This window comes from Calonectris borealis, chromosome 2 (assembly GCF_964195595.1).
Source record: "Calonectris borealis chromosome 2, bCalBor7.hap1.2, whole genome shotgun sequence".
NCBI lineage: Eukaryota > Metazoa > Chordata > Aves > Procellariiformes > Procellariidae > Calonectris > Calonectris borealis.
Window position 1 is genome coordinate 24308895 of NC_134313.1, and position 71499 is coordinate 24380393.

Sequence of the window (71499 nt, forward strand, 5' to 3'; positions counted from 1 at the left end):
GATCGGAGCTTGTCGACCCTTTGGCTGAAGTGGAAAATCAGCAAAGAAACAAAACGTGGGAACCGAGCACAAGGGCAAAAGGTGTTATGTTTTATTTGGGGAGATAGGCTGATTTTTACTAAATTAAATGTAGGTAAAACTTGAAAAGGCTTTTAGATATGAAAAAACAAAGTTTTCGTTTTGAACATGTTGGAATAAAGTATTTTCAGAAAGGTGACTGCTGAAACGCACACAATTCAGTGCATTCAGCATAGACTTAAATATGTTTTTAACATCCTCTCCTTCCCTCAATGTGGTAGACTCCAAACTCCACAGCTGGCTGAAGTAGAAACACTTTATGCCCTCCAAATTTGGGAAATATTTCCCTTGGATTTAAGAGGATGCACTGCTTTGTCTTCCCTAGAAGGTGATCAGAGACTAATGAACAAAAATAACTTTAACAGTGGTTTAAACACTTTCTTTTTTTTCTGAGAAGCCATAGTCCTAGGCTATGTCTTTATTGTGAAAAAAGGGTATTTTAATGCAGCTATAAAGTCCAGGTTGAGACAGGCTTTCCTACTGTTCTGCCACAAACTGACGGATGAAGCAGGGGTTGGGTTCAATTTTCAGAGGGTCTTAGCAAAAAAGCACTTAAGCATTATTTTGAGCTTCCATGGAGAAATCTGGGAAACTGTGTTATATTACCTGGGCCTCATTGTGTGAAACATCTCCAACTGTGAGCAATAAAGTAAAAAATTTATTTAAACAGACGTAACATCTTTGGAGGGGGATGAAAGAAAAGCACAATAAATCACATCAATTTGGTACATCTGAACAACACTCCCCAACACCTTTCACTCAGTACGTTGGCAGTAGTCCTGACATTTTCTCCTCTAGCTGGGGGTGCTTTCTGCAGTGAGCAGCTCCTACCTTCTCCTCCCCCTGCTTTCCGTAGTACTTTTTCCCCAGCTCGGAGGAATCCTGTTAGGGAACACGCTGATGTCTTGCTCCTGTTTTCTGCAGCAAGGATATAATTCTTTAGTCAAATACCTCAATTCTATAGAGGTGAAGCTTCAAAAACAGACATACGCACAGTGCTCCAGTGAAGAGTTACCATCTGCCTTCCCCTCTCCTCCTCCTCCTCAAAGGAAGGAAGAAAGAAATTTAGCAGGGGCTTAGATCTTCATTACCTGCTTGCACTGACATTCATGAGATTCCCTGCAGGATTTTTCTTGCTACCCAGGCAGGATGAACACCCACAAAAATTGGCAAGGAGATGACTTTTAACTCATTTTCAAAAGCTGGCTCTATTTCAAGTAGACAGTGTCTCTCTGGTATCAAACCAGGAAGAATTTGGTTTTGCTTTCCTCTGAAAAATAGAAAAGGCAAGTAGCCATCCTACTGGTTGCCTTGAATACTAACAGAGAAATATGATGTTTCAAGGATTAAAAGGAACACAATTTCATCTGTCAAAGCCTGAGGATGAAGTTCCATGTTGCCTGATAACATCTTTTAGCTGAGCATCCTAAAAACCTAAAGCAGAGTTTGCTTTCTGCATAGTCTGCTCCCCTGCCACTATTCTAGAGATGCAGGTGCTACTGCCTACAGCAGGGAACACTCAAATGTCAAATTCAGAGATCGGCCACTGTGCCAGGAGAGAGCTGTTACTGCTACACCAGTCATTAGTGTGCAACATTATACATCCGAATGATATTTGTACACCGGAAACTGTTGACTTTTGGTACAGAAGCAAAAAAGTAATTTTGTTGGGACAATTGTTTTAGATTGAGAGAATTTAAACCAGCTCCTTCAGAAAAAAACCCCAAAACAAACAAAAAAAACCCCAACCAAACTTCTTTAGCCAATGTACCTAGAGTAAGGACGTTTACTCTCTTGGCAGAGCTATACAAGGCTTGACAAGGCTTGAGATAGACTTGACAGATGACTGAGAGTTTAACAGAAACGCAGAGAAGCAGTGGGTAAGAAAGAGCTGTTGTAGAAGTGTGGCTGCAGAGTTACTCAGCATAGGAAGGCACATGTATTCTCAGACAGTATTCATCTTAGTAAGATTTAATTTAAATAAATATATTGTCTGGACACTGCCAAGAAGCATTATCCCTAACAGGCAGAGTCTTGGAACAGTTACTTCTAGGCTTTGAGTTACAAGTCAGCTGATTTGAGTTTCTCAGGGCAGTGAGGTTCTGTGATTGCACGTAGGAAGCGGTACGTTTGAGAGACATCAACCACGCTCTGCTTGAGCCACATGGAAAAAGACAAACTTGCTGGACAGTTCATATGGTGCAGGTAGGGAATGTGTTTCCCTTGTATGGCCCCTGTTGCAAGCTCAGCAGGCAAAGCACTGTGAGGAACCTGCACCCAACAGAATTACATGACTGAGGCTTTTATCACTTACTGGAAGTCTTCCACAGCCTGAAGAAACAGTTGCAGTTTATTGCATCAATAAGAGTGCAATTTACTTTAGAAAGTAAGAGTACAGTGTTTATTCCAGGAAATTATTGCCATAGCTTGATGCCGCTTACTACCTTGAAGGTGAAGAGTAATATCGCTACCCTGTAGTCATTAGCAATAATTATGAACAGCTCATCAACCTTAATACCTCCCGTGGCAGACAGGGAATCTTTGACTGCAATCTCTATTGTTTACAAGGATAGAAAGCAAGTAAACTCCTGAATATTTGCAACAGTGGGATGGATGACACTCTCATGTTGCCACAAAAATATGCTTTCCAATGCAGCACAGCAGTCAGTTACCTTCCACCACTTTGTCTTGATCAAGATTTCTTATAGGCCAGGCATGAGACTTTTACTTACCTTAGGAACTTATGTGTTTTCCTTTCACCTACGCTTTTCAAATATATTATAAGAAATATTGATGTATTCTGTTTCCTGGCTTATCTTATGTTCCTCCGATGCTACGCCAGGTATAGAGTCTTGCTCCATGTTAACACCAATTGGATCAACTTACCTTGACTGTGCTTAAGTCTAGATGGTCCTGCCATTGCATCTTGCTAATCTTCACTTCAGATTAAAAATGGATTCAAGAGTGGCTTCTCACCACTACTGGGCTGGACACAGTCTAGCAGCGAGAAGAGACTCCTTCCATTTCATTCACCTGTAATGAAGGGTCTGACCCAAACTCCAAATCCACATACTCCAGTCGTTGTAAAAATTTGCATTTTGATCCTTGTTGAGAACCCACCTACACTACAGAAGTTTTGCTAATAGCTATACACTCAAATCCCCTGCTGGCTGGAGAAACATTTTATGCTAGCAATGGAGAACTGTTGCTGATACAGTTAAACCACCTCCCTGAAAAATTCAAGCTATCTAGCCAAAAGGTTCTTTTGCCTGTATGTGTTGTGTCTGCTTTGGCTGTGGGTTCCAGGAGAGGTGCTGGCAAATCTTTGTCAGCGAGAATATCGGTTTTCCTACTCCTGAGCCAGTGCTGCTGTGCCAGGAAAACTTGGTGTCCAGAACCTGCCTAGCACGACTCCAGTCCACTTCCAGCTCTCTCTGAGCTGACTTTACAATGAATAATGTGCAATATCTCACTTCAGGCAACTCACGTAGAATCCCTCCCCAGATTGCTGTAGCTGCTAGGAAAACCAGTATCCCTCAAATTAGACATCTACTTTAAAGAACAGTGCCTCGCAGTAACAGACATGATAAATGCTATGAGTAATGACAGATCCATGTGTTAACAGTACTCTCTATTAGCCACCTACTGGCTCGTTTCTTCTTTTGATAAAGGCTTTTCTCCTCTGGTTGTGTATGAAATGCATGCTTCTCGTGTGAAGGTGGATCTCTCTGCAGAAGCAGTGGGAGCAGAAGGCAGAAGATCTTGAGTCCTGACTGCGGCTGTGAAACAGACTTGGCACTGATCAAACAACTGGCGCTCTTTGCCTCAGTTTCCCTACTTGTAATATGAATAATGTCTATGTTGTAATCACACTGCAAGGTGTAGTTAATATTTTCACGCTGGTGCTTTGAAGATCCCAAGCATCAGATAATCCCAAGAGATACCAGTATCGTCAGTATATCAATTGTATCTACACAGTGAACAAAAGCAGGCACAGATGCTAGCATAATGTTATGTATTTTGGTACAAAATGAAATAAAAATCTTGCCTTCTGTCCTCAGATTTCTTGTCAAACGTTCATTGCTTCACATGCTGAAGCAGTTAGTAATACAAAGCATATTTCTACCCTACTTTATTTTATTCTTTGAACAGAACTCTACATAAAAAAGTGAAGAACCATGATTGAATCTTAAGACAAAAAAGGCCTTAAGTTACATTCTCCTGGGATCATCTGTAGCAAAGCGTAATAAGTTTCTCAATATCTGACCTAATTATATCTGTCCTTCTAAGTTTTGTTTCCCATAAGAGCTAAATGTCTATGGTTAAAAATAACATCTGAAACTCTTCCAAGTTCCAGCAGAGCTTTTTCAGCCTCTCTCAAATTTAATATCTATTTTTAATTTGTTTTAATTTTTCACCCAACTTTAAAAGTTACGATTTTGAGGCTGGCATTCTGCTCTATTATCCAGATCCTAAAAATTTTTGGGTTAGATAAACTTGAGAGCCGGGGGGAAAAAATTATATTGCATGTGTTTATTTCATGTTGGAAAAATACCACAGCTATCGAAACAAGTAACACAGAGGCATGGGGAAGGAAGGATGTCTCTGTGGTTGAAAAAGAATTGGCTCTGTTAGAAATGTATCTTCTGGGTCACATCGAGGTCTCTGACAGACAACACTGGGCAACTCTGTGATGGCTGTTTGTACCGTTTGTCCCTGCCTGAGCACCCAGCTCTGCCAGTAGTCGCTGCCCCAGAGCCACGGTGATGGAAGGTGATTCAGGCTCAAGCCCCTGTAACCCATCAGTCCTGGTTAGAGGTCCCCATATCCGTGGAGGAGCTGGCAAACTGTGCTAACAACGGGATGGCAGAATCCTTCGTACTCATCTCTTCCTGCTGGCCCTGTTATTAGAGGGCTGGCACAGAGGCTGGGAATGCCTCACATCTGGATCCACTTCACATGACAGTCAGAGATCCCAGTGGCCACTTAAAACCTTTGTGTCCCAGTTTCCCGCCCATAATCCATGGATAACAGCGCTTACCTTCCTGATCGGACACCACGAGGCTAAAGTCCTAATGCCTGCCAAGGGCTAGGAAATCAGGTATAAGGCGTTTAAGAAATACAAGGGATTATTATAACCGGTCACACTCCATTCCCAGGGAGCCTGATAATAAATAACGATTGTACAGCATTCTCCATTGTGAAGAGGCCAAGAAGAAAGGGAGTCTGCAAACAGAGATCCAAGCAGGATTTTTGGATGGGAAATTCAGCTCAGCCCTTCTCTGTTGAGAGGCTTTTTTGACCTTGTGGAAGGAAGAATCTGGAGATCAGATTGACTACTTGAATATCAAGCCTTGTCCACCTGCAGGAGTTCCGCATCCATCACTGTGGACGGGCCATAAAGCCTCATCCCAGAGCTTTATAAATGGTGCTGCCTGGTCACAAGTGCAGAGCCGGCGGGAGCTCCGTTTTCACGGTTCAGTTCACGGGAGGGGGGCGCAAGCTGAACAACAAATGCGGTTTATAATTGCCCAGCCGTTCTGCTTCACGGGTCCGCGAGACTTAAATGTCACAGTATACAAATGGGAATTGTTGGGAGAAATAGAGCAATGCAAGGCTCAAAGTGATTTCAAAGGCATCCGAGTCCAGTGTTTTCTCTAGTTCATAGCACAGGTTCAAGGCTGGAGCAGATCGCCTAAATTCCCTCAGAAAGAGGCAGCGGAGGCCGTAAGGACGAGGCGGCAGCTCCTTAGCAGGTCCTGTGGTGAAGAGGTCCAGTTTTGTTAGACAGGCAGCAGCGCAGTTTGGTGGTTACAACATTCCCAAAGGATGTGCGCATTCAGATCCCTGCAGGCTGAGACGGGCGAGCTCTCCGGTTTCACTGACCTTGCCTTAACCGTCAGGCTATTCTGCTGGTGCAAAACCTGATTGCAAGCTCTGAATCCTAATTTAGCTGAAGCATCTGACTTTTCCCTAAGAACTCACATGAGGGACACATTCATACCTTTCCTGTGCACTGCCTTAGAACCACGGGCTGCTGTGAGTCCCCAGCTTCAAATGTAGCCCTCTGCTATGGGGAATTCAAGGCAGAGCCAGCCGAAGGCTCCTCAGAAGAGCCGGTGGCACTGAATATTGCCATCCTGAGGGCAAGGGGCCAGGGCTGGGTTGCTCCTGCCACAGGAAAGGGGAAGGAAGGGCAGCACTGTGACAGAAAACCAGGCTTGTTACTGCTGCTTCTACTGCAGAGATAGGAAGGGCAAAGACAGAAGTGCTGTTGCAGGATGGGGCCCTCCCTTTACCCCAACAGCAACTGCAGCCCTGGCTATCTGCAGTCCTCTGCCAGCCATTGCAGCTGCGAGCCTGGTTTGCCTCCTGTTGCTGTGACAGCCTGCGGTCCTGCGCCCGTGCTGCCTGTGCCCAGCACTCGCCCTGCATGGGGTGCGCGCGGCAGGGTACAGTCCCCTGCTGCATCTGCAGCACGTCTTTTCTCTGTGGCAAGACACCATCCTGTACCTGCAGAAGGCTTGGCTAATATCTAGTAGCTACTTGGATTAGATGATCATTGTAGGTCCTTTCCAACTGAACTATATTCTATTCTATTCTATTCTATTCTATTCTATTCTATTCTATTCTATTCTATTCTATATCACAGAGCTCTCTTACTTTTCCCAGTGGTGGGATCCCATACAGCGGGCATTTTGCAAGATGTCTGGAGTTAAGGCCCCTCCTCCAGAAAGAGAAACCATCATGGGGTGGCTGGGGTTGGCAGCGACAGAGTATCCTGCGTTCATCCCCGGAACAACAGAACCACTGCCAAAGGAGGAAAGAAGACAAGACAGCAGAGATGGGCCTTACTTACATGAGATTCCAGCTACTTTAGTTGCGGACTGGAATATAGCAGTGGTACCCTGGCTCACTTGTAATGCAAAGGGGGAATTTTACATGTGAATTAAATGCAGTGTGCTTCTGTTCTCCATTTTCTAGTTATTCTCCCCTGGATAAGGTGCTGATGGACTTCTTTTCTTTTACCCACCTCGTTTGGTTTTTTAAGACTAAGGTAGAATTTAAGGATCCTAGACACCTCTGAAAGTTTAAATAGCCCCAATTTTGGAAAATGGTTCTTTTTTCATTAAGATGTTTTCTAATAAAAAGATGGTTTGCAAGCACTGAGCACATGACACGCTTTGATGATATATCACAGCTCTACCACAACCACTTTGGGAAGCAGTAGATGGGAAAACTGCTATTACAGAAAAGCCAGTGTAGATTGACCTTAAATAAAAGGTCTACAATTTTACCAACATTAGGCATCCTGTTTTGGGAAGAAACTGACGAGAGGACTTTTTTTTTTCCTAGAAAATATTGACATTTCCAAAAGCAAGATATTCATAGGTGATGAGACTGATTTACAGCCATAGGTGCATACAAACATCTACTTGCTCCTAGACTATGAGCAGAAATGTCAGAGATTCATTTCTAAATTGGGCACTTGCACCTGCGTGTGTAATATTCCAAACATAGTAGATGCTTCTGACTGTTTTCCTATGTCTGAGTTTGAAAAATCTGTTCCTTGCTAGATTGAACCCATTACTTCTCAAATGTCTTCTAAAATACGAGTTTGGATGTGATACTCATCCTGGAGTTCTCTGCAGGATCAGTTCCGATGTTATGTTTTCGGATGTTATTTGTTTTCATTGTTCCATAACATTTTTCTGTCCTCCTTTTCATTTCTATCTGATCTTCCAGTAAACCTTTATAATCCTGATATGCTGTTTTCATAGTTTCTCCAATAATCTCTTTGAAGAGACTGGACAAGCTAGACCATCCCTCAAATGATGTAAAACATTTCCCTAATGTGGACATTATGTGTGCCAAGAAATTCCTGAATTAGTTTGAGTGTTTCCATACTGCATTCATGTATGTCAGCAGCAGTCACGGGAGCCATCTGTCCTCGCTGGAGACCCGCTCATTCCCAGACAGGCTATTCTACACCTCTAGGTCACTACATCTGCCTCTGCCGGTTCCAATAAAGGGGACCCCATCCCTCACGGGCAAATATCCACCCCCAGCTATCACCTGCCAAAAGCCCATCGTGACAGATTCTTTTCAACATCCTACAAAACAATTCAGATAGCGAATGTTGGTTTATTTTTATGGCTAAATACTGTCCAGGTGCCTCTTTTTAAAGAATGTCCTTTCTTTTCTTCTTTTTTGGTGTCTAGAGCAAGTTCTGATCACCGAAGCAAGGCTGAAGCAAAGACACTTTAAGCAGAGAGACACAAAAATAGGATCCTCTCCCATGGCAATTTTGGATTTCCAGCAGAGCTGCTCTTCAGTTGTTGCAACAGCCTTTACACAATCGCTGCTCCTTCGCTCCCCTCCGCAGGAAGATTTCAACAAACCGAGCTCAGCACCCTGCCTCCCTGAAACATACAGGCTGTGCACAGATGAGGGGCTGCTGCCACATGCAGCCAAGGTGCAAAGGCAGACCTGGGGGCCTTGCGGCTCAGTTGTGCGGCTCGCTGGGAGGTCAGAGCCTGCCCGCAGTACCTCTCTGCAGTCTGCTGACCCCTGCGTAGGGGAACAGGGGTCCTCTTGTTTCTAACTGCTGCAGGCTTGCTAAAGGGAATGAGGGTTTGTTCTTCCATCTCTATTTGTGAGAGCGTTCAAATACCGAAGTTAAATCCAGGCTTATCCTCTCTTTTCTTTACATAAAAGCTCCCACTCAAAGCAGACATGTTCTCAAATCTATTATCCTCTATATTGTTCATAGTGGTTCTAATTTTTCCCACGTTGCTCAAAGCTCTATCCTCAGGTGACTGTTCTCTGAGCTTTCGCAGCTCAGCTTTACCTTTCAAATAAGATTTATCCATTAAAAAACAATTCCACTGCTTTTTGCAGCTATCATTTTGTCACATATGGATTTATTCAATAAATGCTTTTAATAGCAACATTTCTAGGCTTTGTTTGTCAAGAGCTGCCAGGCTTTTACAAGCCAGGGTTGGCACAAATGCTGAATTGCCTCTCTGTACCCAGGGGAGAGTTCCCTGCTGGTCATGACAGAGGTCCTGCACACACAACTAAATGAAAGGAAATTAAAAATATGAGTATATACATAATTCACAGCCAGTAAATGGTGGAGAGTATCAGGCTTCCAGCAACTTCTGGACCTCAGCAAAGCTTCTAATAAAAGCAGGAATATGTGAATTTAATCTGCAGTTCCAAGATCTACCCCAAGACCTAAAAGCCCAACTTCAACACAAGTACCAGGGCAGGGAAGGGAACTATATAAAGGCCATCAGCAAGAGCAAATTCAGCCAGCCCAAGGGCACTGGGAAGTAACAGCTGACAGGACAGAAGAGAGAGGTCAAGATCAGTATGCCAAAAATCTTTCGTTCCTGGGTCAGCCTGAAATTAAGCAGCATTGCTGTTGTCTATCTACTGCCTGCTGTGGAGCAATGGGTATCTAGCATTTGCATCTCGGTGTGCGTGGCATTCGCCCATGTAGGACTTCACATGAAGGACTGTAAAAGGTGGTGGTTGTTGAAAAAGAGTGAGTGTTTTCTTTTGTTCTGTTTCCCCAGTCCCTTGCTTTTTCTGAGGTCTTCAGATGTCTATTGCTAAACCCTTGGCCTAAGTTCTCCTCCCTGAAAGTGGCGCAGTTCTAAGTTTGTCTAAAGCAAAATTGAAAGAGAAAAGAGAATACATTGCCTAATATTCTTTTTTAGGTTTTCCAAGAATTATAAACTCCTTTTGGTGCCTCTTTTGCTTTCTTTCAATGAAATTTTTAATACATTCAGACATTAGGAGGATTTCTTTTTGCTCATCTTCCTCCATTCTTTCCATAGTTACCCACAGTCCCACAAGGACTTATTAATTAAATTCTCTCGGCACAGTGTTATCTCTCTCTGACTATCTCTATTTTCTGTACTGCAGCTTGTGTACATTGTCGAGAGGAATCAGAGAGAGCAAAGAACCAAATAAAAAGATCCCTTCAGGAATACAGTGTTCGATTATACAAAGAAAACCCGCAGTTTAGATTGCTCATCCTTATTTCCCAGAGGAGGCCTCAGATGTCTTTGTTCTTCGGCTTTTTAAAAAGAATTTCTTTTTCTGGTAGAATCATTTTACCTGTGAACTGCAGGCCAGGCTTTTGGTCACATTTACCTGCTTTTCCATTGTCAACTGTTACATATTGTTCTTCCCCGTGCTCTGCCTCCAAAAAAACAGCTTCGGGGTGTTTTGCAGCACTCCTTCCCCATGGCTTTGTGCCCGGGCTCCAGGACCTTCCACCAGCTTTTGGTTTCCTGGGGGGAGGCTGGCTTCATGCGAACAACAGAGCGGGTTCTTCTCACAAATGACAAAGTGTCATAAACGCATTACTGTTGATAACAGTGATGATGAGATCCCTGGAGAGGCTGGGAAAGGAATGAGCGTGGGGCCCGAAGCCCCCTCTCATCTCCTGAAGTGCTGTACCTGTTTTATGGACAAAGAACAACATCTGCTCCCGGAGTTGTCAGTTAAAGCCAGCTTCCTCAGTGCTAAAGTTACTATAAATAACAGAATAACTCTTAAAAACATAAATGGGAAGTATAATAGTATGTATAATTCACCAAGCGTTTCAAGCTGTGAACTCCCTGCCTCCTCGAAGTCCACAAATTTGTGTGACTCACAGGCATCACACCTATGTTATATGTGCACGCATACATGTTTTGATATGTTCAGTATTTTGCTCTTGCCTAAAAATAAAGCTGTAAAATGGGAGGGGAAAACCCATTTACTGCCTTATACTTCATGCTGGGAGCCTGATATTACCTCCAGTTTGCCATCTTCCCGGCTGGCTAGATATTGTATCGTTTATGTTGGACTTCCTCCAAGATTAATGGCATCATCTGTACAGTTTTAACAGTCTAATCTTCCTAAATCTCTTTGTTTTGAAATTTGATTGTGCCTGATCTTCATTATTTTAATTGTTTAATGTATTATAATTAAGGCTCAATTAGATCCAACAGATCCCAATTCAGCCCAACATATTCACATCCGCCTGCAAGCTGCGGGAAGCGCAAGACAAACCAGGATGATTCCATGCCGGTTTTTCAGTCCAAAGACCAGGTACTATTTTTGCCACTGACTTACGTTTGACTGCAGGCAAGTCATCTATCTTTCTGTTTCTCCAAGGGATTCCAGCTTGCTGTGTTTATAGCCTAACTGGGTCTCAGCACAGGTTGACATCTTCACACGCAAGTGTTATGGAAATAACAATAGCAACCCACAGCCCATCCCATACACAGCTGCCTTCTGACTGGGACTGACTCCTGTTTATATGGAGCACAGGAAGAAAGACCGTGAACACGGAGGCTTGTAAATATGCATGTTGTTTCAGCGTAAAACACGGAAACCTTCCTTTTCTCCCCACCCACCTCATATCAAGTTCTGGCAAGATTTTGGTACTTCCCGGAGGACAGGCCCTCTGCCTACGTAGAGGGATACCTTCTCTACTTGCTGTGCACGACACAGCCCCATCGGAGCCATGCCAGTTGTCTCCTGAAGACGCTGTTGCTTCAGCATGCACAGGCCTGGCCTCCAGATCCCCTGCACCATCTCTCCAATGGTGCGTCTTCATTCTGCCTGCACCCAGGTTGCAGGGAAGGATCTCTCTTTGCCAGGGGTTAAAAGCCAGTTGCTTCTTCTGAAGATGGAGCTGGGAGAAGAGCAAGCAGGTATCATGTTTTCCTTTCAAACAGTGAATGAAGTTGCCAACCTTCTCTTCCCCATCACCTTAACCCAGCACTTCAGTGGGAAGGGCATTCACCCAGGACACAGATTCAATTCACCCCTCCATCTGAGAGAAGACAAACCCATTTCTTCAGGACACACTCTTGCTATCAGGTTCCACAAGGGGACCTTTGGCTCCTGCTAAAAATTTGCCATATTTGTCCAAAAATTAATGACAGACCTTTGATCCTGAGAGCAATTGCAGCCTGCTGGTCTGCTGGCCAGAGCTCACAGCCGAGGGCGAGGAGATCTGGTTCTGCTCTGTGTCCTAAGGACTACTTCTGTGTATTATCTGGTGATTATTCCTGTGTAAAATAAACAAACTCAGATTACCTTTTTGTGGATTCCCTAGCACCTTCCTTGCAGCAGTAAGCAGTATGGTGAAAAACTGAAACCACCCTATAGATAACAATGATGACTTACTTCACCATAAAAACAAGATGGGAAGAAACAAACATACGCAGAAACCTGCCGTGTTCATCTCCACCAGGAAACCATGTGTTAATGCCCCCCAACCTGATAAAAGGCATTCCCTTCAGCATTGCAGGCAGCCAACTGCACAGGGTCGTTAACTTGACAGTAACGAACATATGCTCCAAGGAAGATGCAACAGGTGTTGCGACACGAAAAGAGCACATGCGCTTGGTCCAGCAAAGATACCCCCCACTAGGTTACAGAACAAGCCCCCGCTGGTGCTGCCCCTCTCACAAACGCTGGTTTTGCAATATCAATGGTTTTGTGGGCTCAGCAGCCAACCTTCTGTGAAAGTGTTTCATTCAGATTAATTAAGACCCTCCCCAAAAAAAACCAAGAAAAACAGTATCTTACTTAGGAAGCTCGGTATAAAAGTAGAGAAGAGGATCTCTAGCAAACATGGAGATAGAAGTTAGATTTTAAAGCCCTAGGAGCAAGAAAAAAATGTGCCTCCTTTATTTTTAAATGCCTTTGAACATTTTCAGATCTGTAAAAATATTCAGTTAGAACAACTGTAATCAAAATAATATACTGTGTATTTTTGTAATCTAGTTTGAGGATTCTTTTCCACTCCTAAAACATAACACAGGCTCATTTTTAGGTAGAGAAACATTTTTATTTTTGCAATTTATTTTTCCTCTGAAGAAAATGCGCTTTTAAATTATGTGCAGGATGGATTCATAAATTTGAAGCAGTTTGCAGGCTGTTAGAGCTGAAAAATTTGAGAGTTTGCAGTGTTCGGGCCAGGTATTCTCACATCCAGCCGTTTCGGCTGAGAGAGTTGCAATGGCTGGGTACAATTCAGCTGATGACTTGCTCTCTGTTATGCTGTCAGCGGAGCTGCCGAGCATTTCTGACTCAGGTGGGCAGAACACTTCACACCCCAGTAGCCATGACCACAGACTGGGAGGAACCCAGCAGGAGCTATTGTTGCCAACGGAGAATTTGTCAGAGCAAGAAGCTCGCTGGGGAAGGGAGGAGCAGGCCAAAATCAGCAGCAAGGCTGGTCTGTGGGAGGAAGATCATGGTGGGGGGGGCGGATTTTTGGTTGGTGGCAAAGCACCAAGGCATAGAAAAAGCGCGCTTTAGTGCTGTGTTTATTCAAATGAATGTATTGAAGAGCCCTCTGAACATCCTTTGAGCTGCTACGCCTTACTTACTTGGAGAGGTGATATGCCGGAGATATAAATTGTTCTGTGAACGTCGGAGTGGTGCCAGGGACCGTGTGAGCCGGGGGCAGGACATGCCTAGCAAAACTCCCAGATCTTCCTGGGAGTGGCACGCTGCACGAGTGCCAGGAGAAGCTTCTCGATTTACAGCTGAGGTACACGTATGTCAAGCTAGCTTGTTACCCGAGAATCTGCAGGAAAAGTCTTCCCCAAGTTTGCGTCCAGCTGTTTGAGGGGTAGGTTTGGTATTGTAGATCAAGTACCTGTGCACCAAGAGCTTAAAATTTTCATCAGAAAGAGAATTCCTAACCATGTTTGCCTCATCACCAAGTATCTGTAGAAGATGGAGAAAACAAATAGTTTGGAGAGTTTCTTGTTCAGTGCTGAGTAGCTGTAGCGTATACAGCACTGCCTCGTGGATTTAAGCACGCTCCGTGGAGTTCAGGACATTGCGAGAACTTCCTGCCTGAACACGAACCATAGCTCCAGCTGGACACTTCTGAACCTCCACCTTGTCTTATAATCTTCATATTAACATCCTCACCCCATTGCTTTTCCAATATTTGCAGGATGCAGTACAGATCTTTACATCCTTTAAGAACATCTATGGATTTCATTTGTAGTAGTGATTTTTATTGCTTCTTTTTCTTCAGCCAAATTCTGAAACTAGATACGCCTCAGACTTCTTTTAATACCCTCCTTCCTTTTTATTTTCACAGCAGGTGGAACATTTTCTACACTAGGGTTTTTGGATTTAGTTTTTTCCCCCAAATCTTGTCCTTCCACCTATTCTCCTTAGAAGAGCACCCTATCTCTGCTTTTGAGTTCTGATCTTTCCTTGTGCAAACCATCTTCTCTGAAAATTGGCAGTGGTACGCATCTTAATCCATGGCCTAGCAAGTCTTCCTGTGCGCTGTTGTCTCCATACAACTTTTTGCATTTGCAGGCGTGAGCTGTAACCAGCTCTGGTGACAGTTTTTCTGTTAAAGAAGAAGAAAAATGACATTGTAAAATCTGGAGCTGATCAACAAATCTGTTGGCGAAGCTCAGAGGAACTCACAGCATTCTGAAGTTAGTGTACTGCTATTATTGCTGCTCACATGCTGCTTATTGTATCACAGAGATCATTTGATTACAGCCTAGTTGCACTCTTAATTAGCCTATGCAGAAGCCTGCCAAGTTTGGAAAAAAAAAAAAGTTTAACTGAGAAGTGAGACATTAACTATTTGAGAGATAATAACATCCATAAACTTGGTAGTCCCCTTCAGCAGTTTAACTTTCTTCTCATCGAAACCTCATTTTCAAGTTAAGTAGTAAGAAAAAGAGAATCCAGAAGTTGGGGGAAAAAAGAGTACCTGCCCTGTGAGACCTTAGGCCCAGAGTTTTTGCTTCAAAAATCCTTCCTCAAGGCTTAGGTTTCAAAGTCTGCCCTAGATAAATGACAAGAAAGATTGGCTTGGTAACTCCAGAGCTGGTTTGCAAGTGACAGGGTGGGATCTCGGCCCCTTATCCGGCTTCAGGTTCTCCATACGGCCACAGGCACATCATGTGGACGTTTGCCTGAGAGCTTTGTCCCTACAGAGCCTTATCCTGCAGGACTGGGTGTAGATGTCAGTTTGCTGCTGACCTTTAAACGACTGTAAAACTGTAACTTGGCCCCACTGCAAGCACTCCCACTAATTTTATACTTCCTGGGGCTTATCTATTATGCAAAACCAGACAGGTTTCACGAGCTGGGAAGTTGTGCAGAAGAGCAGCTTTTATCACGGCCCAGTACTATGTATGTGTCTATTCTTTGTTTTGACATCAGCTCAATTGTGTCCTGTTTAGATAATTGACCAGAGAAGAGCTACAAAAACTTTCCATGCTAGATAAGGTATCCATCTTGAGGAAAAACCTGACAGAAAAGACAAAAAGGAGACAAGGCATTTTTCTTTGTTTCTCCAGCTAATTTGTAAAATATACAACTCTCACACGGTTTTTTAGAGCAATACAGACCCTGCAGGACAGTCGTAAGCCTCCATACCTTACAGGAATAGTCTAAAAACATTGTGATGTTGGGTTGGATATACAATTTGAAATGTGTCTATAGATTTAAAAAAAAAATCATTCGCCTAATTCTAGTCAGCTTCTTTTAAACTAGATTCACTAGTCCCACCACAGAATGGCTGGATCTTTAAAATGTCAGGTAGCTGGCAGGGGGGCACAATCAGAATCCACAAATGTTTGGTGAGTATAAATACCAAAGCAGGAGATTCTCTAGTCAGGATGCAAAGAGGTCAGTATCAATTAGCTTTGTTACAGCTATTGATATGAGCACATCCTAACAGCCCGGTTGAACTTTTTGGATGAAGAAACAGCCATTAACTGGCTCCCACCAGGGTATATCTGAGACCTCATTACTAAATCAGACAGAATTCTTAGGCCGGTTAAGTTACAGGAATTGATGCTAAGCTAGGTGAGCAAGGGGAATACAAAGATAGCAACAGACTCTGGAGATTCTGGGAGGAAAAAAGGTGTTCCGGGTGGGAAGGAGGAAGAAGAGGCAGGGCAAGAGAATCAAGTTGCTCTGCAAGAAATAAAACAAACAAGGCGGGGTTTGATTGATTGTTTTAATGGACTTGTGTTCTTTGTCTCCCAAAATCTCCTCTGCCATAACAACCTCAGGTTCTCTTCCGAAACCCACTCTCCATATAGGGCACATGCTATGCTCAATCAAAAATCTTTGAGCATACTCTGGCAGGCTGGCGGCTCTCAATCGCTATATAAAGGCTGGCTTCCACCTGCCTTTTCCACAGCGCAGGCATTTAATTACGTGCTTTGTCCTCTGTACAGCTGCAGTTTTTCACAGACCTTATTTATCTTGAGATTTCAGCTCATCTTTCAAATTTGGTTGAAATTGGGTCCCAAAGTTTTTAAGGAGAATTGCTGAATGTACAGAGAGATAAACAACACAATCTCATAAACCTCATTTCAAAGGCAACCAGGCTAAAAAATGCCAGTTTTTAATTTCTGATCCTGTTCATGCCAAATGTTGTCTAACATTTCAGCAGCAATCTGTGGCCCTGAGAGCCTCTTTCAATATCCTATCAAGAATATAAAATAAATTGTGATAAATGTAGTCAGGATAAAATAAAATGAGTTGAAATTGGTTGCTGGGATGCATAACTGAAGTTGACAGGCAGTTGAGAGGAAACTTGCAAGAAAATGCTTATTTTATGTATTTCTTTGGGGCTTAGCAGCCTGGAGCTGTCAAGATGGTTTTGCACATGCTCGGCAGCAAAAACAAGGGAACTGAGCGATTTTACCAGCGAAAATGTAAGTTCCTACTGCATTAAGAAAACCTTTAAGGTTAGAAATGCTATTAATGCCTATAACTTGAATGAATTTACTTAAATACATATTTAGGGGCCTAATCTTCCCTTGTAAAACTACATCCTGAATTTCTTTAGTAGCCTGTTGTGACAATTTTACCAAGGGCTTGTGAAAACCTAAATAGAATATAGTAGTAAGTTCTCCTTCATCCATACCGCTCTTGAACGACTCAGATACCAGTAAGAGACTGATGAGACAGATATTTCTACTCTAGAAATTATCGTTTCTTAGATCACCTCATAAAATGATCTTTGAGGTGCTGTATCATTCCATTTTTAAGTAGAACTTCAAATGATCATCTAATACAGAATTCACTGTATTAATAATTCCTTGGATTACCTTTCAGAAATACAGGTTCAGTATGTTACCCATTGATCCTTTTAACGGCAAATGTTTATAGTGAGAGTTTGCATATATCCTGTAGCAGCTACACTATTTCGTTTTTGAGGTCCTCCAGAAATCCTCGGGGCGTACCCTATGAGACTGGTAACTTGCACTTTGGCATTTTTCTGATGCCTTCAACTCTAACAGCTACTGTATATTTCTAAAGAAATATTATTACTGTATATTTCTAAAGAATAATTTATCATTTAAAAAAAAATCAGACAAACTAACTCAGGATAAATGCGTAGAAGATAGAAGGTCTGAAATTAAGTGGCAGAACCGATTTGAAACAAGACATTATGGAGCCTTTTTCCTGACAATCAACGTTAAAATAACGTTAGCTAGTAAGCTCAAATAAATAAAAAATAAGTCCAAAAATAAATCAAAGTAGGTATAATAGAATGATGTTAGTCTCAAGTTTGCTTCAAGACATCCTGTCTCTTCTGGTAACACTTTTTAAGTTTTATCGTGCTCACTCAAGAGCAGTTACACATAATGGAAATGAATACAAGCTAAAAAGAGTTCCAAGTTCCCAAATCCCAATGGCTATTGTCTGCAAAAAGAAAAGATCTGTTTTCATCTATAAACCAACGGAATTACTCAGGATTCAGTAATTCAGGGCGTAATTCAGTCCTGTGTGGAGCACCAGGGTAAGACCGATGCACAGTTAATTTATCAACACCATATTAAATTCACTTGAACTCGTACTTCCAGCCCCGGAGGACCCACGTTCAGTCGGTGCTCCTAGCGGAGCGGGTGGCCAACTGCCTTCACGCATCCCAGGACAAAGCACGCCCGTTTTGGCACCATCCGTCTTGCTTCCTGTAGGGAGAAATGGAGAAGAAAACATATGTGGTATGCTCTTTCAATATCTCTTTGGAAGACACACAAATACCTCAGTATTGGGCAATCGGTTAGGAATGAGAATATAATAAAAACATAATATATAAACCACATATATTCCACTTGCAGGCCTCTGTCTAGCCAAATGTTTTCAAAGACTCTTGTTAAATCTCCTTTTTGTTGCTGATGGTTGGGGATATTTCCTTTGATTTCTTCACGGTTCTGATGACTGCAGCAGCATCCCTAAAATGCTCCCTAGCTGCATCTCAAAATAGTCTGATTAATCAATCTTATTCAAGAGTGATGAACTTTGTTCTTCCATGCAGCTTTTGAGTTTGCATCTAATATTGTAAAATCAACTGAGGTGCAACACAGAAACAAACTGAATTTTCCATGGGAAAGTAGATACACCCAAAGCAATGCCAAGTTGCCCGTTTTCAAAATGAGCTCTCAACAATTCAAGAATTTTCACACTTTTACATTCAATATATAGGTGCTCAGATGTCACTGACGCACTCAAACACTACAATGAAAGGAACTAAATAAGATCCATATATGGACCTACATTTTATACATAACAGCCTTGAAACCCAGACCTCTCAAACCCTCCTTCCAGCTAACTGGTTACTGAAAGTTATTGCAGCCCTTCAAGCGCGGCCAGGTACTGATGTTCGCCCCCATCTTGTACACTAAATGTCAGAAATAAAAGTTATTTAGATTAAATTCAGCTTTTTAATGACTTAAGTCTTTCATACCTTTCTGGAGCTTTTTCTAAACAAGAAGGAAGAGTGTCTAGCTTCCTTTCTCAGAAAGGTCAGTAGGGAAGTAAAGAGCAGTGCTGATTTATCTTCATCATTTGGTGACAAGTTCTGTGAAGGAAGTTGCCATTTTACATCACTTTTTTCAGAATGAAGCCATGTGCTAACTTACAATTCATCACTTCTATGCCATTTATTTGGTGGGTATCCTGACATCCTTCTTGGATACTTGCCACTTTGGTGACAAGATGTTTGCAAACATTTTAAAATTATTTTTGTGAAAATGATCTTTGCGTTGTATTGATGGACGAATCTGAGGAATCATCCTTGGGGACACTTCCAGTCATGCACTAACTCGCTAATATATATATATATTTAAACTAGTCCACATCAAGAATAATTTCAGGTTTTTAATCCAAGGTACAGGATTACTTAAGCAGGACTCACTTTGACTCTTCAGCTAAATGTGTCATTTTTTATAAAACTAGACTATGGGCAGACAGGTGAGGCGGTTAGAGAAGGTTCTCAGGACATCTTCGATGAGGCAGAAAGGCCATGTGAGATCCAGCAGCTCTAACTACTTTCCACTAGTGATGGAAAATAGCAGCCTTATCCACAATTTACATGTTTTATCACTGGCACCTGACACAGAGTCAGAATCTGACTCATTTTAGACCACTGGGGGAGAAAAAAGGAACAAAAAGAAAAGAAAATCTAAAATGCATCCATCCTTCACTAAAATCTCTCAGTTGGGTCAACCTACAAGAGTGTCCTGAGGACGATCCAAAAGCACAATCAGATTACAAAGGAAAGGAATGAAATATTTCATTCCCTTGCGCAAAGCTTGAAGTTTGGCTTGTAAATCACAGGCTGTGGCCACGGAAAGAAATAAAGATAGCTAGGACATATTCCTAAAAATGTTAGTAAGTGTTTTATTCCAGAAAGGTGGTAACACTCCGACGATCTTGCTTTTGCTACGTGGGGGAAGAGAAGCTCAAAGCCCTACAGAAGCACACAAAGGCTGCGTAAGGATACTCCTATATACAGTATAATCATGTAGTCTGAGAATCAGCACAGACAGGTATGTAAGAAAGTCACAACAGTCAGGATTTTGAGCAAGCAGCTTTCAGAAAAGTAGCTCCTGACAGCAGGAGAGCACACGACAGAGCTGCCAACTCTTCTTTTTTTCCCCAGCAGGCCATAAATTTGCAGAATCATCTCCTGGTCTCCGGAGAAATGCCCTTTGCTAGGCTGCCTTTCCTCATTTTCCTGTTCCCAGGAAAAAAACAGTCAATCAGCAGATCTCCATTTTCTAGCAGCAGCCTGGTTAGCACCGAGAGCAACCAACGCTGCGCCTTCCAGTCCTGACCGTGTTTGCCGACTTTTAAGAGCTATTCCTACGGACTTCCTGGACTGCCTTCCCTGGCCCATGTGAGGGTAACCCCCCAAAAATCCTGCCGTCCTCTCTAGTGCGTGGATAACCCTGCCTCGCTACCCATCCACTTTTAATTAAATATGGTTAGGCACAGGGAAGAATAACTAAACACTTACAGAAGAAAGGATGAGAGGGAAGAAGAAAGAACTAAATGCTGTGTTAAAGGGAGAATAAAAGATATCTGGGGTAATTTTCTCCCCCGCCCCCGTCCCTCAATTTCTTTCTCTCATATAAGAAAGAGAGAAGCAATGTAAATAAACATGCATATATATGCTTTCATATGCAAACATGTCTAACTCTACAAATGAGTTTTTGCTCCTAGCTGCCGACAAGTACGCCTGACAGTCTGAGATAGTGAAAGTGCAAGTCATCGAACAAAAAGCTGTATGGAGAGCAGCAGGGAAAATGCATTTGAAGGAAAGGGAAACCGCTTAAAGCCTGTCTTTTTAAGAGACAAAGTTCCCTGGTCAAAACTGCAATAAGCAAGACAAAATAAAACATTCCACACTGGGGGAAAAGTGCAGGAAATATAAGAATAGAAGACAGCAGGAGAGTATCTGTTCAAGAGACAGCATATGCAAAGGTGAGTAATGTCTAATTCCTTGGATCTGTTTCAAATGGCAGCATTCATGAAATCCAGAGGAGTGGAAATGGTGTTTGGCAAAAATAGCCCACTTAAAGGGGAACGAGTGCAGCATCTATTGACATATGGGGCTGTTAGCAAACAAAAACTATGGTTAGTGGCAATTAGGGTTGTTGCTGGAGATGTTCCATTCACTCCAAAACCAGAAATAATGGAAAGGAGTGAATGGAAAGGCTGATGTTTTCCTTCCACAAAACTATTAACACTGCCTACAGTATTGTACCCTACTTCACAAGGGTTCCCCTGTATTTCCTGGAGATATCAAAAAGCAATACATACCTGTGCTTCATCTATCATATGCTCCAGTCTGGATTCTTTATGCACTTTTAAGGATTATTGTTTTTCCTGTATCAGTTAATTTTTCATCGTGTTACCACAAAATATTAGGTACCTCTGAAAACATATAGTCTATATTTGGGTGGTTGCCATTTCAATGAGCCTTTTCTACAAAATAAAGGTTTAAAGCTTATGTTAAAAATGAACCCTGTAACATAACTTGAAGCAAGTTGCAGCAAATGCTGTGCCATCATACCATCTGTGTTCAAGTACAGCTCTCAAGCTCTCCTCCTATTGCTTCCTAAAGTGGAAAATAATGATAAAAAATAAAAACAGATAAGATGAAGAAGCATTGTGTATTGGAATACATTATGAACGCGAGCCTTACGATGCTTGTTTCAAAAATGAACTCCTCTGTATCTGTACACCTCAAGAAAGCATCACTGGGGAAGTAAAAAGGAAGGTTATATTCTTCTTCACATTTAAATTAAGCAACAGTGATGTTCTCACCTGACACAGCTAGTAAATTTTGGTGAGCTTTGCTCTACCCAGTATTGCCCACTTTGCTTTTTTTTAGCTCTCTTCACAAGCGTTCCAGCAATATTCCACAGGAACGTGAGTGAAATTCATTAAACCTTGGAGTAAATGGAAGGCACTAGAACTGATGAGAAATCAAAAAAAAAAAAAAATACCCCACTGTTAAATCAATGTCTAAGACAACAGAAGTTGCTGGACAAAACTTACATGGTGAAAAATACACATTATGGCAAACCCCAACATATATCTTAGGCCATGAGAAAGGGTAGTAAGAGATCCATAAGCCAATGCTATAGGTAAAATGTCACCACAGAAAACGTAACTGTTCTTTATATGATACAATTTTAAGGGTAAATGAAAAAAAGCCCTATTCTTAAAAAGCCAACTTCGTCATGCAGAGCTTAAAATAGCACCTTTGATTCAGTCACAACACAGGATTGTTGTTTTGAAGATTTAGAAATAAAACCCCTGTTCTGGTCATTTTATCGCACTGTCAGGTCTAGAGTCACTTCATCCACACAAGGTGGAAGGAAGGAAGACAAGAAACATGCCGAGAAGCTACCCCAGAAGCGCCTGGAAAAGACAGAGAGAGGCATTCAGGCAAGACTAGGAAGCATGAGGCAGAAGGCAGCGCATCTGCAGGAGAACCTGTTGACGCTGCTTTCTCTGGTGCCGTACCAACCTGGTCCCGGCCAGTCACTTGTCAAGAACACAAATACATTCGTAACTTCCTCTTGCTTTCCGAGAAGCAAGCACCTCACTCTTCCTATGCTATTCCCACATACTGCCCTACCAACAGATTTTTATGACTCTGTCTACATAAATACATGCCCATCCTGCGCTGTGGCTATTTCTGCATGAGTTGTTTTGAACGATTAGTCAAGCAACTATTTGTGATCCGAGCAGGAGTCGCTCAGAAAGCTGCTGCCGCTTGATTTCCAGTTACGGCTCCACAGCTGGGATACGGTAACCGACCACGTGGCCAAAGCCTGAGGTTTTATATGAGACCTGGCACTGAAAAGGGATAGGGCGGAGTGCTCACCCGAGCCTCCCATAGGCACTAGAGTCTGGAGCAAGCCCCTGGGGGGGGAAGCTCCCTCTCCCGCTGGAGATGCTCCCGTTTCGTGGCATTGCCAGATACAACGTGAGTCTGGAAGAGAAAATCTCCCTCCCCCCTCTATCCTACCTGACCCTTTTCAAAAACCGTATCGAGGTGCTTTCTCCATCTTATTATTCTCCATCTTATTTCTAATTCTGTGACACAGCGCTGATCCCAGAGCCGAGGAGAAAGCGTATGAGAGGTCAGGCCGCCGCCTACTTGAGTCAGGGAATCAGGCTGGGGCAAGCTCTTCAAAAAGGGACAAGTGAATGCAGGCTTTGAACACCTTTGGGAAACGCTCTTTTTTCAAAAAACCATTTCCAACAACAGCTATATTTATTATTTTAATACTCTTCCTACTCCTGTCAGCACGTTCTCATCAACGTTTGCGTGGTGCTGGCCGAAATGTCCGTTTGCCTTTCCAAGGGAGAGGCTTACAAAAGGACTGTTTGCATCTGCAGAGCCCGGCTGTGTTTCCACCCCACCGGTGCCAGGCAGGGTCTCTCGGGGCCCTGCCGCCACTCCCCGGGCTCCGGCCCAAGCTCCCTGTGCCTGCTCTTCTGGGCCTTTCCAACCCATAACCTCCTTCACATCCCTGGTCCAGGATTAGGTTCCCAGCACGCGGTCCGATGCCTTGGTCGGCACGCACAGGCCGTCACACAGAGCCACGCGCAGCGGGACGGTCCCTGGGGCTCCCCCACCGCCCTCCACTGCAAGGGGAGCGGTGCCGGACCCTCAGCCAGGCCCCGCGGGGGCTTGGCGAGGGGGCTCAATTGGAAAAACTCGGCCCGCGTGGAAAACACAAAGCCAGGAGAGGTCGCTTGGGGCGTGCGGTAAATGGCGGGGCGGGGTGACACCCACACACAACCCGCGGCCGCATTAGGTGGTGCCCCCCGTTTCCACACGGCGCCCTGTGCCGCAGGCCCGGGGACAGCTCCGCCACCGCCGATCTCCCCGCCGGGCGGCGGCCGGGCCGGGCCGGGCCGCGAGAGGCGGCTGGCGGAGTGTCAGAGGCCAGGGCTGAGGGGGCGGGACGCCGCCTCGCCCCGGCCCGGCCCGGCCCGGCCCTGCGGCAGCCCCGCAGCGCGCACACCCCCCGCTCGGCTCCGCAGTCGAGGGGGAGGGCGGGGGCAGAGGCGCGCGCCCGCGGGCGGGGCCGCCGGTTCTAGGCGTGTCCCGCCGTCCCGCGCGCCGCCGGCGCCCGCGGCGGTTGGCGAGGCCTCCACCCTGTGGCGCGCCGAGGGAGGCGCGGGCTCGTGCTCGCGCCTTCGCCGTTGCCATGGCCCCGCTTGACGTCACGGGCGGTGCGCTGCCCGTGCGTTGCGGCGCGGTGATTGGCGGAGACGCCGTGTGTGGCGCTGGGAGAGAGGCTGCAGCGCAGCGAGCCGCGAGCCAGGCACAGTCCGCGCCGGCCGCCCGCCCCGAGACACCCGCCGCCGCGCTCCCGCCGCGCACAGGTAACGGGGCCCGCCGCGCCGCCCCGCCTCCGGCCCCCGCGCCGGGCGGCCGCCCCGGGACCCTGCCCCCCGCCCCCGGGGGCTTGGGGGGCCGAGCGAGGCGGCCGGCGGGCAGCGCCGAGCCCTCCCTACCCCCCCTTCGGCCTCGCCGGCGGCGGCAGCAGGGCGGCTCCGTGGGGAGGGAGCGGGGCGGCGGGAGCAGCCTGCCCTGCGGGGGCCGCTGCGGAGGGCGGCGGGGGCCGCGCAGGTGAGGCCGCGGCTGCCCCTCCCCGCCGGCGGGGAGGGGGGGAGGGGAAGAGGCGGCGGGGCGGGGGAGGGGGCGGCAGGTGAGGGCCCCGCCCGTGGCGCGGCGGGCGGGGGCGACCCCACGCCCGTGGGCGCGGGAGGGGGAGGTGGGGGGCGCCGCCTCCGCCGGGCGGGGGCGGGGGGCCGGCCGGCGCGCGGGGCGCGGGCGGCCGCCGCTGGGTGTGGTCTCCCGCCGGGAGCGCTGCCCGGGCGCGGAAGAGCCGCAGCGGCCGCCCCTCGGTCGGACTCGCTTCCCTCCCCTCCGCCCAGTCCCCCGCCCATCCTCCCCCACCCCCCGTCCCGGCCGAGGGTTTCGGGGGGTAGCGGCGTCTCCCACGGGACGGGACGGGGCGGGGGGGGCTCCTCCTCCGCCGCCCCCTCTCCCCCGCGTCCTCCGGGGCTGGGCCCGCGGGCTTCCCCTCGTCCGGCCGCTGCCGGGGCGGGGACGCGGCATCCTCCTCCACCGCCGCCCCCGGCGCTGGGCGGAGGTGAGCGGGATTAACGCGCGCTGAAGTGGGCTGGGCTCCGGCGCCGATCCGCCATGACAAAGGCGGCCGGCGAGGCGCTCGGTGTCCCCGCGGCGGGCGGATGCGGCGGCCGCAGCGCGGGGAGGGGCGGCGGGAGGGGCGGCCCGGAGCGTGCCTCCTCGCCCCGGGGGGCCGTGCCTCCTCGCCCCGGGGAACCGCGCCGCCCGCTCCTCCCCCGGTCCGCTCCATTTTCTGCTGTCACCTCGCGTGCGGGGGAATCGCGGCAGCGCCCAGCCCTCGCCGCGCCGGCGGGCGGTCGCCCTCGGCCGCCACTGGCCGCCCGGGAAGGATGCTGCCGTAGCAGCCTGCGGGCAGCCTGGTGGCCCGGTAGACCGGCGTTGGGGCCGGCGTTTTAACCACGCTCGTCCTGATCACACCGGGTGGTAAATAACCGTAGCTAAAACCTTGCCTTAAAATGGCTCCTTAACCGGCTGTTCTCCGTGCGGTCAAGTTTTCAACGCACGTTGGCAAACGCTGCGGAACAGCCGCTGAGTTTGCGCCCCGGTGCTGGGGGTAGGAGCCACTAAAACTTTCCCTTTTAGGTGACTGGAATGTTAAAACGTGCTTAATTTATTCCTAAATGGAAGATAATGCTGCTATTGTTTGTGGTAACTTCACGTAAAATGGCAAAAAGCTTGATGGTTAAAGATGCTGGATTGTTGTGTATGGAACATATAGAAATACATAAAGCATACGTGACCAAAATTGGTTCTTGCTTTAATAATCTAGTCAAGCTTTAAAGGATGATGTATCCCAAAGCATATTGCCAGGGCCTCAAAATGATCAAGTCAAGATACATAAAAGGATGGGGGGTGAGAGAGGATGTACCAAAAAAAAAAAACCTGTTCAGTGGACCTTGATTTTTTTACAAGTGCTGACAAGATGCAGGTTACGAAGCATCTCAGCCAGGTTGTGTTATCTGAAATACTGATGTTGAAGTAATGTTTTTAAATAGTAAAATTTCCTTTTGTCTCTGTAAGCATAGCCTCTCGGGCAGAGAAGCAGTACCTTGCTCAGAATGTCGACCGTATCCCATTTTGGGAAAGAAAGCTAACGTTGTTGAAGGGTGTACACCTTGAAATTTAGATACTTGGTGGATTATGACTTTGTAACATCCAGTGTAGGATTTGATTTGCAGATCCCTGTGCCAAGTCTTTCTGCACGTAACTGTAAGATTCTGTTAAGGCACAGAGCGTTGCCTGGTACTGTTTGTCCAGCCTTTATTTGGTCTGTTCCTGTGAAGAACTTACTGTTGGACGTTTTCTGTGTCAATTTTGTTATATTGGATGCAGTTGATGCTGCAGCTTGACTGTAGTCTTATGAGAGAGTGATGGCAAAGAACTAGGATTGTTTATGTGCAGGAGATGGGAATGATTTGCTTTAAATTCACCTTTGGATGCTTTTGTTTGCATTTATTAAAATAATAACATACTTCTAAAAGTTAACAATTTTTCAGGAGAAAGCAGTGACTTTTAAGTCTTCGATCCACATATCCATGTATTAGAGCATAGAGTGTTTGTATGCCTTGTGTTCCGCGTTTCAGTTGTACCTCTTGCAGTTCCAAACTACTTAGAGAATGGTTGCTCTGCATATGAAGTTAAAACACTTTTGTCCTTGATCAATGTCTGAATAATGCCTCACTATTTTTCCTCTTTAGAAATATCAGCATGGATAAAAATGAGCTGGTGCAGAAGGCCAAACTGGCTGAGCAGGCTGAAAGATATGATGACATGGCAAGTTGCATGAAGTCTGTGACTGAGCAAGGAGCTGAGTTGTCCAACGAAGAGAGGAATCTTCTCTCTGTTGCCTATAAAAATGTTGTAGGAGCCCGTAGGTCATCCTGGAGAGTCGTCTCAAGTATTGAACAAAAGACGGAAGGCGCTGAGAAAAAACAGCAGATGGCTCGAGAATACAGAGAGAAAATTGAGACTGAGCTAAGAGACATCTGCAATGATGTGCTGGTGAGAAATAATGAAACTGTTGATTCATTCTTACTTAAGAGTTGCAGGTTAAATGGTGCTGGGCCCTCTGGGACTACTTCTAGTCTGTCAGTAAAGCTGTGGTCTTCTATATTCTGAAGAACAAGGTTTAAAAAAAGTCTGACTTCTCTTTCCTTCTAATGTATTGATTATTTATATAAAAATCATCATCGTTAGTGAATTTGGAGACATGTTGAAACGTTGTTGTATGAAAAGTCAACATATTTCTTTGAGGCTGAACTAGATACAGGTTTAGTTTGGGGTTTTCTCCTCCACCCTCCCCCCTCAGTGCAATTTTTGTATCCTAGATCGCTTTGATTTCTGCAACTTTAATATGCTGCTCTAGTTGTAAGAGGTAATTCTTACTCTACGGAAATTGTGCCCCTCCCTGGATAAGATGATGTAATGTTAGTTATGACTCAGCCATGCAGAAAATTGTCTGCAGGAAGAGGCAGTAGAAATGCTGTGATACCCTCTTAAACTTAAAATTTTTAGTAGCAAACTAAAAGGGTGTTCAAGTTAAATGTTTTCTGTGGCTTGTCGTTATGTTAAAATGTGCATGTACCCGGCAAACAAGCCTATATTTTCGTTAGGAGACTGGTTTATGAAATCCGAACCTCTTCCAAATGCTTATTCCAGATTGTCAGGTTTTTTTCAACTGCACACGCCTGTGGTGCTTCAGCGAGCACACGATTAATGGATGTCCAGTTCTGCGACCGCTTGTGAGGTAGATGTTACTGTCAGCAATGGAATTGTCCACTGGACTGTGGACCCCGCTGGTGTGTCATCCCATATGTGACGAGGGATCATGTACCTGGTGGTGATAGAATGACACATGATATGAGGGAAGTGTTAAATAGCTAAGTATGTGCTTAAAGATCTGATGTCAAACGAAAATTAAGATCAATGAGTGGTATAAATTTTTGCTTGCTGTGTAAGATAACTAAATGACATGGGCGGTGATCGCTTGTAGAATACTGGTTCTCCAAGGGTGTATAAAAGTCGGCATGGATAACTCTGAGTCTTGGCTTCCAGTTTAGGCTGGCTTCCATAGTTATTGTAACACACCCAGTTTCGTATGTTTTGTTATCCTGTGGAAGGATAACTCTTGAACTTCCACTATGAAAATGGAAATGCCAAACTTGCACATAGGAAAGAACTAACTGACTAGTGTTGTTAAGTGGTGGCTCATCTATTTAAGCCAGGGAAATACAGATCCAAATCTGGCATTCTAATTTCTTGTTATTTATTTTTAAAATTAATTATTTATTTTATTAACGGGAAAGTCCTCAGGGGTGGATGTTTTCAGTTCAGAGTGATCTGAAATTCTTTTGTAAACTACATTTAGGTTTAAGAATCATTTAATTAAGTCATTTGGCTTAGAAACCCCCTTTTAGAAGAACTTAGTGTTTGCAATTACATTTTTTTTTCTGATAATGGAAACCAGATTGAGGTGAAACTAACTTTTATTGTGCCTGCTAAGTAGAAAAACTAAAACAAAAACCCAGCTTTTGAGTTTGCTGCAGCAGCTAAAGTATCTGGGGGGGTGCACACGGGTGGGGAATCTTGTTAAATCTTCTGAATCTCAAAATGGGCTTGAATTTCTCTTTATGTTTAATGAGAGATACATAACGTTATTCAAATAAATTATTATTCTTTGACATGTTACTACTTTTAGGCAGCAAATGTCTTGCTAATTTTTAGTGTTGCCATTCCAATTTTTCTTAATAGATTAAGGAAAAATTACCGTCCAGAAGAAACAATGCCTTAGGCAGTGAGTAGCAGTAATAAAACTACTTTTTTAGACTTAGGTTTAAAAAGAAAAAAGGAAAACTTTTTTTTTATTCAAGGGATAGGATTTTAAAATACTTTCAAGTGGCATGCACTACATTTGACATTGCTAATTGCATTGAAGAATTAGCTTTATATTTAAAAACATATTCTTGTTTCTTTGTTGGAATATCCTGTTCACATACATTCTTACTTACCTAGAAAGATGACTGACTGTATTGCTTTGTTTGACATCCACTTTGCTTTAACAGAGAAAAAAGAATTGTGGTAATGTATTTAGTTGTTTCTTATGGAAAAAAAAACCAGGAGTCTGCACAATGCTACATGCAAATGTAGAACTTGGATTTTTTTCAGAAGATCCTCTGTAATTTTTGTACAGCATAACCTAGTCTATAACTGTTTACAGAAGTGAAAAACAAGGCTTACCAAATCTTGATTGAAGTATGCCATTAATAGGACCTCAAGTGTTAACAAACTTTCAAAGCTTTCAGTCAAGAGCCTTATCAATTACAGTACAAAAACCGCTCGGAAACTTTTGTATCTTTTATTAATACTGTGAATCTGTTTGAGCTGTTGTTGTGTCTTCAATTGCCTGCTAGGCTCTTAAGTAATATTTAATACCCTGGGGTGTTACATCACAGCTGAGTGTGGAAGTTACTGGTGTCCTAACTTCAGTGTTGAAGGGAGGAAACCAATTAAGAGAATGTGTTTGTGACTAGCAGAATGTAGCCAAAGCTGGCTCCTCTGCAGCTTCTCGCTCTCTTCCCTCATTTGTTGGAATCAAATTACTAGTGGATTGGAAGAAACAGCTCCTCTAATCCAGTAGGCGCAGAGTATGCTAAACTGTGCCTGGGTCTGTGCCTGGGTTCTGTTCCCAGCTCTTCCACTAACTTAAGGGGTGAATAAGAGGAATTAATGCTGAACTTATTTCTTGCTTCATAACTATTAGACTCAGTGATAAAAATTTTAGCGGTTATGTGGGTCAGGTCCAACCATTTATTTTTCTTCTTTATACTGACCTTGCAGCAGGAAAAGCCAGCATCTACATCCTTGCCGCTTCCTAAATCTTCCCTCACTTGAACGTGCTGTGGAGTACCTCTACAGCTCTACAAACAGCTGAACTCGTCCTCTTGTTTGCTGCAGCCTCAGAGTGCTGCTGTACAAAGAAGAGACATCTAAAAACTCTTGGTCCAGCACCAATTCTGTCAGATATAGACTGGAGTATTTTCAGGTGTGGTATAACCAACTCGAATTTGGAGTTGGTCTGGTAGTGCTGATAAACTGCAGATAATTGTGACACATTGTGCATAGTACAAGTTCCTTGCACTGTAACAATAAAGACTGAATTTCCAAATCTTCAAGAATAATATAGTGTGTGTGGGAAAGGAAGTACATTGCCATACTCGAGCATCTTAAATGTACTTCAGTATTATAGAAAATTTCCAGCCTCAGAAATTTCGTATTGATACAGGAAATTGGGCTTTTTATTAAGTACTTTTCCTCATGTTAGCTAAGTGTGTGCTTCACATCCTGTTTTACTTTTTATAGTAGAAGGGAGGGTCTGTCTAAAATTACAGTATAATGATCTTTTATTTGTCATTTCCATAATAAAAATTGTTATTAATCTAACAGGTGTGGATTTTCTTCAAAATGCTTTTTGCAGTTAATGGGAAACAGAGCTGTAGCTGAAGTGGTTCAAATTAAATCTGTAGTAAGATGAATTTTTCAGCTAATGAGGATTCTGAAGTACAGAGAAGAATGTATGGAAAGGTCTTTGAATAGCTAACATCTGATACTGCCTGCACGTTAGAAATTCTCAGGAGCTCTAAACTACTAGTAGCTTTCAGGCAGTCTCTGACATGAGCTAATGTAAACTAATCATTTAAAACACAACTGGCTATCTTCACTTTAGTATGAATGCAATTCTAGACAGTTACACTCTCTTCCCTAGGCTGGCACATACAGCAGTAGTCCCCTGCATGTCCTCCAAAGTGTACCGTGTGTGACAGTTCCAATGTTCTTCCCCTATGCCCAGTCTTCTGGGTGATGTCTTTTCCTTCCCCAAGTTCCCCCGCAGTCATACCTGAAGTCAATCTCTTTGCTTGCAGTGCCCAAGCGCTCTGTTTCACTGTTTCTTTTCCCTTTTCGTTGTTCCCCTTAAAGTCTAGAGAGGTTCCTGAAACCTGGGCTCCCCTTTAGTATTCTAGAGTTACTGTTGCACGTGGGTGTTACACAGCTCTTTTTCCGCACTCGCTCCCTGTCAACAAAGCTGGAGGTTAATGGTGCTGTTCAGGACCCTCTCAGTAAGATGAATTGTTTGCTTTCTTTGCCAGGTTGTTATTTCTTCCTGACTTCATGCTCAAACACATAAAATGGTACTCCTTGTGTGCTTATCCTATTTAGATTTCTTTGCACTTGTTGTGGATGCTTCACTTTTTAGAAGTGGTAATTGTTGTGAGAAGAGGAGGTGCAGTTAAATCTCAACTAAGTGACTTTAGGTTTGTGATTCTTTTATATGTGTATTGTTTGTGGAGGGGAGTAGGAGAAGGTTTAGTAACTGGGGCTGCAGTTCACTGGGGGGAAGGGAGTGTAATTCCATTCAGAATGCATCTAAATGGCTTTTTAAAGAACATACCACAGAATTAATGCCTATTGCCGTCATATTCAAATTACTGTGGGACTATTTTCTAGTTGCCTGCAAACATCTAATAGGTTACTATGTTAACATCTATAAAACCTGTTTCTGCACTAATTCTTAATGACAGGATTAGGAAATTTAGTTCTCTATCCTGTAAGAAGCCATATGCTTTTTGACGTGCACGTGTGAGGTTTTTTTTTTAAGTCAACCATTGTATGCTCAGTGTGTCCTCCTGATGGTCAAAGAGCACAGCTAACCTCTAGAGTGGTGCTAACAAGCAGATGAGTAGATTGCTTATGAGCTTGAGTGACTGATTATACCATAGAACCTTCTATGCTATGAAAATATCTGATACTAACAAAAAATTCAATGTTCTGACTGCAAATTGCTACTTCTAGTTCTGTGACTCCTTCAGGCTTGGTTAATTTTTTATTTTTAACTGCACTTTGTTTCTGTCTTTGAGATCTATGTCCTTTATTTGACATTTTTGGAAAAGAAGGGGAGGCGTTTGTAGAAGCTTCTGTTTGCAGAATGTCAATCACAGAAGCAGGATGGTTAATTTGTTGAAATCTAGGAGTGAATAATTTAGGTTGGAAGGGAGGTCATTTAGTTCAACTCTGCTCAGAACAGATCCAGTTAGATCACATTGCTCGAGGCCTTGTGAGTCAAATTTTGAGTATCTTCAAGGATGGAGATTCCACAACCTCTTTGTCAGGCTGTCATCATATTTGGTCATACTTACGGTTAGAAGAAAAAAAAAACCAATCCTTGTATGTAATCAGAACTTCTCGTGTTCCAATTTGTCTGCTGCCTCTCGTCATTTCACTGTAGACCTCCAGGAAGAGTCTGGCTCCATCTTTTCTAGGCAGCTGTACACAGCAGTAAGATTTGCTGAGGAAACCCAGCTCTCTCAGCCTCGCCTTGTACAGCACGTGCTCCAGCCCCATACTCATGCTGGTGGCCTCCACTGGGCTCGCTTCAATATATCCATGTCTCTCTTGTACTGTGGAGCCCAAACCTGCACATAGAACTCCAGATGTCATCTCAAGTTGTTAAAATTTGTATTAAAAGAAGGTAATTGGTCACTTGATAGTGGTGTATGTGAAAATATGCGAGTACCTCTGGTGCACAAATACTTCTCTGAATGAACTTTTATATATTGCAGAGCAAAATGTAGCCAGGGTTTACTAACTTTCCAGGATGGTTATAATTTAAGCTTTTGATTAACTCCCCAAGTCTAGCTTTTTCAGTTAGGGTTTTGCTGGTATAATTGCTCATGTATATTGAAGGTAGGAGGCTGAGGTGATTTGCGTCAACCACGTGATTTCACTTTGTTAAATCCTTATCACTTCCCTGGTTGTAGCTACACCCCTTAAGGGGCTTTTTTTGGCTGTTGGGTTTTTAGTTTGGGTTTTTTCTTTTTTTTTTTTTTCCCTGCAGTGAAAGCACTGCCTAAACTAGAGCAATTTCCTTTATTTTTTTAAGCAAATGGTCTTTTTTTTTTTTTAAGAGAATTAAACACTTATTCATGGATAAGTTCAAATATGAGATGACTTGTGTTCATTTTTATTTATTCTGCATTGTTTGAGTAATTCTTTGTAAATGCATGAAACTTAAGCTCATGTTTGAAAGGATTTTAGATTCCAGCATATAGAAGTAATTTACTGGTGATTGGGCTGCATGAGCAAAGGTGAGCTAGTACTTACGAATCTTAGCAAGAAGTGCATCCATAATGTTGATATGTGTGTTTAATGCACCCATTTATTGTAAAATCAGCAAAGGTGCTCTGCATAAATGCAAAAAAATATTTAAAGATGCAGTTACCTCTGATACTTACATTAGCTATGCACACGTGTGTATACACATATATACATGCATCTATATTCTCTTGCATTTTTTGGAAGTAGAACAAATCTTTACTATAACCATTAGTCTACTGTGTTCATTTCACTTGGCATTAATGTTTAATAATTGGCTTTGATTTAAAAAAAAAAAGGTACATGGATGCTTTTGAACAATGTAAGCACTAAATAACAACTTGCTTTATTTGACAGCAACCTTCAGTGTTCAAGTACTTTACGCACTTACTGCCAATAGGCAGTTCTAAGCAGCAGAATAAAGTAAGTTGATCACTTTATTCACCTATGAGAGATACTCTCCTCCTTCTGTGCTGTTGAAGCAAGAACAACATTGTGTGTACTCGTAATTTTGTGAAGCTGCTAAGTGTGTTTGTTTCACTGGTTGGTTACTTAGAAGGCTAAGAGTAGAAATGCCGCATTGTTAAGATGCCAGCTTTTACTGTGCCTGTGAAAGCCGTAAGTGATAGAAATATAAAATCTAGCACGTGAGCAGAGTTAGTGCATTATCTCTGTACATCTGTATAAACAGATGCCACACTATCTCTGGTTTTATCTCGAAACTTCTGTCTTGTTACCATGCACTTGACAGAAGTACGTGTTTCTGAAACAGGTTCTCAAATGCTTTAGTTGACTACTGTTTTGAAATAGTTTGAGAAAGCTTGTGCTCTTAAAGTTGATTGAAGAGCATTAAGATTGCTATTATTTCTTGTTTTTTACTGAACGTCAGCTCTTGTGTAGTTGCTTATTTTTCTGGAAATCTGACAGAAGATTGGCAATGCCTCTTTTAATGAGAAGGAATAATAAGTCATGCTGCTGCTGAGATGAACAGCAAATTCTTAATTTTTTTGATTGGATTTAATGCAGCTCAAATGAGGTAGGGAGTAGTTGTGGTTTGTTTTTTTTTTTCCTGAGTGTTGTTACCCTTTGGGATTATGCAGGTAACAAAATATTTAACAATGGGAACCTGATCTTTTGCTGATCAGATTCTCCTAGTGCAGAGTAGGCTTACATCGCTAAAACGGCATTTTTGCTAATAAAATGCTTTTATTAACATTGTATGCTATAATGAACTCCTAATAGATACATAGTCTACTTCAGGAGATTTCAGATCTGCTCAGAGTGCAAGCTGCTAAAGATAAATGGTTCCTACTTCTGTTTCTTATCAAGGATAAAAAGTGTTACATCATGTTTATGGGGGTTTTTAGTAGTATTTCTTCAGAGACCAAAACTGTAGAGTCTTAAGACAGCTAAAATGTGTTCTGTTTCGGAGTACAGCTACAACAGCTATCGTTTAGACCTACCTGTCTAGCAGAAATTCTCATCCAACTCAATTGGTTTCAATTTTGTATTGTCTCAAGTTTCTCAGAAAATCTTCTGTTTCCTCAAAGAAGAATGATTGATGCATTTGGCATCATTCTGTTTCGTTGCAAGTCCCCAATATTCAAGAAATAAATTAATAGGGTGATTGAAAAAAAATGGTAAAAACTGCATATTGGCTTTGGTCCTCAGTGGAAACTGTTTTGTGTATTAATGTCTATAGCAATGCCTCAATAAATTAAATACTTTATTCCTAATTATTTTTCTATTAAGTGTCTTATTGGCTGCTGCCTTTCATGTGAGTTTTCTCAGAGTTGGTTACTAAACTGGAGAGGTATTTTTGCCTATGCCTCAGACTTGGTTCCTTCACTGTCATGTGTTGTTAAGCATACTTTGGTAAAAACCTGTAATGTTTGGCATGAAGGACTTTAAAAGTCTTTTGAGGGGTACCCTCATCGCAGTCTACAACGTCGGGGGCAGCAGAGGGGGAGGTGCTGATCTCCTCTCTCTGGTGACCAGCGACATGACATGAGGAAATGGAATGAAGCTGCGTCAGGGGAAGTTCAGGTTGGACATTAGGGAAAGGCTCTTCACTGAGAGAGTGGTTGGTCACTGGAGCAGGCTCCCCAGGGAACTGGTCACGGCACCAAGCCTGCAGAGTTCAAGGAGCGTCTGGACGACACTTTTAGTCATATGGTTTAGTTTTAGATAGTGCTGCGAGGAGAAGGGAGTTGGACTCAATGATCCTTATGGGTCCCTTCCAATTCAAAATACTTTTATGATTCTATGAATAGCGAATAATCTCAAAGATTGTATCCTGATTTTCAGCACATTTGCTTCCCTTGCCATAAATACTAATTGGAAAGCAAAGTGGTAGAAGGAACAAGGTAGTGAAGGGCATGATGGTCTAAGTTGGGGAGGGTAGATCTGCAAGGAGAGCTATGTATATGGCTGCAAAAGTGTGTAATGAGAGATGCTACTCCCCATTGCCTCACTTCCCATCTTTTTCTTTTTATGCAGACCAGTGGTGTGTCCGTCCGTACATGCCATATCTTCTCTCTAAGCACCCTGTAGGTGTTGTAGTGCATACACCTACTTCTTATTGACTTAGTTCTATCCCCCAGCATACGTGTCAGCATAAGGTGATTTTTCTGGATGTCCTACTTCTTTCTCCCATGTTTTCCTCTGCCTGCCCATATGTGATACTGCTTTTGTTCTCTTTTCTAAAGAAACACATTTAGACTGTTCTAGTAGTATTTTTTGAATAAGCTAAAATTTCTTGCCATTCTATCTGCTATACAGGATTCCCTTTTCTGCATTAGTTCATCAGGTTTTTTTTTCAGTTATCCTCTCATTACTTAGGCCTCGTTTCCTCCATTTTTTCCATTTCTAGATCTTCACCAGATTGACTACAGCAAAGCTGCTCACCAAGCATACCTTTTTCCTGCTCTTATCGATCCCTATGCATGTCACATCTCCCACTGTTGCATGAACTCCACAATCGAATTCCTCCCTACCCCCTGAAGGTCCTTTGTCCCAAATTCTGAATTTCTCCCCTGCTCAGGCTCATCATTTTCGCCTCATCTCTTCCAGCCAGGCTTCTCTTCTCACCTTTTTCAAACTTCTGCTACTGTCTGTTTGTGTGGGCAGCCAATTTGTTGGGAAGAGAGAATAACTGGTACTGAGAACAGGCAGCAGGCTTGTTTCCTTCTTCAGCAGATGTTTTACCAGAGACATCTCCAGTGCCACAGCAGCCGCTAGTATTTGACAGATTTTTCTTGTATTCCTGTTCTAGTGAGCAAATGAGTATGTAGAAATCTGTAGCTAACTTTAAACAAGAGGCTTTGCTTTTGGCCAGAGTAGAAGGCTGACAGCAGAACAGTCTTTTTGGTTTTCCCCCAAGAGGGCTAGAGGTCACCCGTGAGGCAGCAGTTGTAGAGCCCTGATCCCGAGCTCTGGGTAGAACTGTAATCAGAAGCAGCATAACGAGCCTGTCTCAAAATAGCCTGGGTTTGGGAAGGGATTGTCTAAAAATATTCCCCTTAAATACAAATATTTGTCATTTTCCTACAACAATTCCGATAGATGTGTGTAAATAAAATTTCTACTGGCCACAAATGGCTTGGTTAAACCCTTTGTAGTGTGTGTGCCAATCTGTGCAGCGCAGCTAATTGCACGTGTTGTTTTATAGCCTGAGTAACTTTCCTAACTGTGGTGCTGAGACAGAAAACACATGCATGGAAAATCACATGCTAGCTTTTTATGGGAATGATAGGTGTCTTGAAGTCATCCGACACGGGTGGCCTACTTTAATAACTTTGTCATCAAAATAGAAGTCTGTAAAAGAATAGCTTAACAAAGGTGTGCTACCGTTACTGTGCTGCTTGGTTAGTGGGTTCCACTTGATGAAACCAAGTACATGTAGCTCTTCCCACAAAGCGTGTACCTGGAAACGCTGATCTGAATCAATATTTTTGAATGCCTACCTAAGTACACCTGATACTTTATATGTGTAATTCTTTAAAATACTCATGCTCAGCTGTGCAGGTAGTCAGAAAACAGCAAGTCGACATTGTAATGGTGATCTGGATAGTTTTGTGTCTCCTGCCACAAAGGAAGGGTTGTTGCCCTAGGAGCACTGGGAGACAAGAGGAGCTTGGTACTCTCTGGGTTGCAGTTGGTAAGTGTATCTTGATGCGTCTGGAAAGCTGAATCTTAAGATTCATTAGACTGTAATTTTATTGCTTGTTCTAACACAGTGCTTAGCTGGATGTCCCTTTTCCTAATATCCATCACATCTTTCTTATTTTTCTTTCTCTTGTCCCCTGCTCACCTTCTTCCTTTGTGGAGAATAAAGTAAATAGGTACCTGGATGGTGTGAAAGCACAACATTCCTGTTTGGAAATGGCACTGAAACTCTTTAAATAATCTGAAGTTATCTGGTAGTCTTCTAAAAGAAATGCAGATTTGAGTACCAGTGCTTTTATAAGCTAAACTTTTTTTTTTAATGAAACTGGGAAGTAGTTTTAAGACAAAAGTAACACTTTCTCATGTGCAGGTAGTCAAGTATCTCCAGCTTCTTCTCCATAGTGTATTGTGGGTATTAAGGTTATGTTGATGTAAGGGGAGTTTGGACAACGTGTGGAATGTAGATGAGAAGCCTGTTGAAGATTACTACATTCAGAGAAACTACATCTGGCTCAGGAAGTCCCTAGGCATTGATGGAGACTAACAGAAGCATGACATTCTTTTTTTTCTTTATGTATTTTTCTAATGGCATCCTCTTTCGAGCAGTGTTGCAGGTGGGTTAGTAGACAGAAGAGTCATGTCAGCCAGTAAAATCTGTCCTGTGTTCTTGTAATGTCTTGGAGAAAGATACCAGCATGCTGCTTACATCATGAAAATATTAGGCCATTGTCAGTTAGTGTGAAATAGATTTCAGGCTGAGCTTAAAAAAAAAAAAGATACGATGTTTCTTTCGTGTCTTCCATGAATTTAAAAAACAGTTCTTCCATGTGGTTTTCATCCCTATGCCATATACCACAGATGGATGACAAATTAATTAAAGTTCAGCTAATACTCCTGTGTAATTTATCTTCAAAACTAGAAATAACGTCATGACTATATCAGGTGGCTTTCGATACTGCATGAAAACAAAAGGCCTGCCTGATTAGCTCTGAGCAAAACTGATACTGTTTAAATTACCTAATGTTTATCAGTGTATTCTTTTGGATTTTTGCAATTCTGCAGTTTGGTTCTTTTGTGTGAAAGCAATATGGTTTTGTTTCTCCAGTAGTTCTAGAGTTTTTATTCAGTATCTCAAGAATTAATTTTTGGTATTTAAAAACAAATTTTCTTGCTCTCAGTACTTTAACTATATATTACCTGCTCACTTACAACTCTGTTTTTCTAGAATCTGGTGATTTTATTCTTATTCTCCTGTTTGTCAGGAGGGAACTATCTTAAATAGAAAATTGACCTGTTGATGCAATTCTCAAGTGCATTAATAATTTTCTAAAGTTCCCAGGCAATAACATGTACCGAGACCAAGCCTTTAATAAACGGAAATATGCACAGAACTATAAGCAACAAGGCAAAACTGAGGCATTGATTTTAATGCTCTTATGAATTTGGGAATAGTCTTCTGGCCCATACAATTCATTTGCCAAAGATGTAAGCAAATGCTTTTAAAAGAAGGGTAGTTTTAGGCTTCAAGCATCAGGAAAGGACTATTCAAGTCTTTATGGGTTGGCTTCCTGTCTTCAACTGAAGTTGTTACCACAACGTGATAAACTGAAGCATGTCTGCTTGCAGTAAGAAGCAGGCAGTCTTTTTGTAGAGGGTTGGGTATTGGGGTTTTTTGTGTTACACAGAATTACTACTTGTTATGCTTCTTTCACACTCCTGAGTCTGATAACTCCTACCTTTCAGAGTTTATCGTGCAAAACCACAGGAACAAGTCCATAGGGCCTTTCATCAAAACAGGCTCAAAACGCATTGTGCTTAAGGTTGCCATCTGTTGACTGTGTCCTGCTCTGGCAAAAGAACGTGCCTAAGAATGAAGAAAGTGAATCTCTTTTCAGTTTAGTGTTTAAAATAAGCCAGGATTGAAGTTTGCCAGTAGAATAATAAAGCTGTGTGCATGCAGCCTCTGTTACGTCTTTGGAGACAAAGACTTTTCTCTAGTGCATACTTGCTGGGGGTGGGGGAACGTACCAGATTTATGAGATTTCTTATCTATGGTATGTGTGAGCATAACTGACGTCTCTTGAGTTCGAATGTGCTGTCTGTCCCAGTCCAGAGTATCAGAAAGCTGTTAACTTAGTTGTGATCACAATTGCAGATGTGAAGTGTTGAATCCTGATCTTTTAGCCAGCATATTAGTAAGAGTTGATATTCAAATTTAGTACATGCATGGTTTTTTTTAAAAAAAAAAGGTAATAATTTTCCATTAAATCCTTCTGGAAAGACTGTGTATGACTTTGCTATGAAAAGTATTAGAACCACTTATACAAGCTGTTACAGGTTTTGGCTGAGAAGTGCTCTAAGATGCTGCTGCATCTGTGTAATTGACTACAATGCTATGATTTGTTTCACAGCAGTCAAATTAAAAGCTCTGACAATTATGGCTGAGTAGTTGTGGGGTTTGGGGGGCAGGGAGTGGTGTTTTGGTTTTGTTTAAAAAGCTGTTTATACCAGATTCTGATTGAGGCACTGTCATTAACTGCCCATGGAGTTGTAGTTAGTGCATGTTAGTATATATCAAAAATGGATGGAAATTTGGCACGATAGCAGGAATGTCATGAACGAGCATGAGGGCTTAGCTACATACCATGTAGCTGTAATATGGACTTCAGTTGTCGGTATGCATTAGTGATGTGGATCACCTAGCAAACTTAGTAATTACAGATCAGCTTATTGGTCCAGTCTTGGAGTAGCTGTTGGCACTTCAGTGGCCCATGGTGATCAGCTCTATACTGATGAACATTGTCATACCAACTGGTGAAGGAGAGAGAAGGTAGGCATATATTGGTGGTACTTGTTTCTGTTTCTTCTGCTTTGGACAAACAGAACCCATCAGTAGGACTTCAATATCAAGATATTCCTCCTTGTGGAAAAAATTGTGTCCTCCAGAGAAGCCTTGCGGTTAAAGCTGGTTTTTTTTTTTAAAAAAAAAAAAAAAAAAAAAAACAGATTCCCCATAAGCAGATGTGTTTGCAGATAACAGTGTTAGATTAGTTATGCCTTTCATTATGCTTAACATTTTATGTTCTCTTCTGTAATTGAACCCTAAAAAGTCAGTAGTTTTACTGGCCACATCTATATGGCTTTCTGTAGCCACACCACCTCCATGCAGATTGCGGCTTTCATGGCCACTCTCTAGGATAAATCAGTGTACTCTGAATCTTCAGGCTAACTTTAAAGGAGTGTCTTGTGTTTGCTTATGCCAGTAAAAGAAAATATATCCTGAAATAAAAAGACTGGTACAAACAGGAGAAACTGAATATATAGTACTAGACAAATAACAGGGGAGAGATCTCCTTTCAGTAATTTTGCATGCTAGCTTTTAAATGTTAATCTGCTTTCAGGTTTTGTTGTTGCTGTTTATGAAGTATTTGGCATAAATAAAATTCTCCCAAAGATATGTGGCCTACCAGTCCTACGTGTTGTTTGTACAGAATAGAGTCTTTCATCCAGATATGAGCAAGCTACCAGTGCAGTCTCAGAGTCAGAGCCTCTTTGCATAGGCTATATTCTATGAATAGCTGTTCAAAGGGATTTTCTTAGTTCATCAGTCTTCTAAATTCAAGATGGGTTTAAAACTTTTTTCAAGGCAAGGTTTACACATTGTCCGAGCTGCTGATGCCCTGCTAGTATCTATCTGATTAGGAAGACTTTCTCAATTGGTAGTCTTTCCTCTTTGACTGCTGGAGCAATTCACCTATTCAATTAGGCATTTGCAAACAACTTTACCTCATTTGTGACCTAAGTGAAGTTTAAGTCTGGAAGTTTGGTTGCTGCTGTGGGAGTGAGCAGAGCTGTACTTTTTAATTGAACAACCATCTATATGGATGATGAATAATTTCTCTTTCTAGAATCACTGAAAATATTTTGGTCTGACCAATTAATAGAGGGTACAGAACAAGGGCAACTCCCCATGGTGCCAGAAGGGTAGGTGCAGACTGACACACCTGACTTAATTGCAGTCCTACAGAGAAAAACTAATAAGGAGCCTTATTCTCAGTAGCTGAGAACCTTCAGTTGTCATTGAAGTCAGAGTTTCTTGGCACTGATGAAAAATGTTATAGCTGTGAATCTTGAAGTTCTCTAATAGTGAGAAAAGAGCACTTAAGTAGTTACAGAGAGCTGAAGCATGTGAGCCATATACCTTACAGCCTTCTGCTTCGTTCCAGCTGCACTGGAGCAGAGGTGGCTCTGAACCCTTCTCCTCACATTGTGGTACACCCTCCAGAAGGGTGCCCTTGGCATGAGGCAGCTCGGCAGCCCATTTGACTGGCTCCATAAAAATACTGGTGCTACCGACTTGCTTATGTTGCGTTTTCTTTGTTGCCAAAGGGTTGTCTCTGCTGTCATTCAGATGGGAAGCAAGGACATGCAGTATTTTTTCGATGTCTCTCTGCGTGGTTAGAAAATGAAGCTATATACCAACCCCCACAATACTGGAAATATCTAGTAGTAAAGATAATTGACCTTCCATTGTGTTGAAACCAATAAAGAAAGTCCACTAACAGGTTTTTATCTCATTGGAGCATAGGCATACCTGAACCTTGTCTGATTTTGGTTTCTGTCAGCTGGACTTCTTCATTACCCTATCTGCTGAGATAGAAATGAGAGTGAGGCAAAACTGAAATGTCAGTCATCTAATCTACAGGGGAAAAAAAGACACCCAAAAATTCTTACGAAAATATCTTTTAAAAAATTGTTTGCTCCATAGCCTTAGCAAAGTATATGTAACAGCTTCTGATTTAATTTTGAGTATTCAGAAGCACTTCTGCACTTTTTCTGGTTTTTAAATAACTGACTTTTCTTTCAAAGTCTGACTTTAAGCACTCAATATCAAGAAGTTTGACAAGGTTGTACCTTAATTTGACTAAATGTGTTGGAGCTAGTGATTTTTTTTTTTTCCTTTTTTTCTTTCCATTATAATAGAACTCTTGCTAAATTACATGACTGCCGCAGCTGGGAACTTGCTATGTTAATTTAATAAGCACATAAAGTCAAATGGATGATGGTTTTCAGTGCTACAAAGCTGACTGTCAGATTGTCAGCTGTCTGGAAATGCAAGAATCCAGGTTCAACCTTTCAGTTTCTCGCTGGCGATGCCAGTACAGCATTCCAGTTAATGGGAACTAGGTTAACGAGGCTTATTTATTGCCTGTGTATGTGAGATATTTGGGTCTCTGATTTGGCAGCTGATACTTCACATCTTTTTATTATCTTCTGTGGATGCAGACTCTCTTCCATTATATACCCTCTGTCCAGACTCTTTGGATGACCTTATTTTTGTCAGGGTACTTATAACAGCTTATAGAAACCCTTCCTTTGGTCATACAAGACTCATCTACTAAATTCACATAGCCGCCTTCTCATCAAGTCACAGCATGCAGCATTCCTTTTTGTACCTAAAATTGTGATCCAGAACACATTCTCCTTAGCTGAATGTGCTATGTAGGGTGTGAAGAAAATGGGCAAGAAATAAAGCTGTCTTGACTTTGAAATAGATTGTAGTATAATTGAATTGTTGGTTCAGCACACTGTAGAAGTATGTATGTTCAAAACACTATGTTCTTTGTTTCTCTTTTAGTCTCTGTTGGAAAAGTTCTTGATCCCTAATGCTTCACAAGCAGAAAGTAAAGTTTTCTATTTGAAAATGAAAGGAGACTACTACCGTTACTTGGCTGAGGTTGCTGCTGGAGATGACAAGAAAGGTATTGTATGTCAGCTTGTGGTTAAATATTGCCAAATTAGATTGCTTTTGGTGGGGCGGTGACACGACTCTAATTTTAGAATAATTCTGATTTGGATGTAAATTTCTTTAGTAATAAGCTTCCTGTTTTCTGAAGAAGAATCATAGGTCATTGGCTTTCAAATGAGTTATGAAAGTTTCCGTGTACCTCTGCCGTTAGAAGCAGGGAACAGATGTTCAGTCACAAAATCTTGAAATCAACTCCAACTTATGCATGCATGCATCTGGTTTATCACTGAAGTACAGGTTTATGCATCTTCTGCCTGGCTGAGTATTGGTTTTTTACCTCTTTGTAGGGAGACAAAGTCTTGTAGCTTTTTGAAGTCTTACTCGTGCTGTTTCTCCTGCATTTCTACAGAATACAAAAAGTCTGCATAGGTTCAGTGAGCAAAGAGACTAGAAACCACCTGGAGAAGAAAAGGATTGATAAAACTAATCTTACTGTTAGGAAAATTTCTTCCATAACCGTGGTAGTTTAATGTCCAAATGTTTTTTATTTCCTCAAGTTTCTTGTATCTTCATGTAAGCAGCTTGTCATAATTGCAGGTAAGTTGCCTTCACCTAAATTTAGTTAGAAAAATTAATATAATAAGTCACTTAATATATTAGGTGGCTTAACTGCTGTAGTTAAAGAGACACCCTAACAACATGCTGACTCCATGCAGAGTCACCTTCAATTCAGGACGACACATTATGTTTAGGTACAGCTCGGTGCAAACAGTGCTGAACTGTTCCCTGGAGCCAGTTTATGACTGGTGGCAGCGTGCCCTGAAGAGCAGCGCACTTCAGCACAGAGCCCAATCTGGTAACGTCTGCTAGCCCTGAGCTGTTTTCTTGCAGACTCAAGTTTAGCCTGCACTCAGTCTGCAGAAGTATGGGATGCTTGGGAGTGTGCAGAGAATCTGAATGCATGGATTTGGGACCCTCGGGGTTATTGGAGAACCATTCAGTTGTGCTTCTGATGCTCGGTAGCACTCTGCCCTTTTGTAGGACTTACTAGGTTCCTTGCAGTGCTGTTGGAACGTGTGGTGCCCCTGTGGCAAGCTAATAAGCTCTCCCAGTATGATAGAGAAAGATGTCTGCATGACTTCAGAGAAACTAGGTTGAGTTTAGTATAGAGGTGAAACAGACTTGGAATAATGTCAAGGAGACAGATGTGTCTGCTTTAGCTTTGTGGCGTATGTGTTATAGCCACATAACATAGGGTAGCCCAGTTTCCCCAGTATGCTGAATAATAGGGAGTTGCATAAAGATGATAAGACTTAGTATAATAGGGCTTGATTTGACTTCTGATGCTTTACTGTGTGCAAACTGACCCAGTCTTGGTGGCAGCAGAATTGCATGTGTAACCAGTACTTTAGATGTGTTACTTTACAGAGAGTAATTATATTTTCCTTTTAGTAATCTCTATTCACATGCATAGAAGGTAAAATATTTTGAGTCCCAAAGTTCTTCTGTTGAGGATTAAGTTGCAGACCCTAAAATTAGACTGTGAAAATCTTTGTTTAAAGTGGTTTTGAAGCTCATTTTTATTTAACCCAGTCTCCTGGCTGAGCAGTTTTTAGTGGGTTTCCAGATGAAGAAAATTTTTTGAAAGCCCATCTAGCTCATAGTTGCTATAGCTCCTAAACTTAAGATCCCGCCCCCCCCTCCGCCTCCACTAAGTGTTTCATCTCACAGGCTTTTCCTGTAGGCTGTCTGTGACCTTGAAGAAGAGCAGTTGATAATTATTGTTTAGGAAATAATGGCCATTTAGCTGGACAGTATTCTTTCAGCCTTTTGCAGTAAATACAGCAACAATACAAAGCTCCCAACTCTAAAAATTGGATTTTTATCTTCGTAAACCAGATTATTTATTTTATCAACTGGGGTTTTCTTACAGCAATCTAGCAGACAGGAATGTCAAGCAGGTACCTCACCCTACTATTTTAGCCTTGAACTTCGGAACTATACAATACTTTCTAAAGAATTCAAGGTTAAAAATCTTTCAACTTTTTTTGTACTGGGTGACTGATTTAAAAATTAACAGGATAGATCAAATTTCGCAGTAAGTTCCCTGAATCACTGCTCAAAAGGTAACTGTATTTTCTCAAATCAGGAGAAAAAATAGGCCTTTTTTTTTTTTTTTGGAAGTCATTTATGTTAAAGAAAAATGATGAAAAAATAAAATGCTCAGCTTCATTCCTTGAAGTTACTTGTTTTTCATGCTGCTTGTTTTGTCTTCCATAAACAGTGCCATTTTCTAAGGCTTTTTCCATTATGAGAAGAGTAAAAGACTTCTCACTATTTCTAAATTTAACTTTGAGTAAACCTGGTTCTTCTCAACTGTAATATACCAACTTTTGGTTGCTTTCAAGGTATTATGGCAATTGTCTGATTTTTCTGAAGCAGTCCATTATTAGTGGAGAGAGGACGAAGTGTTGAATGATTATGCAGTGAGTGTCCTCCCTCTTCTGTATTGAAGAGGACAATATGATGCTTTAATTTTTGTGAATACATGAAGGGAACAAATAGAGATTGCCTAGACATCCCGAATATTGGTATTCAGTTATTCTCAGACTTAGTGTACTTCTGACTTAAATACTGATGTATTTTTGAGTCCTTAGCTTAAAATTCCTTTCTTTATTTTTTGAATACATGTGACTGGTGCTGTTGCAGAGATCATGCTGGATGCATTTCTGGTTTGATCCAGAAATGTTAGGATTGGAATCCTTTTGCATCTGAATTGAATGACTTCCTGTCCACCTTTCTCTCAGATGCTATTAACAGTCTTGGAGAGTGCAGGAGCAATGGTCCCTTTGTGCTCAGTGTCTAGCGCATCTCTTGCCTCCTGCAGTCATCAGGGGCATGGTCCGGCTTTTGAGCTGTGTTGGGCCATGATCTCTGACTTGTGCAGGCATAGTCTGCTCGTAAGTTCAAGTGTGTTCAGTGAGAATGGAAACTGTTGAGCTCTTGAATCCTAGTATACACAATATAGTCGTTTTTTTCCGCCAAACGTTTATAACTTGTACAATTGAACCCATTAAGAGAATGGCAAAAGATTAATCTCTAAAAAAAGAGACCAACTGTTAATTTTTCTCCCTTACTTCAAAGTTTGTAGGTACTAGAATGTTTAAGTTAGGTAAAAATGCTATCCATATTTGCATGGAAATGGAACTATGTTGGAAGCTTTTAAAAATACATATTTAATTTGGGTTGAGGTATGCCACACTATCTTTGCCAAACAATTTGAATGGGAGTTCATAGATGACTGTTACTGAAAGGGTTCAGCATGATAGGCAAAGGTCATCAGTGTGTTCTGTGACTAAAATGTGGATCTGTAATGCTTTGTAGCGTTTAAAGACATTGAAATTGTGGTACTATATCAAACCTGTGTGTACTTCAAACTTCAATTTTTTACCTTTTCATGTAGGTGGTGGGTTTTATATTCCTTAAGTGCTACAAAACTGCTGCAAACATTTGTAAATAGAAGTAGTCACAGCGTGGCAGGGAGAGACTCAAACCTGTGATTTGGTCAATGACAACTTCCTTTTTTTGAATAACTTAAAAATGTAATTTATTAAATCTTCATAAAATAGTGACTTGTTAGGTAAAGTGCTCATTCACAGGCATTCACTCTTAATGTACTTTGTTCATGCAAGCGTGAACACAGTCCTGATTGTATGTCTGAATACAGTATGTGAATTACTTACTTGTGGGTTTTGTGTCTGTTTGTTTTTTCCCCAAAGGGATAGTGGAGCAATCACAACAAGCATATCAAGAAGCTTTTGAAATCAGTAAAAAGGAGATGCAGCCAACACATCCTATCAGATTAGGTCTGGCTCTAAACTTCTCCGTGTTTTATTATGAGATTCTTAATTCCCCGGAGAAAGCCTGTTCCCTTGCAAAAACGGTAAGTCTAAAGAAGGGGAAAAATTCCATTTATATTATTTGCATAACCTTTTGTCGCATGGCCAATGGAGTTGTTTGTTTTTATAACACTAGGCTTTTGATGAAGCAATTGCTGAACTTGATACATTAAGTGAAGAGTCATACAAAGACAGCACGCTAATAATGCAGTTACTGAGAGACAACTTGACAGTGAGTATTATTAAAGTTTGCATATTGTTGATAATGTGATTAGTCTTCGTGGCACTCAGAGTTGTCCTGTTTGTTCTTAGCTCTGGAGCTGTGTCTGTCATTCACTTACAGATGAGTTTACAGTACATGATGTTTCTGAGCTACATCTTTTTCTCCTGCCTAGTCTTTTTTGTCTGCATGCTAATTAACACAGTTTTCTGACATGACAAATTGACCAAATTTTTTCAGGGTTTTTATTCAAGGAACATAGCTTGTTAAAGTGAGGTAGAATCATAGAATCATTAAGGTTGGAAAAGACCTCTAAGATCATCGTGTCCAACCGTCAACCCAACACACCATGCCCACTACACCATGTCCCTAAGCGCCTCATCTACACGTCTTTTAAATACTTCCAGGGATGGTGACTCCACCACTTCCCTGGGCAGCCTGTTCCAAGGCCTGACCACTCTTTCAGTAAAGAAATTTTTCCTAATGTCCAATCTAAACCTCCCTTGGCACAACTTGAGGCCATTTCCTCTCGTCCTATCGCTGGTTACTTGGCAGAAGAGACCAACACCCACCTCGCTACAACCTCCTTTCAGGTAGTTGTAGAGCGCGATGAGGTCTCCCCTCAGCCTCCTCTTCTCCAGACTAAACAACCCCAGTTCCCTCAGCCGCTCCTGATAAGACTTGTGCTCCAGGCCCTTCACCAGCTTCATTGCCCTCCTCTGGACACGCTCCAGCACCTCCATGTCCTCCTTGTAGTGAGGGGCCCAAAACTGAACACAGGATTCGAGGTGCGGCCTCGGTAGGTAGTTAGGACTGTGACTAGCAAAGCTGTTATCTTTTGTTAAACAGCATTTGAGAATACAGTCACATTTGCCTCTTCAAAACTTATGTCGAATTTCATATAGCTTATTCTGTGTGATTGCATGTGCAAGGAATAGATCCTACATGAAAACTACAAAGTAAGCTCTGAAGTCCATTTAAGGGCCTGTTGTTTGGGGGTTTTCTTGTTTGGTTTTAATTTTGGTAAAGCTGAAGTTGGAATCAGTGCTAGCCAAGCTATTTCCATGGCAGTCGTAAAACAGCTGTCTTAATTGTTTTTTTCCTTGGACTCATAGCTGTGTGGCATAAGATACGGGTCAAGACTGTGTTGCTCTGTCAGAGTAATCAAAATCTGCATATTGGGGGGGGGCTGTTTTTTAACCTACTTTGAACTTCAAAACTGGCAAAGATAAACATCTAAAGCAAATGAAACAGTAAATGTAAGCAAACATGCAATAGTGTAATTAATGGCATAGTTCACTCCCCGGTCTTCGTGGGGGGAAGGGAGAGCTGCAAGCCAGAACTGAAAAAATAAGAAGCACCTCTTGTTGCCAGATGTAACCCCTTGTTCATGTTCTGTGCATCTGATACCAGAGGTATCAGGTGGTTGGGCTTCTTTTAACAAAACTAGAAGTAAAGTTGTGCAGTTGCATAAAATCGGAGTTGCCATATTTTCTGCTTTTGTTTCTAACACTTTATTTCCCTGTTCCTTGGAACCTTTTCCACTAGAACGGCAACTTAACACTACTGAAAAAACTACTTGTGATTGTTCCAGCTGTTGCTTACAAAACAAATGGAAGAGATTTCTCAACCTCTGTAATGGAGACAGATACAGGGTTGGCATCGCTCTCAATGTCTGGGTGTACTGTCCCCTTGAGTGAGATTGCTCAAGAGCTGTCCTCTGAATGAGTGGTATTGAAATAGAGAATAGAAGCTGACTTTAATTGCTAGCTTCCCAGTAAAAATAATGTAAAGCTTGTCATAGCAGTTGGAAAGCAAATTGTTTCATACAAGAGCAAAAGTTGGACTGAGCTACCATAGTGTGTGAATTACGGTAATAGGCCTGATAATTGATGTGAGCTTTCCATTATAAGGGAGAAAGCTGTAGACAGCTGCAAGATTCCATATTCTTGAATGGATGATATGTCTTGCCTTAAATCCTTAGCGTGATCTGTACGAGTGCATTGATTTCGTGTTTTTCCACAACTTCTTGAGGCAGAAAATAAGTTTTGATGTGTGTGTTACTGTAAAGACTGCAATGAATTTCATAAACGTAAAAAAAAGGTGTATTTTGCTAGTTATGCAAGTCTGTTACAAAGACTTTTGACAGTGATTTAGCATGTTGATCAGTTATGTGCAGGAGCGGTTTCCTCCGTTGTTAATTCTTTTTACATTGAGTCTTGCATGTCTGAAGAAGAGGCTGTGTTCATTCTCAGTGGGGACTGAAGGCAGAGAAGTGTTCAGAGGGTTGTTAGTATATCAAGTCAAAATTTGTTTTACTAGGATTGCAAGACAATTCCTTCTTTGCCCTGTTATGAAATTGTTTTTTCTTTAAAAAACAACAACAAAAAAAGGCATCCCTTCCCCCTAAGGGTTTTTTTTCCCCAGCAGATTCATTAAACTGTGCTCTGAATTGGTAATCCTCCTTTCATACCAGTCAGGCCCTTTTTATTTCGTGAATAAAGGTGTATATATATATACATATCTGTATATACTCTAGAGGTGAGGATTTAGGATAGAAGTCTCTGATAAAATTCTAACAAAACTGTTCTTACTAACTGTTCCTTGTAAGAATAGCACTGAAGTTTGAGAATAACATAGTATTCTAATAATGTAGCATAGAATGTAGTGCAGGGGCTAGAAACTGATGAGTATGCTGTTGTCTCCAGTAAACTCTTGTTGCTTAGTGCCTTCAGCAAGGAACACTTAGTGCAGATATCGTGTATTATGTTCAGAGCAAGAACAAGGCTACTGGTCTTGTGCAAGTTTCTTGATTGTCTTGTACTCCTGGAAAGGATAAAATGTTTCTGATGATGGATTTTTTTTTTCTTTTTTTTTTTTTTTTTGTAGCATCTTGTGAGACCTTAGTGTAGGTAGAGTGTACACTGTAGGTAGAGAGAGAATTAGTTGTTCTTAGGTTTTACCACCTTATGCTATAGAGCGTGAAAGATTCTGTTAATGCTGCTATAACTCCATAAAGTGAGAGATTACAAATCATACTGGGCTGGTAATAGTTTGGAAGCAGCCAGCGTGGCGAAATACTTGGTTCACAAAATAATTTCTTTGCTCTGGGTGTTGCTCTGGAACTGATGCTTAATTTCCATAGTTGGTACTTAGTCTTGATATATGGCTCCTTACCATGATTTTATGGAGCTGAAAATAAGATTTTGTGCATACTGCATGTTTAGCCTGATTATCTTTCCTCCTTGCCCTGCCCTCCAAGTTTGGAAGCTTTGTGTTCCAGAAGTTGCTGAAGGGGGGCACAACTGACTGAATAGAGCCAAGGGATAGAGATTTCGGTGAAATGTTTTTGTTTTTAAAAAACAAAAAACCTTCAGATGCGTGTTTTGAAGAAAAGGTAGCATTCACTCTAATGTTGGATGTGGAGAGACCTTTACTGAAGCTCTTCCTTCAGAAAGATGCGTAAAGCTCACTTGAGGAGAAGGTACAAATCCACAGGAAACCAAGTATTCTTAGTTCCTGATTCTGATGCATCTATTCTGTAGGTCTGATTCTTGCTTACTTGTAATCGTATTTTAGTGAGCCTGGTGGATATGAGACTTTGGTTTTTGGCTGTTCATGAACTTCCTCATTAAATGCAGTGTAGGGTTGGGTCACCCACGACTAGATTTCCATTTTGTAATAGCCAAGAAATATATTAATGTTAATGTGTGCGCTTTTTTTTTCCCATGGTGCTTAGTAGGACCTCTTACAAAATTATTATTTAAGAAGTAGGCTTTCTTTCTAATAATTCCTTATTAATTATTAGTCATAAATGTTAATATCTTACATATTTTACTCTGTTTTCTTTCCCGAACAGTTGTGGACATCGGATACCCAAGGAGATGAAGCCGAAGCAGGAGAAGGAGGGGAGAATTAACCAGCCTTCCAACTTCCGTCTGCCTCATTCTGAAATTTACACAGTAGACCATTTGTCATCCATGCTGTCCTACAAATAGTTTTTGTTTACGATTTGACAGGTTTATGTTACTTCTATTTGGATTTCTATATTTCCCATGTGGTTTTGTTTAATATTAGGGGAATAGAGCCAGTTAACATTTGGGGAATTTATCTGTTTTCATCTGAGGTGGCCAATATAGGGTTGTGAAATTTTTATACAAGTTTTACATGTTTGGCATAGTACTTTTGGTACATTGTGGCTTCCCACAAGGCCAGTGTTAAAACAGCTTTCTATGTCAAGCAAAGACGACTGCTTGCATATTGGTCTGTCACGATGGAAAAAAGGGATAATCAGTTGCAGCCACAGGTGTAGTTAGCATGAGTATTCAAGCTGGAGCACACATGGCTGTGAATAAACTGATGTCCCATAGATATTGCATGTCAAGTCAACATGTGAAATCTGTGGAATATACCAATCAAGTGTACATCTTTGATTGCAGCTGAAGTGTTCCTTAAGACAGTTTGATAGCCCAGTCTACTTTCTCTAGAGAAGGACAGAGAAACGGTTCACATTCCATTATTTGTAAAGTTATCTGCTGTTGCTTTCATTATTTTTGCTACACATTTTATTTGTATTTAAATGGTTTAAGCAACCTAAGAACAAATGTACAAGTAAAGATGCAGTAAAAAATGAATTGCTTGATATCCATAATGACACTGTATATCGAGCACAGCAGTAAAACAAAAACCCATGTATTTAACTTTTTTAGGTTTTTTGCTTTTGTGATTTTTTTTTTTTTGATACTTGCCTAACATGCATGTGCTGTAAAAATAGTTAACAGGGAAATAACTTGAGATGATGGCTAGCTTTGTTTAATGTCTTATGAAATTTTCATGAACAATCCAAGCATAACTGTTCAGAACATGTGTATTAAGTTGATGTAAGTGGAATAAAAGTTTTATGAATGGACTTTTCAACTACCTTTGGTGTAGATTTCATGTGATCTGTCTTCCCACACCTTTTAGAGTAATGGCAGTATTATACACAAATTCAATATGGAAGTATTTTTATTATGGAAAATCTTAATACACATTTTAGGCATTTAGTTAATTTCAGGGAAGTCAAGATTGAATACTTCATATCTGATTTTCAGATTGCTCTAATTAATTAATTTACAACTTTTAGATGCCTACAGATTTCTGACTGTCCAGCTGGTACTCTGGAGATACCTTCACAAATATATGGTCCCCAGACTTACGGGAAAAGGCATATGAAGTTCTTTAAGAGCTGACCTTTGGAATAGGTCTATGGAAAACCCTATATGGAAACCCATAGCTTGCTGCTGTTAGCTCTTTGAAGGAGGGCTGAACACAGGCCTCCACAGAGTTCAGAGGGTTCAGACACTACAGCTCAGTTTGTGGAAAGGCTCCCCAGGGTAACGATGCTTTTCCTTTCCTCATCCCCAGTGAGGTCTGCACTGATGGTATTCACAGAATAACTACGGCGTCTGTAGATATTTGGTTTGAAACTGAAATAATTACAGGGAAATTAGGCTAATGTTCAAACAGTGTCACATCTCTGTCAAGAACTGAGACTCTTGGAAAATAATTGAACTGTATTAAAATATTCTTGTTGCATTTATGTAGTCAACATAAGAGAAGCTTGAGTGGCGTTTTTCTTGACTGAGCTGTACCTGTAAGCACAGTGTAAGTATTTTCTAGTTTTAGATAGCTTTTAACCCAAGTAAAAGCTATCTTGGTGTCACCAGGTTAATCTGATACCTGGAAGAATAAGATGAACCAAGTCACTGAAAATGAACGCCATTGCCTTACCCTTTTGCACATGCAGTGGACTTAAGCAAGTTACAGGTCTGACTTTTTAGAAGTTCAGTATAGGCTTTTTCTTATATTTAAAAAAAAAAAAGTTAAAATATATATGATCATTGCATTCGGAATGCAGTGGGGATGCTCCATTTCTAGGAGCAGCTGAACCCTTTTGTCCAAGAATTTAAGGATCAAGATTGGTAGAAAAGGTAATCTTAAACCTTAAAAAAGTAGTTAGGGACACTAGCCGCCATTCCTAGAATGGAAAGTTAATAATCTGTTACAATAGGTAATAAAAATTAGAATCTAATTAAGAACAGGAAGAAGGGAAGAATATGGAGGGCAAAGGTTAATGAGGCTTTCTAAGGGAGAACTTGGTATATCCCTCAATTACCACTGAAAAAAGTAACAATGACTTCTTTAATACATGAAAGCACTGGTCAAAAGGAAAAAGCAGTAATCAAATACATTTACAAAACAAAGGGCTACATTCCAGTCTGGAAGCTACGCAAGTTGGCAGACCATGACTAAAAAATTCCTTTGGGGATATTGGATCCACTTTTAGAAAGGAAAGACCATAGCTGACTCTATAGCAAATGTAAGTTCTGTCTCTTAGAAAGGCTTTAATGAAGATATTGCCTGCGTCCCTTACTGAAAGGATTTGACTTTCAACTTGCACGGTAAACTGCTTTACTCTAAACATTTAAATTTAAGGTATATGAAATAATCTGACCTGAAAATGCTTTTTTTTTTTTTCCTTTTTTTTTTTTACCTTTATCCAACTCTTAAAGAAAGCTTTGAGTTAATAGGTTTATGTAAATTACTCCATGTACCTGGAGAAATCAAGGTATTACTGAAAATTAAAAAGCACATAATCAAATGAGGACTGGTGGAATATAGCAGAAGAAATATTTTACTCGTGTGCCTTCAAACACAAAATATGGAAGGTATCTTTACATAGGAGGTCATTGGATTTTTTTGCTGTGGTGTTTTTTGGTTTGTTTTTTTTTAAGAAAGCCGCCTCTTATTTCAGTACCTAAGCTGATCTCTTAAATATCACAGAAGGTTCACCGCTGAGTCTTCATTTCCTCCATTCCCGGACTAGAGTGATCTACAGTATTTGATCATGAAAAAAATTGAATGATCGGCCTCCTCTTACTACAAGCATATTTTCATGTATTTTTAGTTTTTGTTCTGACATTGAAGACCCTCCTAAAATGTGGCAGTGTTGCTTCACACACAGCGCGTATCCCGTTCTGCTTTGTTGAGCAGAAGAGGCTCAGAGAGGCCTTGAATTCTTCGAGCCTGTAGTGCAGTAGTAGCACCGCACACGTTTGCAATACAGATTGCTATTTCCACGGGAACTGCATAGCGCTTACAAACTATGGACTAGACAGCACGGGTTGAAGGGGCAAAACAAGGAGAGAGGTTGGGGGTGTTGAAGCTGAATCGCCGGTTGCACTGAGGGCAGCCTAGCATCCACCCGCAGCCTTGTTCTCCTGAAGGGGAAGACTTCCAGAATGACAACGTGGGCATGCAGAAACTCTAAAAATGCAGGTTCAAGACGCTGCAGAAGCAGTCTCTGACAGTCCAGTTAGCGCCTACCTTTTACTTTACCTTTTGCTTCGGGTCCTTTTGGAAGGCAGGTAGCTAAACTAGCTACACCTTCTGTTGGTAAGCCGTCTGTGCAGCTGGCAGTGTGTGACTGGGTATGCTTCCTTATTTCCAGTAATTTGCATCTCAGCAAGATCCTGGCAGGCTGGTATTTCCAGATTCTGAACAGAGGAGGGAAGGAAGGACAGCCCTATGGATAAGAAAATGTATTGGAAGTCAAGATTTAGCCTCTATTCCCAACTCTCTCTTGGGATTTTTTTATGGTAAGTAGCTTTATTTTCTTCCAAGGTGCAGTTAAAAGTTGTTGGAGGGTAGGGAATCCCAGTCTGTCTGAAAATGGTTACTCAAAGTACCCTTTCAAAGGGGGGAACTTGCTTGCTACTGATGTGGTGGTAAGGTGCCTCAAAACTCATGTAAGTAACCTGTTGAAAGTGAGAACTATTCTAAACAATCGCTGTAGCCTTTGAGCTGTATTCAAAGGCCATGCATTGATCTTGTGGATATAACTGAAAACAATTTTTTGCCTACCCCACCCTTAGAAAAATTAGTATTACCTGTCAGCTGTAGTAGTAGGAGCTGCTAGTTGTGATGAGTAAGACCCAAACATGCTTTTTCACTCTTGAGGTTATGAATTACACAGTAAAGGTTGCTTGATTCATTTATTCTTCTGTTTTAATGTAACAAAATAATTTGCTTTAAGGATTCTTCTCCTTTTTTTTCTATCCTCTTGTAGCCTAGTCTGAAATAACAAAAAAAAAATTTCACTTTAAACCTGCCAAGTGCTAATTGCCATAACAACTACCTGCTTTTGAAAAATTCAGAAACATTCATGACAAGACTCCAATATGAATCCAGAATATGAAGCTCAATTCTATGTTTTACATTGTGCCTTGCTGTCCCCAAGCTCTGCTTTTGGCAGATGAGTGACAGGAAAGTGCTCCAAAGACTTCCTGTCCCATGTAATTCAGTTTCCAGCTGAAAGCAGAAAAGCTGAGGCTGCTCTCCTGGTTTGGTCTCAGGGTGAGAGATCCACCTCGGGTTGGTGTGACTTTACTGGAGTCAGCACTTTGCATTATCATCAGCTGTTTGAGTTGTAGGTTATCTTCTACCCTCTCCTCAGCAAGGCTGACATGGAGCTTCAGTAGATGCAAGGCACAGCAGTCTTTAAACGGGTGCTTGAAGCAGAATGAACTATTTTAGAGATGTAGATGTAGATTTGGAGATGGGAGGGGACATTAGGGGTATTAGTCATCCCGTTAGCACTGGCTGGTGCGGGAGGACTCTTGGATCACGGGGTGAGGCTGTAGCTACGCATCCCTTACCTCCAGCATTTAGACGAGGGATGCATCCGCTGGTTTTCCAGTGGGCTAACAGTTATTAGCAGTGAAATACGTACGGGGTAGAGCCAAGTCAATCATGCTACGGACCAAATTGCTTTTTTAGAACTAGAGAGAAAATGGCAATTTCGGATTCTGTTCCTAGGCAAAATACAGCAACAATTATGGCTTGGAAGTCGGAGTTTCTAAGGGCTTCAGAGGTTCACTGTGCAAGCCGTGCAGTTTTGCTTGGCCTCTCAGGAACCCACATTTTTGGAACATCCGAGGTTCCTGCAGTGAGCAGGGCAGTTTTAGACATGTTTGGAGAACTTTCTGGTAAAGCTGTTCTGCAGAAAATGTTTTTTTTTAAGGAAATTTTTCTAACGCAGCTGCTTAGATGGATGCTTAGCCCTACTGGCAAAATCTCCAGACGTTACCGGATTGTAGTGGCTGAAAGTAGCCTTGAAGGAAGCTGAAACGTATGGGGACCCAAACTCAACTACTCTATGGAGATCTGGAATGCTGTAATTCATTGCAGACCCATTACTTTCTGTAGCTCCTGACTAGGAAGAAGAGGGCAAAAAGAAAAGGTTTCAAGAACAGAACTTCAAATATGTCATGCCCTGGATTACATGTCTGAGGCTTGTCTTTAAAAGGGCTTGGAAAATAGTTGAAGAAAATAAGTATTTTTAATCGTAGGCTGCCTTTCTTCTGGTGGGTGTTTTTTATGTTTCCTTTCTTACTAGAGATGTGCTTCCCTGAAGCAACTTAGCAAATGATTTCTGTTGACCAGCCATTTCTTGCCTGACAAGAAACATCGGGTTTGGTGGGAGGAATTTCTCCCTTATTGCCTCTGATTGCTCCATGTTCTTTCTTCCCCTTGCTTTTAATTCTGGTCCATTGTATAAGCTGTGCTGTAGTGCTTTAGAGCTGGAGCGTTTCTTCAGGAATCTACATATTTGTGGTGAGTAAAGTGATATCTGCATATTGGAAGCATTCATCTACAATGCCACTATTGCTGTAGATTAGAGTGCCGTCTACATAAAATCTAAATATCATACACTTGAGCTGCCATCACAGCAGACCATCCCAGGCAGATTGGCAAGCGTGCGTGGACCCCAGGTGACTTGTAGGGCAGACATAACAGCTTGTCAGCGCATGTGAATTTGCAAAGCCAAGTCCCAAGTTGCTGAATTTTTTAAGATCCTTAAAGAGGAAAGAATTATTTAAATAAAAGTCCTTATCATGGTAAAATATTCTTATGCATAGATGAATGTCAAATTTAATTCCATCAGGTTATTTCTTTACATCTAAATTTGATCATTTTATTTCTTTACATTTCAAAAGTAATACTTGGACTCTTTACATTTCAAAAGTAATACAGCTACGCACTGAGTGGAGAGGAAGATTGATCCCCAACCTTGTGCCACAAAGCCTAGTGCTTGTCCATTGCACTGGGCATTTTTTAAGAGGCTCATTATAGTTTAACCTTCTGGGACAGGGTAGTTAAGCTGGTTTGCTGTTAATGCTAAGCCATTTAGCATCAGCATATCTAATTCCAACTCCTACTGCCAAAAGGAACTGGAGAACCCTTCTAGGTCAGTGAGGTTGTCTCTGGATTGCCAGCAAGTGGCATTTCATGAATAAGAATTTTTCTGACCAAAGATAAGGATGTACCGTTGCCTCTGTTGGTTGCTTAATGTGTTCTGGGACAACCAGAGGTGGTGGGCTGTAGGCTTTGTAGAGAAAACACTAAACTTCAGCAAAACATCTGTACGCATGTTTTGAGACCTGACGGTGTTTCTGTACTCGGTTTCACAATTCTGTTCAAAGTAGAGAAGGGTTAACTCCATAATGCTTATAGCTGAGATGTCGCCCAAGCTAGAAGATGTAAGACATTTCAGTGTGAATCCAGACCGTTCACCTCCTGTGTTCTCATCCTGCCATGTGTCCATGAGCAATGGCCAGGAAGGGGTGACAGGCTCTTATACTAGAGCGAAAAATTACTCAGTTACTGAAGCAAAGTGCTTACCTTTTAATAGCAGGAGAACAGAAGTGTAAGTCTATTACCTAAAGCAGTGAACATCAGCAATGAGTGATTTCCTCAAAGACGAAGCAGATTGATGGTCAGTCTGCAATTCTAGCATAGCTTGGACTTTAGTCCTGACCTGCCAAGGCTTAAGGATGGGTTTTGCTTCCTGCTGCCTGTCAGTACTATTAAAGAAGTCTAACTTCTGTATAGCAAATTTTGTGTACTATCCATCTTTTTCCAGTCTATTTTGTCAGACTTGAAATTAATTGTGTGCTAAACCGCCAACAAAACAGGAGGTTGCGCAGCTGGAGCTATAGAAATAGCTTACTTTTAAACGTTAGGGAAGATAAGTCTTTGGTGTTATGCATTCCGGTAGATAAATAATTCTTTTACAAAGAATGCAAACAGATATTTTGGTGAGGTGAGCAAATAAAATGCTAATAACAAGACTACAACAAAAGGAAGTAAGAAGACATGCTGAGAGAGATAGGGAAGTGAGGCAGCAAGAACCTAACCTCAAAGCTCGCAGGAGATTACATGACCCAGCTTCTGAGCCAGCCCTCTGAGCGTTTCAGTGAGGACGATGAGAGCAGCACTTTCAGTGGGACCCTGCCATTTTGTAGGACTGGGAAGTGTTTTAAAAACGTGGACTTGATAAATGAGAATTTTTAGACAGAATGGGACCTACAGAAATGGTTTGGACTTTTGCAAAATAAGATCAGGTTCATTAAATGCGACCTTCAGAGAGAAGCAGAGTTAGACTTGCATCCTTCTTTTTCCCCCCCTGCCTTTTTCTAAATTAAGAATTTATATGTTAAGCATATGTCAGGCCTATGTTACTTACAAAACTGTGATGAGATTTTGATTCAAATTTGGTTTTGGTTTTACGGCTATCCCCAGTAGAAATTCAGGTCACAATTAAGGTCATAGGGGAACCTGTAAAATGACATAATCATCAGAGTGAAGACACCGAATGCTGCACAGATAAGGGCTTTAAAGGAAGTGCCTAATTGCTTTTGATTTTTCTTAACTTAAAAACCTGCCGGTGCCTGATGAGCACTGGGCCATGTCATCACAGCCTCAACAGTCTCTCCTTTTCCATTACTGCAGGAGCTCAAAATGATTATCCTGAGGGGTTGGTCAGCAAAGGGAGTTTTTGCTTCAGTGAGTGTTACAGTGGTAGAATATACACCAGAAATAATTCTTCCCTGCTCTTGAATCTACCATATATACAAAGCCCAGGGATTTGAATATGCTTGCAAAGTAGAATCAAAATCAGACTTGACATTCCCAATCGGAGCTTGTACAAGCCAAGGACAATCTCCAGCCATCATGCAGGAGCTGTCTGCCTGCCACCCACCCGACTGCATCCTGGCTGCGGAGCAGAGGCAATTCGCTGCCTTCCACAGCTCCTGCTGTCAGGAGCAACTGCCAGGACAGACAAACTGCCTAAGGAAGCCCTGGGGCTTCCCAGGCGTGTTAAGCAGATTGGGAGAGAGGTGTGCAGTTGGGAAGCAGAAAGTGAAAGGACTGATGGATTTTCAAGGAGGGAAAGGAAATAGGTCTGATGGTTGGGATGCAGTGGAGAGTCTTTTTATGGTGGGATAAACATAGTGATAATGGGGAAAAAAATTCTCCAAAGAAGTCCCTTGTTAATATTTTGGTAGTACCTCATGTTCCAAACCCGTGGAAATGAAAAGGATGGATCCAAGATGCCTTCCAGTCAAAATGGGCTTAATTAGGGATACTTCCTGAAAGTCAAGTGAAAGGCTAAAACTGATGCCTAGATGAACATTTGGTGGTGGCAGAAAATGTATGTGTGGAGGGGGAGGGTGGCTTTCAATGATCACCGTGATGAAGTTTGTGATGAGTTTGCAGCCTCACCGGGTTGTGCCTTATACAGCTAAAGAGCCACAGCGATTCGTGAGTCACCTTCTCCTTTATCCTACTAATACATTGGGATTGGTAACAAAAGGAAGTGAAAAAGAAGTTGCTGTGCTCGTTTCAGCCAAGAAGTTTTCTTAAGAAGAAACTTTACTCAGACTAAAATAAAATCTGGATTTTCTGTCTCTGAATTTCAAGATTTTTCTTTTTTTCCTTTTCCCTATCAAACAATATAGCCAATTACTGAATTGTCTGTTCACTTTCTGCTGGTAATACTGTATATATGGTATTTTGTTGCAAAATGAAGAGGAATGATTTTCTTCCCCAAAGAAGTTCAAGAGCTCGGTGTCTCTGTCCTATGCCACACCTGACTTTCAAGCTGTGCTGCTTTCCTGTTACCCTGACCGGGCAATATGCCTGTTCAGCAGCCGCCGCTGAACACAGCAGTGCTCCGGGGGCTGCGTCCCCAGCTGTGATTCGCTTCTCTGAAACACTGAGCAAGCTAGTTTCAGGGACGAAGCCATGAAGATCTCCCCGCAGGCTGATATAATGGACACCCAAGTCGTTTTTGCAGATTAGTCAGTTAACGCATTATGATCATTAAAGCTTTGGAACGTGAAAATCCTGTCCGAGGCTGACAATATGAATCACAAGTCAACCAGTGAAATGGAGAGCCAATTCTGAGCTGTCGGGAGAGCATGTGTTTATGGCCATCATCTTCATCACTGGTGCAATATTCCGAAATGATTCCCCAGAAATTCAGTTCATTTGAACCTGGGAAGATGATGTGACCCACCTCCTCCACCTGTCTGTCAGCTCCTCCGCCACTTGCGAAGGCACTGCGAGTGATAAACCTCCAAGGAGCTGGATGGAGCTGCAGGCGTCCAGTGCGCCCTGGTGATGACAAAGTTCGTCCTTCAAAGGCCAAGCAAACAGGCCAGCTCTTTCTCTGCTGCTATCCCACCATCTGTCATTGGTGCTCTCTAGGTTTTGTGGTATGGTAATAGGAAATTACATTTTCTTGGAAGGATAATGAGGAAGCCTAAACTCTCCTCTGTCCCTAAAGTCACAGCTGAGACATTGGCAGAGAAATTCAACGTGGCTGCCTGCCTTGCTCCTGCTCCTATTCCCTGGCTTAAGAATGGACTTCAGTCTGCAAGGCTGCCAGGTTTGACTTAAATTCGTATAAGAGATCTTTTAATTGAATTGTTTGATTAAAACATTTAGTATTCAAACAAGAAGCTTCAAGATGTAATTTAAACCTTATAGAAAATCACAGATATTTTTGAGGAAATGTAAGCTGAATTTGGAGCAGACTTCATGCCACATACTGAGCAAAAGCTACATCACGCTCTCCCTAAGAAGGTTCCTGGGACAAATTAAAGAATCAATTAAATATCTTTCAAGAGGAAATAAGATGTCCAAGAGGGATGAGCCAGATGACCTTTTCTTGATTCAAGAAATGTCTGTTACACTCTGATGATACATTTTTCTTTTAGTTGTTAACCCTACAGAATGGACTGTAATACTATTTTTTTGTGATATTAGATCCTCTTTAATTATGTCTTCTCTTTCATGTAGCATGTGCTAAGGTTTCCAGTTGTGTCACAGACTTAAACTCCTTATGCTAAGACCATATGCAGCTGAAGATAAAACTCAAAAAAAAAAAAAACCCAAAAAACCAATGGAGAAGCTATCAGATACTCTAATGCAGTTTCAGTGGCATATTACAGCAAGAAGTAAAATCTACCTTTCAAAAATGAAAATGTTGCTTATGTTGTTGATGGAAAAACAAGTATTTTTGTAGTTATTTAAGAGCTGCTGCTGAAAGTATCTGACGCACACCTTTAGCTGCATCTCTGACGGAGAGCCTGAGGATGCTGTGTAGAAGCCTGGCTATTCTGTAGCTGAGGAAGGAGCACTAAGAGAAGGGTTTGTTGCTTCTCAGAATTGCCAGGAGATGCAGAATTATCTGAGAGAAGAGGGAAATCTCTTAGGGGATGTTTGTGCTGTTGATAATGGCAGCAAATGCTGTGCTGGGCTCTACAGAGGCATACAAAACACATGCCCTGGGGGGGCTTAATGCTCTCAGCTGTTGTTCAGTGCATCTGCAGAATTCCTCCAGAGGCTGGACGCAATGCTGGAGTTCACGTCTCTGTCCGTGACTGCCTGGCAGCTCCATCTGCTATGTAACCGCAGCGGAGAATTGTCCAGAGACCTAACTACTAAAGCCTTGGCGCCTGCAAGTAAGTGCTGTTGGCAATCCACACTGAAACTCCATTTTCTGTAGTAAATAATGAACTGAAGCCCTCCTAGCAGAGCGGTAACATGTGTGTTTTCTGTCCAGAGATACCTGGAATCTTTCTTTTTGCCTAGCTCGTAGAACAGCATCATTATCTGCCTCATGACAGCAAGCATCTGGTGTGCTGGGTCACGTAGTAGGAGAAGGATGTTGGGCTCCCCAAATTCAACACCGCATCCAGCCTAATGGAGCATTTCTGAGCATGAAGACCCCTGGACAGTATTCCTCAGCATCCAGCCGTAAAAGAGGGCTGAACTGCTGAACTGTAAAGCATCTAACCCTTGGACTTGGTACTGTAGATGGAGGAGGCAGAGTGGGAGTGACCCCTCCACCTGCTCTCCACCTGCCTCCAGGAGCAGGCTTCACTGTGCAGGGTGGTAGTAATCCCTGTGGCCCCCTCTAAAGCCAGCAGAAAAGAAAGGGACCCTTTACACGGGTGACTAACCCTCTCTGTTAACAGACACAGGGAGATGCGCCTCTCTCCTTTGATAGGCAAGTGAGCCCCGGTTTTTGATGGCTGAAGTCAGAGGAGCTGCCCCTGCGTGTCCTGACTCATGTCCACTCTGTTTTGTGTGTGCAGCCTTGTCCGCTGCCCTTTCCCCCCACGTCCATGCCAGGCTGCATATGTTTAAAAGTCCGTGTCCCTGGGAGCAGGCAGCTCTGGCAGTGCTCCTGAGCCGACGTGCGTGAGCAGCTCCCAGAAGGGGCACCCTCTGCATGGCTGGAGGTGACAATTTGAGGAGCAGGGAGATTCCTAACCCCGTTGTTTTCATTACTGGTTCCCTCACTGCCAAGCAGCGGGGAAAGCAGCGGGCAGCTCCTGCAAAACCCTACAGGTTTCTCTCGCTTCTGCGCTTACATGGCCGGGGCAGGAGGGCAGCGGAGCAGGTCAGCCACTCCTCGGCGGGGCTGGTGCCTCTCCGTCCGCCCTGCCTGCAGTGACCCCTGTGCCTGCAGGCACCCCGGGGCCTCAAGAAGCTATTTCTTGCCAAAAATCATAATCTCTGAATAAACAGAGGAGCTGTGCAGATAATAAACCCTTGATGTTTCAACCTATCATACACACGAAGCAGAGCACTAAAGCGAAATGGCACGCAAAGCTGCCGAGAGTAAGTATTCAAGCAGAAAAATCATTCAGAAAACCTGCGAATGGGACCTGGGCATGTTTTTCTTATCATTAATTCAAAGCTGTCTGCAGCATGTTGATGCTGTCTGCACGGAGTGGTGCACGTCAGGACACTGAGCTCATCTTCACTGCAAAGCGAAGGAAAGGAGCCGTAGTCCCCACACGCAGCCGCCCGTCAGAGTGGGTCTCTCTCCAGTTTTGGGGGCTGGTCCTTGCTGCTGTGCTGCGCCCCACACCCGATGGGGCATTAGCTGCTTCTGAAATCAGTAGGGGTCTTGCTGTCGCCTTTCAGAGAAACTCAACAAGGCAGAAAGCACGTGTTGCAATTAAAAAGCAAAAGCATCATGGCAAAAGTTGTAGTTTACACTGGAGGGAAAGATCTACAGTTCTGCTGTGTTTCTTTCCCAGCAGGACTGGGCTATCCTACGTGTCGCTTTGTGTGGTTTCACAATCAGAAAACTGATGCAGGTGAAAACTAATCTTTATTTTCTACTGGATGGGATCCCTGATCGCAAGGGCACAAGGAGACCAATGTCAACTCCGGGAGAGTGCGGGACCACCCTTTCTGGTCATAGCCCATTAGGAAACCACAGCCTGCACGTAGAGCTTGAGCCTGCAGACTTGCAAGAGCTGCACATAGTACTCGGCTTTTCCATCCCGTGGAGCAAAGGTGTGTTTTTTGAGCATCTATGACCTGAACCGGGCTGATTCATCCATGAGCCACTCCTGCGCAAAACAGAGGTCACGCAGTCTTGAATCCTGCCCTACGCGCTCTCTACTCTTGTGTAAGGTATAAATAGTTATTGAGCCTAAAAATGTTTACAATCTTTTCTATACCTGAAAAAAACCTAGGTTAGGCAATAAAAAAGCACATTGCTTTGTCTTTTTTTCCCCTAAGGAGAGAGTAAGGTGAACTTTCTAGACAGTACATGTAAAGAGTTTTCATCGGTGAGTTTATCTCATCCTCATGTTGCATTGTTACTTGACGGTAAAAATGTGCTGATGAGATCTCTGAACATTTGCCACAAGATTATGGTTTTAGTAGCTTGCTGCTGTAACCATGATGAGCTGGTGATAGAAGCCAAGCCAGGTTTGCAGGGAGATACCAATACCTTGTATCAGACCAAGTTTAGATCGTCAATGTTGGGCACAGCATTTCTCAGTGCATTTTCACTGGAGGATCTCTCCGTCACACATGGCCAGGATCCAGGGTGAATAAACTGAATTTTACAGTTTCTAGCATTTGCTGTCTCCTACCAGCTCAGTTGGAGGAGAGGGCGTGGGACAGGGAGAGCAGGGAGTTAATTCGGTTTCCATTGCCCTGTGATGTTTTTTCTTAAAACGCTTCACCCACCACAACCCCATTGCGGTGCCCAGACTCCCAGTGCCTCTTCCAGAAACAACATGGGACTGTTCCCGCTTGCCCTTCTCGCTCCCCAAAGTTCGTGGGAGTGGCTGCCTGCAAGTGGGGGTACCGCTGCTTGTCAGGATGAACCATGGTAACTGGAGAGAAGAAAGAAGTCTTTGGGGGTTCTTAATATTCCAAAATTCCTGAAATACACTGCAGTAAGATAAAAAAAGGCTAATCCATTTTGCATTTGAGTAAGTCCTTTGGCGAAGAACTTTGATTTCCCAAATCAAGAAGACTGGTTCAGCAGTTGTTGCCAGTGTAAGTATGGCAAAATTTAGTGGTCCCACTCACCTGAGATCAAAAGACAGTCTGAGAAATTGCCTTTGAAAACACGGTGCTGGAGGGAAAGGTACAATCTAGACAATGGTTTTCGTTCTTTATAAACACGACCATATAGCAGCTTCAACAGTTGATGTCCTGATTGCAGCTGCTTGGAAGATGCCACGCCAAGCTGCTGTGGCTTTGGGCAAGAACTGCTTTAAGTAGGGCTGTCCCAACCGGTACCTGCGGGAGGCACGAGGAGGGGCCACGTCTCCTGGCCAGCCGTTTGCATGGCAGAGGCGAGTGGCCCGGCTCCTGCAGCCCCTCCTCTCCTCTCACCAGCTGTCAGCCACCGGACCCTCTCCGGGACACCGGTGGGAAGGATGCTCTGCGTGCCGAGGCCGGGGCAGAGGCCCAGGGAAGCTGCCGGGTGCTCCTCCTGCGAGAGCAGCGGTTGTCTTCCTGCGCCGAGGTTTACTGAACTGGATGCACTCATATTGGAAATTAAATCCAAAGTGCCTTTTGGGTGTTAGCGATAACTTACACCACTGAAAAAGAGATGATGAGATCATCTGAAGTTGTCTTTTGTGCAGGCTTAAAACTACACAGTTTGGGATGTGATGAATACTGTTCACAAAGATTCAGGTGACCACCCAGGAGTTAATATGATTAAGATCATTTATTCCTTTTGTAATTCTAAGAAAGCTTTCAGGTTCATCAAGCGAGCAGCTTCTGTTCCTTTTATCCTGAAATGGGTACACCTACTAGAGCTCGCTGCATGTCACTTTGACAAAATACATTTTCTGAGCCTTATCTACATGAAAAAAATCCAGATTATTATAAACATTTCTATTCACATCAAAAGCATTTTTATTTTGCAAGCATTTCTTTGTTATTTCCTACTTGGGCTTCGCTGCTAAATCACAGCTGCTGAGAGGGGAGCTGGCACCGCTGCTCAGCCTTCCCACCTACCGCTGCTGAACCGGCGGGGTTTCCATTCCTGCACAGCAGTGTCGGGTCTGCCCCCAGTGGCCCATGGACACGCGCACACCCAAAATAACCCCTGGACCGTCCAAGCTCAGAGCTTCAGCCCCAGGAGAGTCAGGAAGTGCTGCGGGCTCTGGTGTCCCGGCGTTGCTCTGCCCAGGTTCGCCCATGCGTGCGTGGGGAGACCATCCCTCCTGCCCCACCACGAGCGCTGATGACCGGAGGTGAGAGACAGCCACCGACGTCTCGGCAGGGAGCCAGGAGGAAAGCAAGAGCTGGCAGCACCCAGCTCCTGCTGAAACGCGAGCTGGCCTGGCGACACGCAGCCCCCTGCATCTGCTGGGCATCAACCACCAACGCACCCAGGCAGAGGCGGCAGGAGAGGTGCTGCTAGCACTGGCAGGCGATGCTGGTGTGAACGGGCCCTGGGTGAGAAGACATCTTGGTGCTGAGCGCTGTGCTGCTGGGACAGGGCCCGACCTGACGCCTGTAGAAATAGGGGAGACCAGAAGCTGCTTTTCAAGGAGGGAGCTTGCTCCGGCCCTGGGAAGGACGAGCCGACGAGGCTGCTGGGGCCTCGCCCGCAGAGCTGAGCTGCGGCCAAACGGGACACAGCCGCAGCACACAGGTACGGATGCCGCTACAAGACAGCGGAGTGGCATCTGGCCTGGCAGTGTGACACCCGCAGTTAAATGTGGGGGAGTTTTTTGGCAGCTTTTTCTTATTCTGCCAATAGTGTACTTGTTCGCAGTTGCATCTCTGTGAAGACCCTGCAGGCACACGAGATGTGATATAAACCAGTTACTAATTTCTTCAGTGACTGAACCACCAGCCAGCCCCCAGAATGGCTCAGCTAAAGAGCAAACCTGGCGGGGGTGAGAAGGAGGATGAGACCTCCCCGCGCGTGGCCGAGTGTGGGGTGCAGGCAGTGATGGAGGCTAAGCTGAGAACAGGGTTTCCACCCGCCCAGGGTTTGTCAGCACAAGGAAAAATTAACCCATCCAGCATGTTGTAAGCACGGCTGTGAGCCCGCAGGGCACCGGGCAGCCGGGTCAAGGCCAAGCTGCTCCCCGCACCAAAGCACTGCTCTCCTCCCTCGAGCCCAGTGAAGCCCGCTTTGGCTCTCGCTGCAGTGACCACATAAACTCTTCGGTCCTTCAGATCCCAGCGAGGCAGGCAGGGCCGCGACATGCCTGGGCAGAGGCAATGCCACCTCCTGCCCCTGGGGAGGAACAACCCCGTGCACCAGCACAGGCTGGGGCTGGACGGCTGAGAAGCACAGGGCTGCTCACAGCAGCCTTCTGCACTCCTCTTAAATAATTTGTTTTTAAAGCACATTAGTTTCTTGGCTGGTGCTGCTCAACAGTTTGCATATTGCTGTGCACCGCAGTGCTCAGCAATGCCCTACGCCCTGAGACTGCTCCTAGCGAGCGTGGGGCATCAGCGTGGTCGGCGCCTGGAGCTGGCAGACCCGGCCCGTGCCTGTGCGGGTGCAAGCAGCCGGGCTGGGTGCGCTGGGGACACGGGATGGTGAGGCCTCGGCAGTCACAGAAGCTGAGCCAAAGGCTCCTGGACAGCTGCACCTCACTGCTGGGGGTCGTCTGCTCGTGCTTGGAGCCTCGTGCTTGGAGCCTCGTGCTGTCCTCATCCCTGTAGGGTCTGTGCGTGGTCTGGGTAAGAGGACGGGACCGTTTTGCCAGGGGTCCACGTAGCCCCGTGACAGCCTGCCAAGGGCTCTCCTGGGTGTCTGCAGCATCAGAGACCAGCTAATAACTGAGTAATCATAAAAGGTAATTGCAGGGTTACTTTTGACCTCTAAAATAAAGTGCTACCTCATAATTAAAAATAAAGAGTATGCCAATCCTAATTATTAGGCTTTAATTAGGCTGACAGGCACACACGGCACTGCAAGGACTGTTCTCGCAACCCGCTCTCGGTCCCCACACCTCCCCATGATGCTCCTGGGGAAGCCCAGGGCAAATTCTCCCACTGAAAACAGAGGGCGAGGCGTTCATCTCCACATAACCCTCACCAAAGGCCGTGCAGATCTGAGGAACGAGAGGAACCTGCCCTTGAGCATCCCTCCAACTCTGACGCCTGCTGCCATCCAACCTGCAGGCTGCTGCTGTCGCTCGATCCTCAGCCACCCTAGCAGCTCACGTATTGCGATTTTAACATAATAACCATAAATTACACCATGTTTCATCTGTTCACATCTTCATGGAAGATAATCATAGCCTGGTATCTCTTTGTGCTTAAAATACTGCAGCAAATACACTGTGTTGTTCTTCCCAGCTTTCCCTGAGCAGCCTTGCCTCTGGTGTGCTGGGGAAGGAAGGGTTAAGCGGGGCCATCTCAGGCTGCCTCTGCTAAGGTGCTGGGTACAGGTGGCTTCTGCTGGAGGTGGAAAGGCTTAAAAATCTCTCTGAGTTCAAGAGTAGCTGTAAGTCTTGCTCCTACTAATAATGAAGTGAATCATAGAACACCAGGTTGGAAGGGACCTCAAGAATCATCTGGCCCAACCTTTTCTGGCAAAAGCATGGTCTAGACAAGATGGCCCAGCGTTCTGTCCAGCCAAATCTTAAAAGTGTCCAATGTCCAGGAATCCACCACTTCCCTGGGGAGATTATTCCAATGGCTGATTGTTCTCATTGTGAAAAATTTTCCTCTTGTGTCCAATCGGAACCTCCCCAGGAGTAACTTGTACCCATTACCCCTCATTTTTTCCATGTGACTCCTTGTAAAAAGGAGTCGCCATCTTCTTTGTAGCCACCCTTTAAATACTGGAACATGGGGATAAGGTCTCCTCTAAGCCTTCTTCTCTCAAGGCTGAACAAACCCAGTTCTCTCAGCCTTTCCTCATATGGCAGGCTTCCCAGTCCTTTGATCATCTTTGTGGCCCTCCTCTGGACCCTCTCCAGCCTGTCCACATCTTTTTTGTATATCAGGGACCAAAACTGACCCCAGTATTCCAGGTGTGGCCTGACAAGTGCTGAGTAGGGTGGGATAATGACTTCTTTATCTCTGCTGGTGATGCCCTTGTTGATGCAACCCAGCATCCTGTTGGCTTCCTTTGCCGCAGCAGCACACTGTTCACGCATCTTGAGCTTCTTGTCCACCAGGACCCCCAGGTCCCTTTCCACAGAGCTGCTCCCCAGCCTGTGCTGGGGTAGATCCCAGCCTGTGCTGCACTCCTGGATTATGTTTTCCCAGGTGCAAGACCTTACATTTGCCTTTGTTGAACTTCATAAGGTTCTTGTTAGCCCGCTCTTCCCGCCTGTCCAGGTCTTCCTGCAGGGTGGCTCGCCCTTCCGATGTGTCCACTTCCCCGCTCGGTTTTTATCACCAGCAAACTTCATCAGGGTACACTTGATCCCATCATCCAGCTCACTTTTGAAGATATTAAACAGCGTTGGGCCCAATATTGATCCCTGGGGGACCCGACTTGTGACAAGTTGCCAGTTTAAAGGAGCTATTTTCCACCACCCGCGGGGTGCGGCCTGTCAGCTCCCCACCCGCCGCACAGAGCACTTGTCTAGACCGTAACGCACCAGTTTCTCTAGGAGGAGGCTGTGGGAAACCATATCGAAAGCCTTGGAGAAACCCAGGTAGACAATATCCACCGCTCGCCCCACATCAACTGAGCAGGTGACTTTGTGGTAGAAGACGATCAGGTTTGTCAATCACAATTTGCCCTCGGTGAATCCGTGCTGGCTTTTCCCAATCACGTGCTTCATTTGACTTGCGATAGCCCCCAGGAGGATTCGTTCCATAACTTTCCCAGGGACTGAAGTAAGACTGATGGGCCTATAATTTCCTGGATCCTCCTTTAAGCCCTTCTTGTAGATGGGGGTGACATTAGCCTTCTTCCAGTCTTCTGGGATGTCCCCCGATCTCCATGACTTCTCAAAGATTGTGGAGACCAGCCTCGCAACGACGTCAGCCAGCCCTCTGAACACCCTTGGGTGGATAACGTCAGGGCCCATTGATTTGCAGGGGTCCAGCTCCTGTAACGGTTCTCATACCAGCTCTTCCTTCACTGACAGCGGGTCTGGGTTTGCATCAACCTGGATTTTTGTTCCCAAGGCCTGGGGCCCAACCGCGCTACAGGTACAGAAAGAGGTGAAGAAAGTGTTGAGAACCTCTGCCTTTTCAGCGTTCTCGGTGACTAATTCACCTCTCCTGTTTAACAGTGGGCAAGTATTTTCCTTCTGTTTCTGCTTGTTGTTTACATTTTTCACGCACGCAGCCGGCGCTTCCCACCAGCAACGCCATCGATTTCAACTGGACAAAACACTCCAGAGCTCCCTGCTGAGTAAAACCACAGCCCCGGCCCTTAACCTACCACGGGGTGGATCCAATGCCTCTGGACAGATGGGGCAGACCTGCAGAGGCAGCTCTCATTTCTGGGAACTGGGCTGAGCATTTGTGGCCGGAGGACCCCCCCGTGGTTTTGCACTGCAGCCAGGCACCTCCGGTGTCTGCAATGCTGCATTGAAAACAGCGAAGCAAACCTGGGGCTGCTGCAGCGCTGCCTTTGCCGCTGCGCACGTCAGATTGCTGAAAACCAGGAAAAGAGGAATTAAAGCAATAAAGTGCAAATGTCTGAGAACCAGGGAGCACTGAGATAAGGTACCTGAGCCAGCTTTCCTCTTCCTCCTGGTTAATCAGTGCTAATTGACTGATCAGGGCTCCCACCCCACCCCTGCTCAGAAGAAGAGAGGCATCTTGATGGATGTAACGTATTTGCTCTCAGAAAGCCGTTAGCATCCTTTCGAAAGCAGCTGGGCACACTTCCCAGCATAACAAGAAATCATCATTTAAGTGAGACAGAGGGCGGCTGCGCACCTACCAATTACTCTGATGCCTCTGCCCAGAGCGGGACCAACAGTGACAGTGCCCAAGTGCTGCTCAGGTGTGATGGCCATGTGCTGTCAAGTGCCTTGAAACCCTCTTCCTTGACCTTGTGCGGCACCGAGGCCTCTTGGTGCATTTAGCACGTGCCATCTGGGACAGCTTTTTCCATCATCCTTCCCCTGGGGGTGCGAGGGATTGGGAACACAAAAATGGTATGGGGACCTGGTATTTCTACCAGGGGCTGGAGGGGCACTGGGGAGGATGGCAGGCGCCAGAGAACGGGGCAGGGAGGGGGCCGGAGGCACCCACCCACTGCCAAGGAAGGAAGCGGTGGTTTTCGTCAGCGGCAGGAGGGGAAATCCAGGAAGACGGCTGCTTCGTCAGTGCCTGAGCCTCCCAGGGGGCCACGTCATCTTGCTGAAAAAGGAGCTCATGTGCTGGGAAAGTTAAAAATTGACTTGAGGTTATTTAGTCACTGGCCACAAGCTGATAGTGGGATTACGGGCATGAGTGTGACGCCCCCGCCAGCACCCGCCGCGCGGCACCCGGGGGACAGGCTGCTTTTGCTCTCGCGTGCCTCGTCCCCTCTCGGCCCTGGCAGTGTGGTACAGGGGACGTGCAGTTGTCGGCCCTTGAAAGGCAGCTTCAGCCAGCCAGAAACCCTGCCACTGCGCTCCCCTCCCCTGCCGCA

At 43.5% G+C, this 71499-nt stretch overlaps 1 protein-coding gene and 1 long non-coding RNA gene across 2 annotated transcripts; one reads left to right on the forward strand and one right to left on the reverse strand.

Moving 5' to 3' along the window:
- Positions 1-12954: 12954 nt before the first annotated feature.
- Positions 12955-19150, reverse strand: LOC142078596 (uncharacterized). The gene is made up of 3 exons (XR_012672285.1): positions 18854-19150; positions 17964-18077; positions 12955-14476 (listed from the first exon to the last, which is right to left on the reverse strand). It is a non-coding gene; the product is annotated as an uncharacterized LOC142078596 (long non-coding RNA).
- A 4884-nt stretch (positions 19151-24034) lies between these two features.
- On the forward strand, positions 24035-52175 carry YWHAZ (tyrosine 3-monooxygenase/tryptophan 5-monooxygenase activation protein zeta). The gene is made up of 6 exons (XM_075141343.1): positions 24035-24303; positions 26773-27076; positions 43026-43149; positions 46916-47079; positions 47172-47267; positions 51115-52175. Exons 2-6 carry the CDS (start codon positions 26783-26785, stop codon positions 51172-51174), a joined length of 738 nt encoding a protein of 245 aa, XP_074997444.1. The 5' UTR covers positions 24035-24303; positions 26773-26782; the 3' UTR covers positions 51175-52175.
- Positions 52176-71499: the final 19324 nt, after the last annotated feature.

Excerpts from the sequence above, each read along its gene's own strand:
- YWHAZ (XM_075141343.1), top strand. The coding sequence starts at position 26,783 with ATGGATAAAAATGAGCTGGTGCAGAAGGCCAAACTGGCTGAGCAGGCT. Across the intron at positions 27,077-43,025 it reads ACATCTGCAATGATGTGCTG|TCTCTGTTGGAAAAGTTCTT; the intron begins GTGAGAAATAAT and ends TTTCTCTTTTAG. Across the intron at positions 47,080-47,171 it reads CCTGTTCCCTTGCAAAAACG|GCTTTTGATGAAGCAATTGC; the intron begins GTAAGTCTAAAG and ends TTATAACACTAG.